This window comes from Chroicocephalus ridibundus, chromosome Z (assembly GCF_963924245.1).
Source record: "Chroicocephalus ridibundus chromosome Z, bChrRid1.1, whole genome shotgun sequence".
Taxonomy (NCBI): domain Eukaryota; kingdom Metazoa; phylum Chordata; class Aves; order Charadriiformes; family Laridae; genus Chroicocephalus; species Chroicocephalus ridibundus.
In genome coordinates, this window is record NC_086316.1 from 20,553,409 (window position 1) to 20,625,497 (window position 72,089).

Consider the following 72,089-nt stretch of genomic DNA (forward strand, 5'->3'; position numbering starts at 1 on the left):
CAGGAAGGACCCGGAGCACTCTGTGGGAGAGCAAAACCCCCAGGGACCCTCCCTGGGCGCTGCCCCAGCACCTGAGCAACGCCCTGCGAGATCGGCAGAGCTCCGCGGCTCTGTGTGCGCTGCCTCCACACGCTGTTGCAGTTTTCTTTTCTCTGCTACCTCCACATTGCCCTGTTAATACAAGAATTAACAAGAATTATTATTACAAGAATTATTAGAGTACAATGTAAAAAAATTCGCTGTGTAACTCCATTCCTTTATAAAGAAGGGGTGGAAACATACATCAGGTATTTTGCTCAATTAACCTTCCTCCTACTCACAATTATCCCCTCTGAGCGTATGTCAAACATTAAACAATAAGGATAAACTGGCCAAATTATTTTCCCTCGTCTACCTCATCACGACACAAGTGTCAAGCCCAGCAAAGCCGCATGCTATGAGGACAACAGCGTCATTTCAAGGCCATGAGCAAAGCTGTCATGCCAGCTCTGCAATTCTCTGCTGACCCTTCTGGAGCCTCAGACGCACCGGGGCTGGTGGATGCTGGTCCTCACCCTGGGCAGGGTGATGGGGCAGCCCCACTAAGGACTGGGCTGTCACCTCTGCAGGTGCCTGTTTGTACCAGCCTCCCTGGGGCAATACGCTTTGAGGTGATGTGCTTTGGGGTGATGTGCTTTGGGGCGATGCGCTCATGGACACCCAGAGAAAGCTGGGCTCAGCCACCCTCCCCAGAACTCCCCTTCAGGAGGAGCCTGGCAGCTCCTCTCTGCAGGTAACCCCAAGCATCTCTTCTCCCTTCATTTGCCAGTGAACTGATTGCTCCTCATTTCAAAAAAGTGCAGAGCCTGAAATTCCCGTTGCTGAGTGGAAGGCAGAGGAGAGTCACAAGGATAACAACCTGGGGGCTTGTTTGGGCCAGTCTTGTAACAGAAGAAAAGCGAAAAAAAATCCAACAGGAGGTGCAGCAACAAAGAAAATCCCTTTTCTATCTATCAAGCCCTTTTTCCCCAGCTTCTGTGAATGCCTCACCTCCTGCACAGTCTCCGAATATAAACTTTGCTCAACACACTCAGGGTAATCTTTTCACATCATAAAACTTATAATCCTCCTAAAGTGGTTTCCTAGGGTTTGAGGTATGATGCACTTATCAAATAACTGAAACAAATAAATCAGCTTATTTAGGCTGTGGTCAGCGTGTGTGCAGCTCTGTGTACGCAGGGAGGAAGCCAGCGCCATACCAGCATTTGTATACATTAGCAACAAAGCTGTCTGTGACAAGCTGTCCTCCGCACAACTAAATATTTAGTTGCGTATCATAAGTAACTTCTTAAGCGATTAAAGCGAGAGGGTGCTCTCTGTCCGTGCTGGCGCAGGGAGCCGGGGTGTTGTGGCAGGCTGGGGAGGAGATCCCTGGCCACGGCGGCGCGGATGCGGGAAGGGAGGATGCCCGTGGCAGGGGTGCAGCCGCACGGCTCGGGGACAACCCTGGCTCCAGCCAGGGATGCACAGCGTCGGGCAAGCTCTGCTGTCACCCGTCTCTGCCTGGAAACCAGCTCCGGCCAGGCTCCACATGGTTTTCTTGCATATTTGTACAGAGTTCAAGTTTTTAAATATTTGTTCCGAGCTTTTATTGGTGTTAGAGCAAGGTTTATTTTTAACTGGGCCTGTATTTATAGATTGCCGCAGTTGCATATTTTTTGCATGTTCAAAATTAAACTAATAAAGCAATTTCACGTTTAAGAATTATGGAATATATGCTTCCCATTCAAAATAAACACATTGTTAATAAACTCCAAACCTATTAGCCTGTAAAAATTAATTTTAAACAACAGCAAGCTAGAAAAGCTATCCTAAACTTGCTCCCTGTGCGTTTTTCTGCATGTACAACAAACACTTCAGTGTTCAAGCACCATCACAACAGTGCACACTTAAATTGTTGGGGTTCTTAGGATATAGATACATGCTTAACAGAGTGTCTTGAATTTGATATTTTACCTAGGGAAAAAGAGAGGGAAACCAGCCTGCCTTCAGGACCAGGGCCCAGTTTTTGGGTGGGGGGTTCTCTCCTCCTCCTGCTGCCTCCTGCCCCTTCCCCCAGGCTCTCGCTGCCTGGCTTCTGCTCTCCAGAAGATATTTCAGCTTTTCCTTAGTCTGAGGGAGAAACTCCAGAGACAATTCGAACTAGTTTCAATATTCGGTATGTCAATATTGATGTCTTTTCTGTTTCAGCATGTGCCACGTGCAGGCAAAGTGCAGAGCAGGATGGGGCTGTTGCGCCGTGCAGATGAACCATGCATGGGAAGAAGGTTGGGAGGGTCTGATGGTGGTGGTGGCCCAGGAGCAGGGATGGGGCTCTCTGGCACCCCCTGGCGCCTGGCACATAATCCTGTCTCCCAGCCACCTCCGGGAAGGAGCCCCTTCCCATACCAGCCCTCCTTCGGGTGCCTCTGCCCACCAAGGATGCTCCAGCTGTGCCATCCTGGCCGCCTGGGGAGCATTTCACAAGGGACGGTGCTGGGTTTGGGCAGCAGGTCCCATGAGGAGGGCAGAAACCCAGCCCTCCCTGCTCCTTGTAGTCGTGTTTGTTTAAACCCAGATGCCAGACCAACAAAACAGTTTCAGCTACCAAAGGAAAAAAAAAAAAGCCAAGAGTCAAGAGTTTGCTCTGGTGTCAATGGCGTGGAGAAACTTTTAAGACTTCACTTCCACAAAATGTTTCTCAGGGATTTTGCTAATTGCATCCAGTAGAGCAGCATGAAGAATACAGAAGCACTGTCATCTTCTTTTCTAGAACATACTGGGTTAATAAGAAAATTAAAGCTCAAATAAATATTCACCAGAAAGTAATTTCAGTCTGTCATGGAAATAATCTACATTTATAAGTTATCTAAAGTAAAGTGAGCCGTACTAGCCTCCAGCAGCTCTGAAACCATTATGAATTATTGAATAAGTCATCTTTTTTTTTTATCGTTATTGACATAATAAATATATTTGCTTGAAAACATCCGGAGCTGCATAGGCATAGAAGTATTTATGAGCCTGTGCTCTTCACAGCACTGTTTTACAGGGCGCCGTCAACTGTGGAGGGGAAACAGAAAGAGAGAGAAGAAGGTTTCACCTCCGATGTTCTTGTCAGCAGATACAGTGCTTCAGTCAGCCCCATCTCCACAGGCCCCTGTCATCATGGGCCACAAAATAAAATTAGAAAGAAAAATCAGGGTGCAAATGTTGTGGCTGGGTTTACTATTTTTTTAATGGCTAATTCTTGAACCACTAACAAATCTGTGGTCCTGCAAACTGAAATAATACTGCTTTTGGTAACACAGGCTTCAACTTGCTACCAGATCAGCTCTGGAAGTCTTAAAAAATTAGAGAGCTTGGGACGTAAATGCGCTGTGAAAGTGACAGCAGATTTTTCAGGCCGCGTTGAAAACCTTTGCAAGCAGCAGCCGGGGAGAGGGATGGCGCCTGCAGCCACAGCAGAAGCTGCCGCTGCCAAAGACGCTTTCCCAAGCACTGGGTGGGATCTCCTGTGCCACAGTGTGCGTCTCCACAGAGGAAGATCCGCCTGAACGATGTTGAAAAACTAAGTTAAAAACACGGTGGTGGGAATTGCTGTGTGCAAGATTGTGCCCACGCACACCGAGAGCTGAATCAACCCTGGCTGGGCACTTCTGCAAATGGAGATGTCGTGGCTAAACCTGATGGGTCCTTGGGCACCCCCTGGGGCCAAACACTGAACATCTTCTGGGAGACTTTGGGCTCCCCTCTGGACACTCCAGGGTGCAAAGTACTTGGGGGCAAAAAGCTCCTTCTGCAGTAAAAGCTGCATTATATTTTTTGTCTGTTGCCTTAGGCAGTAAATATATCATCAGTTGCTCTTCAATTTCCCTTAAGTAAAAAAAAAACCCTAGTAATTACTAGCAATGAATTCACGGGAGTGCTCGCTGTAAGCGAGAAAAAAACAGCAGCATATTTTAAAGAGCGATTCTCCCTGGAATGCAAGCCCAGACAAAGATTTAGCCTGTTTTTTTAATTTAAGTCTGGTGGAGCAACATGTCATACCTCGGACATTGACAACAAATCAGCCTTTATTCAAGTGTGAAAATTAAAGCATAAATTGCTGGCTGCTTAGCTCTCAAAACAATGTCACGTTACAAGAAATGTGATATTTTGAAGAGAAACGGGAAAAAATTTATCAAAGTTTTTGTTATTATTGCATTATCCTCCTGCTTGATCTACTAGCTATAGATACTTGGTGTCTGCTTAAGTGCTTTCCATTCTTCCCATAAGCAAATTCTGGCTGAAGACTATATATCATTTTACTCTTGATCACTACTAGTCTCAGTACCTCATTACAGCAGAGCACTTTTTGAAACTGAGCTATAGCCCAGATAAATGATTGTATAAAGTTTTAAATAAACATACAACATTTATGTTATGTTGTTTCACAGGGATGATTTATAGTCATTTTCTTCTTCCAGTCCTGAGCTCTGGACATAAAAGACACTGAGCTCTCTGCTGTTTATCCAAGCTAAATCCTCTGTTTGTTCTGCATAAGCGTTCTTGATTCTTTAATATATTGCAGGCTTTAGCTTCAGGTTTATTCTCTCTGGGATGGTGGAATTAGATACATTAACTGACAAAGATAAGGTACGGACATTGTAGCTTAAGAGCCATTAAAATAGATACCGTGATAACAAAAATGGAGCTAGAAAAGGGAGTTGAGGTTGTGATATTTTAAAAATATGTATTTATGAGACTTTGATGAATAAATGCAAGATTTCAGAAATCTCCATAAGGAAACCCCCAAATGATGTTGGGATTTTGTTTGTTTGGGTTTTATTTTGTAAGGATAAGAGTCAGAAATGGAAGATATTGTGTACCAAGTTACACGTTGCCTCTTGTGTCCCCAAAGATAGTATCATTTCTTCTTGCTAAAATGACATTAAGAAATCTGGATGCCGAGCCACTGAACTACTCTGTGCTACAGAAGAAAATTCAGAAATCGCTGTAAAATAAAGCAACTCTCTCTGCCTTAAGAAAACCTGCGTGTATTCTGATTACAATGTTCATTTTTTCATCAGTGTGTTTAAATGCACACATATACATTCAAACTGCACAGGGGCAGTCTGTTTACTACGTACTGCTATTCTTCATCGTAGCCCTTGTTCCTCTATTAAAAAAGCAGACAACACTAAATGCCTGCTTTCTCTTCTTTTGTGAGCTTAAATAGAACAAATTTTGAGCTAAACCCACTAAAAGCTGCTTTGTAGTTCGACTCAGTATTCATTCTTAAATTTGTGTGTAAAAACACAGTGTTAGCATTTAAAGACCTAATGCTTGACATACAACAAAGACTTTAAGAATTATAGTCTTTAATGTGACATACCCTAAATCATCTCTTACCACAGTATAAAAGTTAAGCTAAGATTTTAGAGGCCCTAAATGGACTTTCATTTTTTTTTTTCTAAGTCAGGATTAACTGGTGTATAAGTAACAGACTGGGCCCTTCCACTGCCAAAAATTATCTAACTAAAAGTTTGAATCCGGCAATATAAACAGCAGCCCTGCCTGTACTCATACAAGCTTGTTATTTTGTGGTACACAAGTTGGTATGTTGTCCGTGCTCTGTAACAGATTGCATTCCATACAGCATGAAACGCATTTTTATCTGAAACTTGAGTGGTAAAATAAGAAGTAAGCAAAATAAAGACATGGGCAGTCACTTTTTTTTTAGTATTTTATTTTTTATTCTACAAGCATTTATTTTAGCTAAGATACTTTCCTTTTATAGTGGTGGGATATTTCCAGGAGGAATGGTGCAGATGTAGTGAATGACTTATTCAATGAGCATGAAAGGAAGGGCAAAAAAAAAAAAAAAATCCCTCCACTCTTTGTGAAAGACTGCTTCAGTATGCATAAAAGCTATCTTTAAAAAAACCCCAAACTTATTTTCCGTAGTTGCTGCTTTTTTAAAAAGAATTACCATCTGATCAAGATTGTTTTCAATATAAAGTATATAAAGCAACATGTAATTTCTCTGCATGTTTAATTACCATAATTTTTTTTTATTATTCCTTGTAAGCAAACCAGCAATTTATTAGTTTGCTGGCGAAATTTGCTATTCTCTTCATCTTGTGTACATGAGATGATAGGAAAAGGGGGGAAAAAAAGAAAAAAAAAAGAGTGAGGAGGGCAAAAGTCCAATCTGGCAAAAAAATGGGAATTTGTTGCTGTACAGGGAGAGGTTTAGATTTAGGTTCTGTGAGCAGCAGCTACAACGTCTTTCCCCTGTAATGGCAAGTGCAGCAGAGCAAAGCTGCTGCCTCCTCCTCTTCTTCCTCCTGCTGCCGTCTGTGGCCCGGCAGCCCCTGAGTTTTTGTTCTGAGGTCCAGACTTCGTCAGCATCTCTTGACACAGGGACGCGGATGTCCTGCTTGGCAGTGGCCAATTGGTTTCACAGCACTTGAGAGCTACTTCGCTAAATGCTGGCCTCCCCCCACCTTCAAGACTCATTTCCAACAGTGTTTGTCACGTTTGTTAGGATAATAGGGGCTTGCTTTTATTAGTATTTCAATACTAATAAGTCATAAAATGATTTTCCTATAAAAGTTTTCACTAAAACCCTCGCAATTACTTATTTGCTCAATAGATGGGATATGGGAAACAATGCTTGACCTTTTCTTTTCCAAACAGCTGTAACAACCTGGCATTAACTAGCTATTCATCAAAGCATCAGTATAATGAGGAATCACCTTCATCTTACCAAGGGAGACGCAAAAGTAAACAGTAGTGCCCCACACCACATACAGCCTTGTTCGGGGCAGGCCCAAAACTTCAGATGTTTTGCCTTTTTTCTGCCCTCACCAAATGATTTTGTTTAATTCATCTCTTAACAAGATTAACCTAGCCTTTCTTGGAAGGCTGCAGGCTTGGACTCCCTTAATTCCCCTAGAAATCAGAGAGCTGTACATAAGGATTGAAGTATTTTTGATTTTTTTGTAAAGCTTTTGGGTGAATTGGCAACCAGCCAGAAGAATGAAAAAAAAGATACTGATTTATCTACTAAAAAGGAGCAAAGTAAATAGCTTGTTGAAGAAGCACCCCACTAGAAGCTAGTAACTACCCCTTTTAGGGCATTAAGGCAACCAGCACAGATAGTCTGAGTTTAAAGCAGTTTGTGAGCCACTTACACAGAAAAGCTTTTCCCACATTATTCTCATTTTGCTGATAGGAAGTGGAGGCCCAGAGCCCTGCTCAAGATCACTCAACACCCCTTAACCAAGATGGGCAGAGAAACCACAGACTTTGTGCCCAACCCTCAGCCTACCAGTGGGAGCCCCTTCATGAGCGACGCAGGAGAGATTTCGCCGTGTTGCACCAAGTACGGCAACACGAGCTTTTGGTCAGGATGGCAAAGCACTGCTTTTCCCTTACAAGGTGTTATAGAGAGAGAATGCCTTCTAAGATGTCCTCTTGCTAAGCCTACCTATTTCTACTTCGGCTGTTACAAGCCACCTGCATTGATCACAATACATGTAAATGAAATAGGAATAATTTTGTAGCATAAAAACGTTTATTCTCAGGTAAAGCTTAAAGACCATTTTAATGATTTGCTGTATAAATGCAATAACAAGATACAATCATGGAGTAAAAAAAAAAATAAAATAAACCATCTGTTCTGCAAGATGTAGTAGGATGGGACAGGTAAAACTCACTGTAGAGGCAAATAAGCATGTTGCTGAGGTGTGCAAGTTTTTCCACAAATAGCACTGCCTCTCATGGAGGTATACCTATGGAGACATACCTGCCAATTACTTGTGGTACTGGTATGGTTTTGCTTTTTGACATTCTGCTTAATTTCTTCATTTACTCTGGGTTATTAGCCCCATTTCTTCAGTGCAATAATTGGATTATATCAGGAAAGTCAGAATAAATCAATAAACTAGAGTATTTAAAACATGTTATGCACCCAGATTCAGGAAAACTGCAGTAAAAAACGTTATTGCTATACAATATACAGTCCAAACAACTTACTTTCTGCATCGCCTGAACAGTTCCTGGAGAAGCAGGTAGGCTCTGTGGTTTACACCAAATATGCATTGGTATCAATGAAAACACACCCACGGTATTGGCTTAAAGAACAAACTATTAAGCTGACTTACTTGTTTGGACGAGAAGCATCATGTCAACTTCATGCCTGCTATGAATGGGGCTCAAGCATCATGCGTGCGTGTCTGATTATAAAGCAAATAATAGGCTATGGTGCCTCAGCCCTGATCTGGATGACCTATTATATTACAATATTAATCCTGTTGCCAAAAATAACCTTTTCAGGGAAACATACTGATGGCCTGGTGTCCTGTACAACCATCTCAACGCGAGATCAATACAATTACTTCCTGTACCTCCAGACGTGAAAAAACAAAATAAGAAATCCCCCTCACTTATGCTAAGCTATTAAGCAAATACAAAAATGTTGAAGACTTACGATTACAACTTAAGCCTAAATTCTAAAAAACATTTATTAGCTTGATTGTCTGCTCAACTCAAAACGCAATGATTTAATTTTGCTGCCCTACTTGTATTTGTAAAACAAAACTTACGATAGTCATAGTAAACCATAATCCTCCAACCGCAATTTTTACAGGTTTTTTTCATAGTAAATTTAAAGCTGTGAGCAACATACAGTAACTGTTCAAACAGCATTAGGCTGTGGACTCTTCTACTGGACTCCATCTGCCCCAGTAAGCCCACTCTAAATTTTGATGCTGTGTTACTTTGTCTGTGCAGTTATGTCTTACTAACTGCATGAAAACCCTTTGGTCAAACATTCAGTAACACTACACTTCCACAATCATCTACTCTCTATGTATATTGTTGGAACAAAACTTTTTGTAGTAATACATAAATTGTTTAAAATGCTGTCAAACTACTGCAAGTATTTCACTTGGAAAAAAAGAATACTGGACTACAAAGTAGTAGGTGTCACTTTTCCAGAAGCATTATTAATGGGGACTATTTTAGTGATGGGGAGCGACAGGCTGTAGCGTTTCTTCAAGTTAAGAATAGAAAATAACTGTACTTGCAAGAATTCAATTACTCTGCATTAAAGCCACCATGGGGTTACTGTACATTTATACATCAGAAAGTCAGTAAATTATTTTTCTATAAATTAGTCTCTCAAAGTTGACTTTTTTTTTCTTTCTGTTCTGAATGCCAAACTCCTGACTGCTTCTCCACCACAGAGACTTCATATCTGGATAGCCGACATCTGTAAAAACAGTTCTAATGAAAACACTACTAATACAACCCCCTGGAGAAACAAATGAAATGAGATCTAAGCATACAGCCGCCTTTCTACAGTTCTGTCTTTAACAATAGTGGGGCTAGTGCTTCCTATCCAAGCCTTGACACAGGTCATGATCATTTAGGCACAGTAGTAGCAAAATAAATAGTTGTGTAAATATGTAATAACTGGTATAAATACTTCAGTAGCACTTAGAAGATATGATAAAGGACTTCCGTCTTTAGTTGTGCATCAAGGTTTATCTTGGTGGATGGAAGGGAGAAGCATTTAAACCGCAGTGAAGGAGAACTATAGATTGAATACTTGAAAGCTCAGTGCCAGACATAACATTGCTTCTTTTCCACAACAGCAGTTATGAAAGTGTATTACCATTAGAAGTGTTGGATAACTGCTAAAATATTATAGAAACAGTGGTTATAGCTTCACCCCAAAAACCAATATACTAGAAAGATGAATAATATATGTATTTAAATAGTCCAGATTCAAAGCAGAACACTGCCATCTTATTTCTCCAATATTTTGTCATATTTTTTTCATAGTGCATTCCACTCCTTAAGTAAGAATTTGGAGACAATTTTTCTGATAAACAGTCTAACAATTAACAGTGGAAAAAGGTCCATTTCTTTGTAATAGTCCTTAAAATCTTAGCTAATGCTCCATACTGTATCAAGGTGCATAAACATACAACGTCCAGATTTGCTGCCTTACTTTTAAACTTCTTTAAACACAGCTCCTTGGTAGTAAAGATTCATACTAGCAACTCTCCACCATTGTAATAATAATTAGCACATACAGAGACATCTTGTCTGCCTGAAGATTATCTGAGAAACAGTGTTTCTAGATGCCCTCATTTTCAGATGGGCTGATGCTTGTCCTTTGAAAGACTGGATTGGACAAATACAGGATATAATCCAGGTTTCCTTATCCAAAGCTGACTGCATGTTCTGGGCCTGATTCGTAAGGCAGATGAAAACTGGAACTGATTTGGCATGGAACCGACACAGAACAGCTCCCCTGCCCCCTGCCTCCCATTTACTAATTTTTATGGCCATTTGGGCTCACAGAAACATATTGCTAAGAGTACTTGTTTTGAAATAATTACATCGACTTCCCTAGTGAAATCTGGGTGCACTAAAATCAATAGCAGGAGTTGGCCAGAACACCAGGAGGGCTTAGCTGTTGCTCCTCTTCCCATCCCCTTTCTTAAGGCATACAGAACCAGGACTGAACCCATAAACACAGGTTTCATTTCCAGCAGTCTTTTTATGCTGGGTAAATTAAAATAAGCTCGTTATCTCATGCATCTGTTTCAAATGGCATTTCTTTTGCCATGAAGAGAGATTAATATAAAAATTTTAAGAGGTTTTTGATTAAAAAAAAAAAAAAGGTATTTGGTCTTTCCACTGAATAGCTATAACATTTAAAATGCTTTTGAGTCAATAAAAAGGTAAATAGAACCCAACATAATTTAAAAAAAAAAAAAAGTAATACTGAGCTCATCTCTGCCACAGATATCTACTACAAATACAGATTTTGTTTCTAGAGTACTTCAGACTGAAGCACATAGACAAATTGTACTGGAGAAAAAAAGAAATTGAAACATTAAGCCTAAGGTATCATTCATTTTCTCATTCTAATACAAACAATGAACACTAAGAGTAATGAGTATGTAACAAAACAAAAATGCCAATGAAGTTTTTGAATAATCACAAAATTAATGCTTCTCACTTTGTAAGTAGTGATCTTTCAAATGACAAAACAGACCCAAATAACTTATCAGGCTTATAAATGTATTTGTTTGTTTGTTTTTTTCTTTTTAAAAAGTGTTCTACCTTTTATTTTACTCAATACTTTTATTTACTAGAAACGAAACTCACCCAAGGAGTTTCTTCTTAAACCCCACAGCAACATGACTGCCATTTTCTTTGCAATCCATGGAAGAGACTCACTTAGAAATTAAAAACTAAAACTAACTTTGAAAGTGAACCTGTCAATTTTATGGATTCAAGCACTAAAGACTGTCATATTAGCAGAAATAGTAAACAAAAATTTTTGTTCAAATACATAGTTGAAAAATAAACACAAAGTCCTTAATACTTAAAATTTGAATTTTATTAAATAAAGTAACACACCTGAAAAGTCACAGAATACCAGTTCTAAAAAATCACCAGTTACAAAAATTTAGTCAACTCATCCTTTGTGATCTTTAAGTCTAAGGCACCCTCCAGCGTTTGAAGAAGAAATTACACTTCCAGCAAGTGAGCAAGAATTTGAAGACAAACAGCATGAGCAAGTTTTCCTGTCAAGACAGAAGCTCCCTGATTAATTTACCATAATTCCATCTGGACATGCATCAGTGATATGACAAAGACATGATGTAAAAAAACGGTAAAATTACTTTTCATGGATTTTTATTAGATTTATGAATGTGTTATTTGCTTTGCTAGTGGAGAGGGATCTCTTTAAGCACACTAAATTTAAAAAATACAGTAAAGTGTGCAATGTATTACACAAGCATTTCTTACAAAGTCTGGTATTGATAACATCACAGAATATGATCTCTATGTTTATAGAGCTTGTTTAAAACTAAGGAGCCTAAATGAATATTTTACTTAACAGAAGATATGCCCATGGTAGGGAAGCGAAAAAAAACAAAAACAATGCACGTAGAAGCAAAGCCAAATACAATATAAAACCAGTATTTTATAATTAATACCATACAAATCAAGAAGGTCACATGTATACAGCCATGTCCATGGCAGTTGACTGATTTTACGTACTAAAAAAATAAAGTGATTTTTGCATTGGTATCCTTGTTCATTTAAAAAGTAACAAATCCTAAGGCATTTTCAGTACCTGACATTCAAATAGAGAAACATTTGTGCCTACAGGATGGACAAAAATGCCTATTGAAAGGACAGTGATGCATGTCAATTTTAGTAGTTAGATCCACACAAATGATTTTAAAATTACTGAAACAGAATGAGGGCTGGAAATCAAAACTTTTTCAACTGCAATTATGCACAAACAAGCATTTCTTGTAGATTTCTCTTCTGGTATTTAACATCTTGACATTGTGCCCTGTTCACACTTCCACAATCAAACAAAACCTTATATACAATTTAAGTGGTAATGAGATAATATGCTTTGAAATATATGTTAAGTAACCACAAAGTGGTTAGGTCTTGATCAAGGAAAACATCTTTACTTAGAAAAGCTCCTAGTTTATGTACGTGTTCAGAATTTAAAGCATATAAGTTCACTGAATTAGTGCTTCAAGTATCTTTCTTCACTAGGGATGGATGTAAGAATGCATATATATTGCTGAACTAGGTCTTTACATCCCTGGGTTCACCTTTACAGGTCTATGTGCAAAATTGCTACTGCAACAAAGGGATTTTCATCCTGTACAATCAGGCTAGTTACTTAATAATTGATTCAGTTTCATACTGTTTGAGAGTTTCACACACACACACTCAAAACCTACTATAGAACTTATTTATGTTAGCTACAGTTGGAGAAGCAAAAATTCATTACCTCATGATTTAGTAAAAAAGTGACATTTGGTCAGTGCTAACATTCAGAATTCAGAGTTCTGTCCAGGAAAACAGCTGACGTCACTCTTCCTAGTATAGCTGAAGAGATCTTTTTAGAAATTGAAAGAAATTATGACGACATTGACCAAAAATTTTAGAATTACTATTAATATTACAAATAAACCTAGCCAGGGTGATGCAAAAAGAGGTAGAAAATATTTCAGAAGAAAGTACAGGATAAATATATTTACATATATATACATATGAGTATAAAAAACATTTAAAAACAGTCATTATCCCCATAAAACTTACAACTGTGCTTAACTTCACATGTTGCAAATACTTACATTTACTTCAAAAAAGAGCTAAAAATAGTGTGCAAAATTAAGCATGCCTTTATGTATTTTGTAAAGTAGAATGGGCTTATAAAAATCACTCACTGTTGAAATTTTGGCTCTTTGCAAGAACTTTTTGCATGCTTCTATTTAGTGATGTTCCTTTTTGCAATAGCTTCTCTGATTTGACGATCAAGTTCACTTACAATATGGTCCTCATGATTATATACTCCTGTTCTCAACAGGGTATCCCTCTCTTCTATCAAACGAGAGAGATAATCATCCATGTTCTCATTTAATTTTCTAGAATTAAGACTATCCACTCTACCAGCAGAATTATCTCTAACATCTTGCAATTGCTTTCTCTCTTCTTGTTGCTTCAGCCTGATATTGATAAAATGGAAAGAATCAGACAATGAGCCATATTAAAAACCACTCTGACTATTTTTGTATTAAGTCTTTAGGTTATTTATCTACTGAAGTACTTAGTAATATAAATAAATCTATAAAAGGTAACAAATTGTCCCCTCTCTAAAGAAAAACAACCATAAGTAAAAGAAATGTTAATTTTTAAATTTAACAATACCTCTTCTATATGCATCCATAACTATAATATTTGCTACCAAGGCTCCTATTTTGATAATGCAAACAGCACTCAAATTAAAGAGGTTCAACATACAGAACTACCTCAGACAGCTTTTGGAGGACAACATTAGGTAGATTTAAAATTTTAATATATTAAAAATATGAATAGCACATGCCTCCATCTTTTCTTAACACAGCAGTTATCCCTAGAACTGAAAGTTTAAAATAGAAAAAAAACCCCTGGTGCTGTACAACTATGACCATAACAGAAACCAGGGTAGAATAGCCTTAAACATATTTTTCTATCCTGCAGTATCGTTGCATTTTATAAATGTGCAATCTTTACCACAGGGACAAAAAACTGTGCTCCTTCACCGGACTGACAGCCAATAATCTTGATTTAACCGAACCGTCTCCTGTCTTGAGGCAGACAGCAAGAAAAGAGGGGGGAAAAAAAAAAAAGGAATCTTGCAAATGCTTTCATACCTGTTAAGTTCATTTCTGATATCCTCCAGCTCTTGTCGGTCTGTTTTCCCCAGCTCTTTTTCTTCTGCTGCCAAATATCGTAGCCTCATGTGCTCCAGCTCCTGTTGCTGCTTTTTAAGGTGAGCCATTGCATTTTCTTGTTCACGCTAGTGTGGGAAGAGGTGAAGATGTAACTCAGTTGACCACATGATTACATGTAAAAGTGCTAAATACAGTGACATGAGCAAAACTTCAGGAATGAAGTCATGACAATTAAGTCTACAGCAGTATTAGAAATGCAGGAGTTAAAAAGATTGACTTTGCTGTCGATATCTGTAACACAGTAAGACCAGGACTTTGCAGTAAACCTGTTCAGGCTGGATCAGCTGAAGCCCAGTCAGAGATAACACCCCGTTAACAAAATAGCAAAAAAGTTACAAACCCTTTTACAAACTCTGGCTTAAGCTGGTAAACATAAAACTTGTTTAACTACTCAAGATACTGAGATTTATTCCTTCGCTACACAGCATTTTAAATTATAGCGCTTTTTGAGAAATAAAGAACAGAAAAAAGCTAAATAGCTGCAGGAAATTTCCATCAATAGCCCCATAGTGCCTACTGTCAAAGCTTCACAAACTACTTTTTGAAATTGCAATATGTGGTTAAAAAATAAGCCTTGAAAACAAAACTCTGGTGAGGTTTCCTTTTACATTTGTCTAGCTCTGTGCAAGACCTTAGCTAACTTACTCTGTGGATGTAATCCAATTAATCTATGCATTCTAAAAAGTTTATTGTTGGGTGTTGGGGGTTTTTTGTTGTTGTTAGTTTGGTTTTTTTGTTGTTTAAGGTCTATGCAGACACTGTGACAAAACTAAGGTTTTAGTCTGCTACCACTGTGTGACATTAAAGTGTCTTGTTTTCCTCCCAGTCATTTTCTGTATTCCCTTGTGCACTAGCTCAATGCAGTTAGTGTTACACTCTGAATGAGACAGAAGACCTGAGGTAAAATGGCATTTCTTCCTGCAGTTCAAAAATAAGGCAGAAGGTTACACAGACATCCTGGATCTAGACATATCGTGAAGTGCAATTTTGTAATTTTGACATTGCTTTCACCTGATTGTTAATACAATCAGTTTTATATTTATTATAGGGGTGAAAAAAAAAGATAATTTTGTTTGATATGTGTGAGCATATTCATTACACAGTCAACCTAATAATATTTGGAATAACCGTCAGGCAGTTTCCTGAACCTCAGTTCCTGGCATCTTACGTACACCCTGTTGATGATCAATACGTGATAAGAAAATCTGAATTTCACAAGGAATTGGTATAAACAAAGACTCTAGTTATTGATGTGAACAGGCAATGGAATAGAGAAGTACTTGACAAGAAGTCATAGCATGTATGTAACCCCAAAATTCTTTATTTTTATACTGAATTCAGTACACCAGCCAGGCAAATTAAATGTTCGAATTGCAGTGAGACAGGCCAGAAAGCCTCAAGAACAACTTTTTAAAGGGATACATATTAAGAACAAAACCAGAAGCAGGAATCTTGCCAAAGAGTCTACAGCTGATAGATGACTGAAGCACAAAAAAAAGTACTCAGGGAAGATAACGCCATAGTTCTTTCTTCCCCATTAAGAGTTCACTGCAGAAGAACATTCCCATATGAGAGGCACCCTTTTTATGTGGGACAGGTTTGCAGAACAGTCTCAGACTGAAGTAGAATAGGTTTTAGCACAGGAATCTACAAATACATTAGTAAATATTAACAAGTCACTACAGCCAGCTGATATTTATCCAAGAAGTTTCAGGAGTTCTAAGGAAATTAAAACACAAGGTCGCAAGACTAACTGGATGTGTAATGCATCACTAAAATTGGTGTTGATACCACAGGAATAACTTTTGCCCCATTTTTTATTTTATTCTTCCTTTAAACAGAGGCCTTAGGAATATCCAGGAACTACCAGTAGGACTTACTTCCACAGTGCCCAAATTGGTTGAAACCATAAGTAAAACCAAAACTAACCAGATGTATGGGTACACTAGGAAGAAAGATCCAGCTTTTGTAGAAAAGTGACATTTCCAACTAGTCTTAGAAAAAAACCCAAAAAACCAACAAAACACTCCAAAACCACCTACAACCAGTCACAACACTAAGCTGTTGTGGAGAAGAGTCCTCTGATTATTCAGGGTTTAGAAGACCAGAGAAAGGATAGCAATTGATTGTTTCCATAATAGCAAGAAGGTAACACTGGACTCCATAAAAGTCTACTCTTTGATATATTCATAAAAGAGGAAGTCATTCTGGAAAAAACAGTTTGCTGTCAAAACAAAACTATTCAGTAAGGAAAAGAGGATGTGAAAGCACAGGATATAATGGGGACAAAAATACGAATTAGTTTGAAAAGGAAACAGACAAATTAAGAATACATTCCCTGATGTCCATTAAACATGACCTTAACTGACTGAGGGGACTGGAGGATATTCAAAGATATCCAAGATGGGTTTCTGGATCTTGTGCAACTACTGTTGGCCTCTGTATGGGCTAGACTGGTATTTCGCATCAGTTGGCTAGTTTGTTTTTTTTCACCCACTGAAAAGCTCTGACTGAAAGTCAAAGCTAGGTAAATTCCAGCTAGAGACATGATTGAAGTTATTAGAACAGTGGAAATTAACCACTTAAGCAATACATCAGACACGTTAGGAGCTTAATCACAGAGTGTTCTGAATTGAGAGAGATCTGTATTTTTAAAAAATGCCAAAGATCAAGCATTAATGTTGAAGTATTTCACAAAGAAAAGACTGAGGGTGCTTTTTTTTTTTTTTTAAAAAAAAAGTCCCATTGAATATCACAATAGTATTCTCTGGTTTCCAAATATCTGGAGAGGCAACAGAATCCAGACAGTAAAGCCAAATCTCAAGTCTATGATGGGCTACAAGGAGGAAAGGAATTATCTTAACTATTTTGATAGTTGTTTGTAGTACTTGATAGATAGTACTCGAGTTGTTTGCTTTGCTAAATGCAGGTAGTAAGATAAAATGCTGAGCATGATCTAGTCTCAAATTGGTTGGTATAAAACCAGTATAACTTAAGTTTAGTACAAGTAAATAAACAGACAGTAAATCTAATTATCTCAATTACCCAAAATCTAGAAGTATGGAGACAGGCTAACATTTACTTCTTTGAGACCATCACTATTCTTGGTGCTCTCATTCGTTCTCCTAAGTTAAATCCTTTTCAAAATAAAGCAAGTTAAAATATTGCTGTGTTTAAGAAACAAAAAAATAAGAGATTAATACCTGAAGGCAAACATGAGTCTTGACATTTTAAGTGTGTTAAACTTCCTTTGAAAAGTTCTATTTAGGCTCAGGATAGGAGTTGTTGCTCTGTAGATGTAGAACAAGTCTAGAAATTTCTACTTGTCTGCCCCTACAGGTAAAGAATTCAATAATTCAGCCTGGTGACTAGCTACTTTTCCTGATTAGACAAAAAGTCTAAAGAAACTTGCTATACGTATCCCTGTAGTAGATACAGTACAGCCTGCATATACACGTTCTGGCTTTGGAATTTATCTGTCTAGTACAACCTGGTTTTCCAGTTGACATTATATAACAGTGGTAAGAGTCTTGGAGGACAGAGAATAAATTATATAAAAATACACAAGCAAACTGCCTCAGCTGTAGGAAAAAACCCTCATTACTGTGCAGGATGAGGCTGACATCTTCCTCCTAGATGATGTCAAAAATCTAAATCTTTGACAGAAGAGAGGACTTCTAACTGCCATTATCTGCTTTTCCAGCCTTTCTACCTATGATGATTTGTAGCTATGACAAGCTTCAGTCTAATGCGTTGTTGCGGATGGTAAGGAAAGAATTAACTTTGGAAAAAAAATCTCCTTGCTCTGCAGTTCAGTTATTCATGCTCTAATCGTCCCATTTTAAACTAGGGCTACTGTCATGGGACGCTGGCGATTAATGTAAGACTGTCAAATTTGTGTATCTCAGTAACTCTGAGAGAATTTTATTTGAAGGTATATTGGGCAAACATCACCTGAAAACTAAACACTGGAAAAGTAATGCAAAACAGAGTAGCACTTACTACTAGCACAGCAAGACTTTCACACATCAGCATAAAATGACACCCCTGTCTACTAATGAAACCGATTACAGTGAGACACATAATATATAGAAATCATCAAATAGTTGTGACTACACTGAATAGAAGTCTTCTAATCCAGTCCTTCAGTTTTTGGACTGTATTACTCAGATCTCTAAGGAAAGCTCTTGAAAGTGATCTTACAGTTGCAGCTTCAGAGGAAAGACTTAATAGCGCGCTTGCCATAAAAAGCACTCGGGACTACAAGTTTCATTACAAGTTGATGACACCTTACTATTTGAGGCAGGAAAGTTCAATGATCAGCATTGTTCAGTTGATCAGCATGCTGTTCAGCAACACGCTCACAATGGCAATCTGACAGCAAAAAAGGCATTTTAAACAAAATGAAAGTATAATTAGAAGAAGTACGTATACTGAAGATTAACAGAACAAAGTCCTAAGCTCAATCAGACCAGGAAGAAGACAGAATACTGCTAATGCTTTCTTATTGATTAGAAGGGATCTCTCATTTAATACCTTGGTCCTTTATGTCCTCACTGAGCTAGTTAGTTTCAGAATTTTAAGTTTTTTTGGTTAAGAAACATCTTTAGTGATATATTTCATAAAACCAAGAAAAGGATGAAAGAGAAAGTTATGCAAAAGCAAAGGAGAGAGGTAGGAAAAGCAAGGCTTTCCTGAAGAATCTTTGTTCTGTTCTTGTTCCTTTCTGTTTTTCTCTGGGAAAAATGTCTATGAAAAAAATTAAAAAAAATAAACATTGTCACCTGTAAGCATGGTCATTGCTCAGGATAATATCGCTAGACTTGTAGGGAAGTAAGTTTGAATATGGAGAGTGCTAAGTTCTCCTTTTCGCCACAGAGGAGAAAAACTCTGATCAGCACATTTCTCTCCAAGTTAATGTTGGGCAGGACTTCCTTTCAGATAAAACTGGCTAGAAATTTCATTTTATTACTAATACAACTGTGATGTAAACATGACAAATATTTGGCATTTCCTTGTTTGTGAGGGGTAAGGGAAAAACCGAGATGAATTTTAGTCCTGTAACAGTGAAAGTCTTTCTTTAAAATTTCTTTAGCGTTCCATGCCATGACCCTGGGTAATGACGTTTAAGCACAATAATATTAAATTTTAAAAAATAAAAATCAGCATTTTCAGAGGTAAGATTTCCCTAGCATTCAGTTTAAGACAGTTCAACTTGGAAAAAAAGAAGACATGAGAACCAGTAAGAAGTGATTTTGTCAACTCATTTATGATGGATCCTGTGTGTAATTTAAGTTACACCCTTCGTACTCTGATTTTCAAATGTCTTTCCCAACATTATCCTTTGACTCCTTTAAAAGTTTGTCATAACAATTTGTAGGGTGCATAACAGCAAACTTAATCCATGTATACCATTCATAGCAGAGCAACAGAAATACGTTTCCTAATAAGCCATCAATACAAGAAGATCACAAAGAATTTACAACAGTTGTTTGATAAGAAGTGAGGCATGCTGGCTTTCAATTAATTTATGTACAATTTTGTTACACGTTGAGGGACCATAAAAAGACTGTCTTTTGTTACAATAAGACAGAATGAAATATTTCTTCATCTTCATCAGTGATGAAACTGAAGCCACTTTATCAAAGGCATTCAGGTATTAAATCTTTTCCATCACAGTTTAACAACACATTGGGCAACAAGCACTTTTTTTTTTTAAAACCAGAGAAGGAACTGAATGCTACTATATAGTAGTACTTGAAATATAGCAGAATTTACTGTGAGATGTTCCAAAATGAAAAAACAGTATTAATAAAACACTTCTGCACATTTATGGTACTAATAAAGCAAAGTCTAGCATTTCTAAACTCACTTGTAACATCTAGTTTTATTCTGTGTATACTTAAAAACTAAGTTATAGTTGAATACAAAGTATTTTTAAGTGTACCTCAGTGCACACAAGTTTATACATACATACTCACACGCTTAAAATTCTCAGTCAAGTTTTTCTGACATACTTCACATTTCCAGTGAGAATATGCTCCTATAATATATACTGAAATAAGGAATATTTACGATTTATTCCCAGCTCATTATCATAGCCAGTCAGCCAGCTTTAAGCCTCAGCAAGAGCTATCAGAATTTCAATTTTTAAACTTTTAGAATTTTGCATTTTTAAATTTCAGGTAAGGAAACAGTCTGGAATCATCAGCTGCTGTACCAAAGGCAACCTTGTGATAGAAGATAAGATGCCCTAGAAACTCACAATACTTGGGAATTTCACTCTTGCATCACCACCTAATTATCACCAGCCACTATGCCATAGTAAGGCAGCCATGGATCAACCAGGAGTATCATGTGCTGATTTTTGCAATATACTCTTATGTAGTCCAGGTACCTTCTCCTCCACTACTTTCTCAGCACTGCTAGTCACTCTGCTCCTTTTGCTCATTTTCTTTCCTTTTCCCCCCTTATTGAAACTTATCACCAATATTCCTTTCTCTTACTAATTTTGCCATCCTCCTCTTACATCCCCATAAACAAAATCAAATCCAATGCAAACAAAGCCTCATACTAGTCATCAGATTATTTACTTCTATGTTTTACTACTTTTCTTCATTAGTTTGCATCTCTAATGCTTGAGACATGGATTACCATTTTAGGAGCTTGCACGGTGGCAACTTCCATCATGTTTTGAAACCTATGGTACTACAGGAATATCAGCATTAAATAAAATTCAACCAGTAATAAAAAACCCTCAAAATTTCAACTACAATCAGATCATAAAAGAATCCCTGCATGCAATCAGATCATAAAAGAATCCCTGCATGCAATCAGATCATAAAAGAATCCCTGCATGCCACCAGGTGCTCTAGTTAAGAGGCTCTTCAATCAAGGAAGCACAATCTTTATTTTGCCATAGCTGCCTATAAATCCAAAAGGGAGATGTAAACATACATACACTAGACTAAACAATGGCTAAATAGCAGCCACTATTCACTCTCCCACTCACACATACCATGCAAGTCTGTGGGAAAAACTTACGATTGAAGCTAAGGAACTCAAGTAAAGTTTTCTGAAAATAACCCAGAGCTGACAAGTCAGTAGGAGGGCCTGGATGGTTTCAAGACACAGTTTTTAACCAAGACTTGGACCTCCAACTGTTTTTTTTTTTTGTGTGTGCTTTTTTTTTTAAACAAAGATTTACATCCCATCCTTGGCTAAATTACTTATAAATTAATCAAATTAATTACTGAGTGGATAAGCAAGACACTGGACAAGACAGAGTGAATGTCAGCCAGCCAATATGGTCTGTTGTTTTAAACAAATGCATCAGTGCTGGTTTTAACAGATCTGCAGGGCACAAACACATTAAAAGACTTAAATATTTCTCCCAGAATACTGAATAATGTATGCATGAACACTTTCAGATTTTGGTTTTCTAGATTATAACAGAGATTATCCACAGCTGAAAAAAATAACATTTCTGCCAGTTTTGATTTTTGTTTTTGATACATTGTTTCTTGCACTCAGGTACTGAATTTAGCATCTAAGATCTCTGTAAGTACATATGCAATTTTGTGTGAATGGTTGGATTGCTCCCAGAAGGAACACACATACATAAAAACCATGGAAGTCTCGTTTGTGTAGTATTGAGATCTCCCAGTCAGCAAACTTCAAAAGACAGTTTTTGAAGCCTACAGTCTACCTGGGTAAATAGATAGGTAGCTAACCTGTTTACATTTTTGTCTTCATAAAACAGGGAAACTAAACAGGGGTATAATAAATGAAGTACTAACATAGACTTGCACTAAATAACAAAGAGAGAAGAAAAGTAAGCTGGTCGAAGTCTATTTTCACTCAGCTTTACAAAACCGTGCTTAAATTAACTAACTTCGTTATTTTGTTAAGCACAGGCAACCATGATGTGTATGTGTCCTCATGTACTTTAGATTTTTTTTTTTTTTTGGTTACCACTGGCACTGTGTTTAGCATTCAAAACCCTAGACAGAGAAATGTAGAACATTTTCTATTAACAGACCATACTTGTCTCAGTTATGTACTGCATATCTCATATTCTGCAAAATATAAAACCATCACAGATGTGTGCTAAGAACTAGTTCCAAAGTAAAAGGAAACTTTTTAATTAAGGAAACATTGACTTTTATGGTTGCAAATCAGAAGAGCATTTTACTAAATGCTTAGCCTGTAGATTATGCTTCTTTAATTCACAAATTGACTGTACTAGGTCACCTTTGAGTAATGGAAATCTCTGTTTAAACATTTTTTTGGCAATGGGCACAAAGCATTAGATCTCATTTCCAAGACTTACCAGCTGGGTTTTGTCATTAACATTTATTAACAATCTAAGATATGGCTTTCAGCGTCTAATCCTCACTACACAAATGTTTTGTATAGTTCTCTAGAGAGCTTTGGTGTGACAAATTACTGGCACAGATTACAGCCCTGTGGCTATTCACCAGAGGCAATGCAAAATTAACATGGTACTAATCCAATTCAAACAAGAAATTGGTCAAACTATGCACAATTGCACAAATCATCTGAACTAAAGCAAATCTAGAATTCCTGAAGCAACAGTTTCCAAATTTATATTTAAAACACAATAAATGGTTTTTGATCATCTCTGCTTCAACTTTTATTTGGCTCTTTAAAGTCACTTAAATCCTTTATCAATAGACTAAGTATAAGATGAAGCATAGGGTATAAAACCCACAAGAAACTACTTAGAAAGGGTTTGTTCTGTAGTAGAAAAGGTTTAGGTAGCATAATTCACTCTACATGCCAACTTATTTTACAGTTGAGACTTTCAGCAAGAGCATCAGCTGAAACCATTTACATATGTTACTAAATTCAGATTGTCAGGCCTATGGTGACAAAATTTATAATAAAAACCTGATAGTGATATACACTAGTGTTAATATGGGAAGCAACAATCTCTTTTATTCTGCAGGAATTTTTAAATATGTCAGTAAGAAAAAATAGCCTGGACACTTCATGGCTGCTGAAGAAGCCTTAATCAGAGAGATAAGTTTTATATTCTTTCTTCTACCATCTTGTCAAGCACAGAAGTTTTGGAAATTGGAGATGAGAATTCATAACTCCTTTTATCACTAAGCAAAGAAGGACCAATTTGAAGACAGAAAATAAAGAGAGTTTTTAATTATTGATAGCGAGTATACAGCACATTTACTTTCTTCAAAGAGAAATACAGATTAAAAAAAGGTAATTATCATTTAGGACAAGGCAGTCTTAACTTCTTACTCCTCAAAAACTGAACAGTCTATCAGAAGGAATGAAGTAGGAACTATGATCCTTAAAAAAACCCCAAAACCCATTTTTCCTAAAGGAGGAAGTAGGTGTGAACACAGGAAATAAAAGCCTTTTACTAAACTTGAATTCTGAAGCTTTATGTCTGCATCAAGGTTTGTTCAGCGACAGGGCTTAATGATTTACTAATTTGTTTGTCAAGGCCAATGGAAATGCTTGCCATTCTCAAGTATACTGTTTAGCTAATGTTTATTGTAATTCATGCAAGACAGGTGATGACAAAAAAAACCCAGAGGTATACAGACTCAGTGAGGATGAAGCTGCTACTACTGCAAGTTTCAACAGAGTGCTTTCAAGTCATGCATGTGTGACTACATATATAGATAGATACACACAAACACGATCTCTGTTAAAACACAGCAGTAAAAAAAGCATGCCACATTAATGTAAGATTAGGATTTCCAAAAGCAGAAGGAAGTTTCATTTCCAGTTTAAATTTTCTGCAAGTTTACTCCATTTTACAGCATTCAGCAATTACTACGATTTGTTTGTCATCTTTACTCTTCATATTACAACTAACATACAGCACTGTTAGGACTGTAACTGACCAAGATCCTTGGGATAGGAACAAAATATTTTCTCTGCAAGTGCTGATTAAGCATTATTGGCATTAAGATTAATAAAACTTTCCTTTTTTGAATCATGCCTCCTTTCACCTACCCCAACCTTCTTTGCAGACCTGAGCCTTGGTCTTTCCTGAGTTCAATGTCAAATTCAAACCAGTTTTGCTGTTCTAACTTTTGTAAAAAGCATAGCTCAGAACTTTACTTTTGTGAAGACAAAAACTAATAAAATGAAAACTGCCAGAAGTGAACAGTAATTATAAGTAGCTTCCAACACTACCTTAACTTGGTTGTCTCATATGACAAAAGAAAACTGCATACCTGTTTTAACCTTGCAAGTTCTTTCAAAGCCCTTGTCCATTGTTGTTTGTAGTGGAGCTTAGACTTGGTAGCTGACTCTAACTTTCTTTCAAGTTCAACCTAAAAGCAATTAAAATCATATCAGCTGAAGCAATAACAGCAGTAACAATCACTGAAAGATGTATATATACAAAGGGTCTGGTTTAAGAAAAGTGTTTATGTAGTATAATATACAACATCATCTGAAGCTGTTATATAATATAACATAAATATTATGGCACATGAACATTTTCTTGTTTAAAATATAGCCTTATTTTTATTGGATAGCTGTCTATACAAAAAGAAAAAGATTAGTTTTTAGCACTAAATCTGCTGATGCAACCTTTAAATATAAGATTCTCAAATTAGGAAACCCCCTCCCCCTGCTTTTTTTTTTTCCAAAGTAAGGTTATAAGCAGTAATTTAACAGAAACACTGATGTATAAATCTTGCTTTTAAAAGTTGTGTATATTTAGTTTCTTTCCTACAGCTGCTGGAAGATATGTGCTACATTCTTTTCTCTGAAACAAGTATCTGTTCAAACCAGTCTTTAAAATATACGTATCTAGTGTGAATCTTTGATCTTACTATCTAAATAAATCTTTACAAAATGTTACACACCAAAAATTCACTGCATTCTGTGCAAAGAGTAAGTATTAAAAGGCAAATGAAAACTGTTGTGAAGCACACAGAACACAGTAATCTGAAAAATTAAGTATTTTTAATTAACAGCTTTGAGGCAGTGATATTTTCTTTTAATCACACAAAAAAGTTATTTACCGTTAAGTTTGTGAAGATCTTAAAGCACTTATTTTTTATCTAACAAACATGGGAAATCCAAAAATATTTAAGCTAAGAGTTTAAGAAGTCTGTAGAGACAGAAACATATTTTGAATCATTTGCTTGTGTTATTACAAGTTATTCAAACATACAGCAACATGCACATTGACTATATCACTGTGTGTGCATTTTGTGTCAAGAAGCCTGGTTTAATTTTTTTCCAGCTTATTTGGTCAACAATTTGACTCAAAATCTCACACTTCTGAGCATAAAATGCCCATATCTGTGGTTTTAATTAGGCAAAATATCCTCTACTCAAAGCACATATGATTTCTAAGAAGTCAACTTATGACAGTGATTCCACTCCACTTATAAGTAACAAATCTCTTTTCAGAAATACTTATTAAAACCCCAATGCACATAATGGAATACCAGTCAAGTTAATCCTCACAAGAAAATCTTTACCTTTATTTAGTTTTATAAACAGAATGCTGAGAGTCCCCAGCATAAATCAGTCCCCAGCAATTTAAGTATATATGTTAGGGTTTTTTTTCCTGCCTTAGCCGCTAACACTACTGCTTCCTCTATAGAAATAAGGTCACTGTTGGCCTTAATACTGTGTCTGAATACTTAAAGTCTGAAGAAATTGTTGGAAAAAGTAATACAAAATGGACAAATTAACCAGTCTATCATGCAAGGTTATTCTACATCTTCCTGTCAGTGAGTGGACCATTGTGACTGTTTTTAAAGACTAGAAAAATCCAAGATACCTTTTCTAAAGTGAGAAGATGTATTTCCGATTGTAACTGGATTTCTGGTTTGCTACTTTGCTGTTCCTTGTATTGCTGGAACTCCTTCTCCAATGTTTTATACTTATTTTCTGCTTCATAAAGCTACATTAAAGATATGAAGATGTAATGTAAGTTAACAGAAAAATCCATTCACAGACAAAGAATTAGGTTACAGAACTTAAGTTATTCCTTAGTCCCTGGAACAAAAATCTTACTGTCCATTATCTGATATAAAACAGACACTGAAAGTTACATATTCATAAATAATGATTTTGTGATGATGGCATACAGCAATGTTTTAATAGGAAGAATTTTAAAGAGGATCTTTGCTCAGGACTGGGAAGAGAAAACAAGTCTGTCCTCATATTCAGAAGACAAAGATTTATAAACATTGCCGTTCACATTTCTAAAATGACTTGCAGAAGAAACACAGAAAACAAAACTATTTAGATTTACACACATCTTTTAAAGAAATCCAACAGTGTTATCTACTATATGAAGTTTTATTACTTACTCAATTTCACCAGCATAACTTGTTTAGGAATGTCTGGAAAAGGAAACAACTAATACTTCGTACAGCCAAATAATGATTTAGAAGAAAGGCTGAAGTAGAAAGATGTCAGTGACTAATGACTTAATGCTATGTACCTCCGCCCTCACTGTGTACTTCCACAGTTTCACGAAGACTTTATAAAGAGAGCACTTTGCTTTTCATCTTAAAATGGGCAATTTAAAAACCACTGCCAATACACAGTTACTTTGCTACAAAGAAATTAAGCAAGTCATAGAATCATAGAATGGTTTGGGTTGGAAGGGACCTTAAAGATCATTTAGTTCCAACACCCCTGCCATGGGCAGGATGTTTAACAGGCTTTTTTTTTCCATTATACTATATTAAAAAGATTAAGATTTTTTTAAAGATGTTTTCTAAGAGTAGCTTACATTCTTCAGTTAAGTAATATTCAACTATAAATACCCTTAGTACACCTGATGGAACTGAGACATTCCATTGCAGAATATGATCCCAAATGCTGCACTTGCACTTATGTCCAACTAGCTATTTTGATGAATTGTATCAAACAGTTTAGAATACTAGGTGAAAATGCTTCAGAGAATCCATTTCTGTTTCAAAGCCTACAACTTCTTCTGTTAGTACATTAATATTTTAATTCTTTGGATCTCCTCGTTGGGTCACCTCTATTTTTCTTCTAAAATTTCACTTTTTGCAACTATTATTTTTACAGAATTGATGTAAGAAAGCAAAGATGCTGCCCAAGGAGCCACACAAAAATGTAGTTCACTGCAGTTACTTTTCATATACAACTGCAATAGCCAACTTTTGTCAAGAGATATTATTATTTGTCACCTTTCCATTTTTACTAATTTCTTTTTTCATAGTTTTTACAGTTTTTCCATAATTTTCATAATTTTTTCCATAATTAAGCAGACATACAGATGTGATGACAATGACAGTAATTTCTTTCTTTAGCTATGAAAAATGCCAGCTATTCCTAGAACTTATACAATATGTTTAATTTCTTGTTTGGTTCTGAAAACAGTTTCAAAAATGGAATTTCTCATGAGACCTCAGGTTGTGGAGTGTTAGGGAACTGCAGAAATCATACAAATAAAGCACAACTTCCTTATTCAGGAAGTAAATGCGATGTTCTTCAAGGTGGATGCTTCAAGGATCTTCTCTTGCACATAGTGGGGTTTATCTCCAAACAAGTTAGAAAATTAGGGAACCTCTACAATTCAAGTATGAAAATTGTGTACTGACATATCTCCTTAAAAGGTAAGTCATAAGTCAAAGCATATTGTTTATAACTATTATAGTTTACTCCAAGACATTCCTTGTTAAAAAAACCAACCACACACAAACAAAAAAAACACACTCAAAAATGTAAAAAAAAAAAAAAAAAAAAAAGAGAGGCTCATCAGAACTGGTAGCAAAGGGAACCATCCTATAGTAAGACTCCAAAGCAAAGAAACAAAACCCCACACCACCCCCAGTAATGCAAAAAAAAAAAAAAGGCTGTCTTATCCAGAATATGCACTAACAACCACCTCACACTGAAGCATAAGAGAGATTCAAAACAGCAGGAACAGCACACAGGAAGACAGCCAATATGCCCAGTCATGCCCAGCGACGGGACAAGAGGTAATGGGCGCAAACTTGAGCATAGGAAGTTCCACCTAAACATGAGGAGGAACTTCTTTACTTTGAGGGTGGCAGAGCACTGGAACAGGCTGCCCAGAGAGGTGGTGGAGTCTCCATCTCTGGAGACATTCCAAAGCCCTCTGGATGCGTTCCTGTGCAACCTGCTCTAGGTGAGTCTGCTCTGGCAGGGGGGCTGGACTAGATGATCTCCAGAGGTCCCTTCCAACCCTATGATTCTATGATTCTATAAGCAGGAAAGAATGGCCTTCATATAAAGCAAGACAAAACATAGTGGGGTTTGTGTTTGGAAGAGGCAGTACTACAGGCACCTAAGCAATCAGGAACAGTATATAGCACAGGCACTAAAGTGTTCCTCATAATTATTAAGCAATGAGCTTAAAATGAAGAATTTTTAAACATACAACACATAATTAAATTTTAGAACTCACTGCCACAGGATGTTGCAATGCTAAAAATAGAAATACTTTTTCAAAGGGATCAGATGAGTTCATGAAGATTACTTTCACTGATGGCTAGTAAATATGAAATGCTGCCTCTGGATGAGGGTACATGTAACTCTTAATGGTACTGCTGGATACACTGAAATTGCATTTTCTCATTGTCCCATTTCTTATTTTCATGCCCTCTAAATCCAACCATTGCTACAACAGAATGCTGAGCTAACTGGATCTTTGTTCTGATACAGTATGTCTGTTCTGAATAGGAAAAATAAAGTGATTGTGATGGCATTGCAACCTAGCTAGAAAAAGTCAGTAGGAGTCAAAAGAATGAATTTGGAAGATGACTCCTAGGTGGTGGCATCTGTCACTTGAGCCTGAAGAACTACTGGCTATCTTGTCTGGACAAATACAGCAGTAGCTGCCAACAACACATCTACAATGCAGAAGTGATCCACTTACCACTTTGAAGTGGATTGCGTTATGCAGTTTGAAACTGCTCATCTCAAGTCAATGACTGTTCAGTAGAACAGCCAAGATTACCATCTTCTAGATTAGCAGCATTTTTTGTATTAGCTATATTTAAGAAGTTCACTGTACTATGGTTAACATATGCCAATGAGAAAAGAAGTAGGTTAATATCAATGTTTAGTATTAAAGTAAAAAACCCACAAAATCCCAGCACAACTCCTCCCAATACATAAATATACCTTTGGCTGATGCAGTTCTTCAATTAGTGAAAGCTATGTGGTATTACTGCTATATCATATCACAAAAGAAAAGCACCAAAGCAAATAAATTATCTACATAAACAATACTTTGAAAAACACTTATGCATTACTAAGATACAATCTACTTAACAAATTAAGTGTCCAATATTGTAACTGCTCAAAAAAGCTACTACTAACTTTTAAAATTTTACAGTATGCTTAAACAGTCAAGAAAAATAGCTAGACTAGCCTTGATAGTGCAAAAGCTGGCTTCCAGGACAAAAGAATGTGGTCTGAATTTTCTTGGTTTAATGTATTTTCAGAATACGGGATCACAATAACAAGATAATTCTCCACCACCACCACCAAGGATAATAGAAATACTCTTTTGCAATGGAAGAATAAAACAAACTGCATAGTCAAGCTACATAGATGTTTTGACAGATGTTAACTGCTAACAATTTAAGGTACTGAAATGTATACTGCTGTTCAGGTTCTACATGCAACTTATGCTTGATGTAACATATGTTTGATTTCAAGCGTTGGAAAAAAAATTACAACCAATGCATTGCAAACTGGCCCTGCTACTGAGCAAGACTGACAGAGATGGATCCCAGCACATAGCTCACCAAACAACGGTGATAAAATGTTTATTACTAAGTTGCCACGATGTGCTTGCCTCAAAACTATTGCTCAACTCAGTATACTTACTCTAAAAACATGCTTACTTAAATAAGTAAATGGTTGAGGCAGAAAATTTAAGTGTACTTACCTGCTGCTGTAAGCGAAGCTTGTCTTCTTCCACCTGTTTGATTTTTGACCTTTCTAGCTCAACCTGGTGTGCACATTCTTCTCTGGCTCGCCTCACAGAATCCTGTAGCTCCTGCAGATTTCGTTCATGCTCTGCTTGCAACTCCTTCTTTAGTCTTTGAAGCTTAAAAGTGAAACATATCTATATCAATCCATAGGTGCAAGAGCTTTATTTTAAGGGCCTTTCTTACAACTGTTACTACTATTCATGACAGAAAAAAAAATGTTATCCATTTTAGAAATTAAACAATAGACATTCCATTGTTATCTATATGTTTGCTATATACTCTTTTATTGGCTTTCAGTTTGACAAATGACCTGCAAATTGCTATATTTGGGCTACAAATATACTCTTGCTTGATTATTGCAAAAATGGAGCTATCTGTATCTCTACTGTACTTTCTATATGGTATTGCAAAAGGCAAATTTTATATCTACCTTTCTACGACAAATTAAAACACTAAATACACCCCTTTGCTGCAGAAACAGTAAAGTCACAGCTACAGCCAAGATGCCTTTAAATCAGTAACACTGCACTCTTCAAACTGAGCATATTGAGAGAATTTCTCATTGAGCTAAACAGAAAAACAGTTCTTGACATGTTTGAACTTTCTAGAAAGACGTTACTGGCCCAGATAACTGCTAGCTGAATAGAAACTTCTCCAAATGGCACATTTCTCAAACTATGTAATTGCTAAATGAACCCTACATCATTTTGTCTAGACGCTTTTGGAATCCACAGATTTTTATTATCTTTACACCCTCAGGTCAGAATCTCACTAAATTTAGAGCAACGTTTGAAACAAACATGTGCAAGATTCAAAATAAATACTTTGACTCAGACTGAAATGTGTTCAGACAAACCCTATAACCAGATTTTTTGCACAGACATTGAAAATAAAGTCAGATGCTATTTACAGCGCAAACTGCATCTTGAAGGGCACAGACAGCATGAGTACAGAACAGGACACAGGCTCAGCCAGCGAGTACCTGTGTTGGGAGCTTTCTTAGCTTTGCTCACAAGCACAGAAGCGACTGATGTGATAAGGAGATTAATCTCAGCTCCAGGAGGAAAAAGGAGTGTGTCAGACTACTAAATCACCATAGCAGTTCACCTACATAATTTTGAGTTTGATCTGAAGTACAAAAATAGGCAGTTTATTTCCATTCTTTCTCTTTTCATACAACTATCTTTCCTGAGGACTCGCACCCCACCTCCTTATCACCTCATTAGGGGTGTTCAGTGAGACCTAAAAACTATGGTAGCTACTGTTTTTTCCTGCATGTTCTTCGTTCCTGTAACTATAAAAAAAAACTCAGGAACTCTGTCAAATTGCTTGATAACGAAGCCTGGAAAATTGAAGTTTCTTCCAGCTCTTCTTGTCACCTTCTCCTATTTCAATAGTTAACCTAGTAACTACTGTTTAACTAAGGCACTCTTGTACACACGTATGATGTGCATCTGACAGTACCAAACCTAAAACTGAGAAATGCTAATGTTACATAAATGTCTCCACTGACACTAGTTCTGTTAGGAATAGAAAATTTACAATTCTGTAATTCTAGCAACTCATTTAAAAGTTCATTGAATTTCCATTTCAGTAAAAAAAAGTGTAGTTGTAATAAAACTTGGCTTAAATTATTAGTGCTCCTCTATGTATTAGTATGAATGCGGCTCTTTCTGTTCTTATACAAAGGTCACAATTGTGTCTATGTGAAAACTCCAACCTTTAGAAATAGTTCATGAAATAGCATTGTTTAAAATGACCAAAGACTTTTTACCTCTGATTCAGCACTAAAAAGCTGTCGTTCTCGCTTATCTAGATCTCTCAGGGTTTTCTGAAGTTGTTCTTCCAGAACAGTATATTCTGCTACCTAAAAGAACAAAAAAAGGCATTTTTTCTTGCAATAAAAATATCTTTTAAGGCAGACAAAGAACTTACTCTTGCTATGGTATAAAGAATTGTCAATTTTTGTTTGGAAATTTACATATAAAAGAAATCTCCAGCTCCTAATGAAGAAGTCACAATGAAGAGCCTTTCTTTCCAATACAATAAAGTTTAACAGGTTACTACACATAGCCAGGTTGTAGAAGTGCTTTTTGACCATGCAAGTGAAAGGCAATTAAAGTTACAAAGCTCACAACGACAGCAAGCTAACCTAAAGGATTTCTAACATGTATTCTACGATTAAGGACTACTCTTAGTTTTTTTGCGCAGTTGTAGACTAGATGCATGCACACCAGTAGGTGTGAAGACTAATTACAGTACCTTTATAGTTACAAAATATCTTGTCAAGTTTCATAGTGATGAGATTTATAATAAGACTTTTAGCAAGTATAAGAACAAGTTTCCTTACCTTTTTCTTAACTAATGCTTCTCTCTCTCTATCTCTTTTCTTCCATTCTTCTGCAAGAGCCTGCATGTGGGCCATTTCCTTCTTTTTCAGCTTTTAAAAGTAAAAAAGGAACAAAAACCCCAAACCAGAAAACTAAATAAAAACTGTTGGAAATACAATTCTAAAGGAGAGCGTACCAGCAGAATTAAGCCTTGGAGCAAAAGAATTAGAAACTAAGTTTTGTATACTGACTTATACAACTCAAGGTATGATGCTGACAGTGAAGAATATTTCTTACCCTTAAGTATAAAATGCAAAGTAAGCCCAAGTTTGAGAAAAATATCCTAACAACTTAGGACACTAGATTCTCAGTATCTTTTAAGAAGAAGTATATGACTGTAAGGACACCTACAACAACTTCAAGAGTAGAAACACAGCAATGGATTTTGACAGAGAATAAAAGAAATGCAGTGTTAATACTTAACAGCAATTATTTGAATATTCTTCCCCTTACTTCATAAAAAGGGGAAATTGTGAAAGGGGTATTCTGTATTTCATACCTAGCACCTACTTCAGTCACTTCACAGAAAGTAATTAACTTTCTCCCTTAAGAGTATGGAAGATATAAAATATTAAAAATTTAGATGTACACAAATATGAGGAAAATTTAGTTCTTATTTGAAACAGTGGCAGAGTTTAAGAAAAATGCAGTCCATATTCCTCTTACCAATTCTGCTAAAGCTTCTCTGGCAGACATGCAGTTTAGGAAATAAACAGAAAGAATAAAAACCTGATTTTCAAAAATGTCCTCTTGCATTTCCTTCCACATTTCTAACTCCAGTGCTGCTTTGTATTCAAGAGTTTCTCGAGGTTCTGAACAGTTTTCTGGGGCACGAGGCTGAGTGTGAGGGACATGCCGCTGTTGACCAGCACCTACACACTGATAAAATAGTAGTGGATTTTTAACTGGAAACCTAACTTTTCAAAGAAGCATTCAAGGAAAAAAAGATAAGATTATGTAAAATTTACTTGAGAAGAATCTGACACCAGAACTTCTTGCATTTTCACAAGCCCGTAGTCTTCCAAAGTGATAGCATATGAAAGCTCTGCTATTCTGTTGCCTGACCTATAAATAGCAATAAAATGTTATTTAATGAAAACTGTGTTTAAAATACAGAAAGTGGACTTTAGAAATTTGATTAAGTCAGTTTAACGTATCAGTATAAAAAGAATGTTACACCAAGAGCAAAGCTAAAAAGGTATCAGCACAGCAAAATGCAGACCTGATTACATTTTGAGAATGCCATCTAGTGGTTATTAAGTTTTGTGCAAAACCAGATTTCATTTTAACAAACTTATTACAGGTGAAAGTGTGAACCTTAATGTACAGGGAGATCATAAAGTAACTCTCCACACAATCAGGCCATGCTGGCTTTCACACAAAAAAGTTAAAATAAAATTAGGGATCAATTTTCTCTCAATTTGGGAGGAGGGGGAATATCAGTCTTTGTCAGTAACCTGAAGTTTCCTGTGTCAAATATAGTGTGCTTTAATTATCTGTAGCGGTTTAAAACTGACCTCAGTCTTAATAGCAATTATATTTATTTCTAAAGGCATAATTAAGTGCCATTGTCACACAGAAGATTAGGGTCTAGATACTTGCTAGCACAGTTCACATCTTCAACAAGGACATAGGAAAGAAGTAACTAAGTTAGGTTTCTTCATATACTTAAAAAAGAATGTCACTTCTCTATGTAAATGAACATTTATCTTCACACAAAATATTAACTAATAACATTGCTCCTTCTGATGTACACAAGCTCAAAACCCTGCTACTATCACAAGGTATAACCCTGAAACAGGAAACCTCTCCACTCTATGGATATAACTGTCCTCCTAAATTTCACTGAAGTCAGTTGCATCTAAAAGCATACTATGGACAAACAGTTTTAACTATTTGCTGGAATACCAGCAGCTTTTTCTAATTGTTAAGTAACTTAAGAAAGTGCTTCAATAAAAGAAATAAATAATTGGAAAAAATGTTACCTGTCTGTGAAGCTTACCCAAGATCAGGATTATATAAAGGTTTATTAGGATGACTCTGGTAGTGGTGTAGGGTTGCACAATATGCCTTTGGCAATTTAACTTTTAAACTCTGGGATGCCTTTTCCCACCCCCATATTGCAGTACTCTGCAGCCTGTTTACCTATTCAAAAAGCTAAGCAGGAAGAGCTTGTCCTTTTTCAGGGAAATACTAAACAAACAATTATTCAAAACTTGCTACAGCATAAATATTTTTTAAAATAGTTTTACCCTTGTGCTGCTGTAACACTGACTGTTTCACTACAAGTCTGACGCCAGCATTGTTCACCATTACCACCCAAGAACCGCGTTTTTTCCGAAGCCAAAACATTTGAAAGCTGAAGTCTTGCCATGCCTAGAAGTAAGTCTTTAGCTGTTTTATCCTTGTGCCACAGTTCAACCAGCAGAGGTAATCTGAAACAAAGAAGTCATTTTAGCATCAGGCATCAACACAAGAAGAAACATTCCTCTTCATCTGGGAAAGGGACCTCATGTTCTAAAAGTAACTTCACAAATCAATGATGGTCACAACTGTCAAACAATTTGATGGGTTTACTGCCTCTCACCCAGACGAATGAGACTGACTGGCTTTGTATCCTCTCCACCACTTATTTTTGGTCGGATTATCATTCCTTTCTCCAATTATTACAAAGGACAACACTGCAATGAAAGTGACTGACTGAATAATCCTAACAGACCTAGATCATCTTATTTTATAAATACCTATAAATAAGTTTTAGTCACTGCCACTCATAAATACATCTCCTTCACCTCTTCTTTCAAAATACCACTATTTTGATGATTTTTTATCCCACATCTTAATGAGTTATCAAAAGCTGGTGGGACTACTGGGAAAATACTGAACTCAGCTTCCTAGGTACTTGTGTTTTCAAAGATATATGATAGCCATCATGCATTGAAAAGAAAAATAAAAAGCTTATCTATTTATTTCATTTGAAGTAACGAATTGTTACAACTATGCTATCAACCTTGATTTTAATAACTTACAGCAATGGCACTTGTTTCTGTAAGCAGTGATCCCTGCATAAGTACTCAAGATACAAAAGCAAGAATTTTAGAGCTCCTGACTTTAAAAGTAAGTAATAGAAAAACTAGAAAAGCAGTGTATTAAGTATCTGCTGGCATTAGGCACTTGGATTCTTTACTAAATTCTCAAACTGATGATCTTAAGTAAAAAAAATCTGAACTTGTGACTGCATTTAGAACAAAAGAATAGAAAAAGTGTAATTAAGATAAAAAGAATGCAAGTTACTACCTGAAGAATGTATCTTGAAGCTGATGAGGTATAGTTGCAAAGTCAAATGCACAGTAGGACTGTGGAAGGAAAACTTCCATGTTCTTTCTTACTTCTACAGGTGGGCTTGTCATAATAGGTGCTGCACTGCCAAAAAATGGATACGAGTACCTAACAAAAACAATAACAAAAATAATCAAACAATAATTTGACAGATAACTTTTTTCTTAAACCTTCTGCAACAAGAACACCAATTTAAACATCTTTCACTGAAGCACAACTTGTATTACAATTAGCAAAATTGACACAAATATATCCATTGATAGAATTTAGTTCTTAAATACTCCTGTTCTCATTTACTTCAGCACTGATCCAGCTTCATTTATATTTGCTGTTATTTTGACAAAAAAAGCTTTAATAACCGTATGTTCACAAGCATATGAATTAATCTCTATATAACAATTGCAAAGTTTTAATGAAAGTGATCAGAGAAACAGAAGAAAGGAATATTAGATTGAGATATAGATTGCTACTTGAGAACATATATAACTATATTTACAACTAAGACTGGTCTAACACACAATAACTGGTAACTAAGTATACGTATCTGCAGTGTCAGCACCATTTGAAAATTTCAGTCACATTTGAAGAATTTAGTTTTTAATTCACAGTTTAATTCACTAAAAGGAAAGCCAAGTCATTTTACCAGTATGATTTACAGTGTGGCCTGAAACTACTCTACTTCAACATATGATAATCTACAACAAAGGGAAGGCCAAGAACCCTTGAACTTTGCTTTGCTCAAATTGATTATGCCAGCTGTCAGCTAAGTTACTAATAAAATAAATGCTGCATCAAATGCTGCCACGTATAAAATTCCATTCTTCAACTGTTTGTGCAGAACTGTTTATAAAGAGCTTGTTTAGACTTGAATGAAATCATGCTCCCAATATACAGTGAAAACGCAATTTTTTTTACCCTGCAACTTTTCTTAGCATTTATGTGTTTGGACGTTTATCCTCTTCAGTTTGTTGCTATATTCATCACTGACTATAAAAACTGAAGTGTATGAAACAGCAAAACCTACTTGTTGTCACTGTTTTGAAACAAATTAATTTTCAGAATATTATGTGAAAGAGCTTTTTTGACAAGATTCCACCCGTTGTATGTTGTTTTCCACATACTATTTAATAATATAGCCTATACAAAAAACCATTAATGACGCAATCTATATTATTTCTGTTTTAAAATATTCTACTCTTACACCCCACCCCCACCTTTTCACCCTAGTTCAAACAAAGCTTAAGCTCCAACAATTGTTAATATGAACAGATTTCTTGGTAACCAGTTAAAACTGTATTGAACGAAACTCTGTCAGAATAACAAATGCAAAGCAGAGATACATCTCCACGACCACAATATTCAACCCTCTCAAATCAAATCACCGTTTAAAGATAGGTTCTCTTTAATATCTTTATCAATGATCTGGATGAGGGGATTGAGTGCACCCTCAGGAAGTTTGCAGATGACACTAAACTAGGTGGGCGTGTTGATCTGCTTGAGGGTAGGTTGGCTCTGCAGAGGGATCTGGACAGGCTGGACCGATGGGCTGAGACCAATGGTATGAGGTTCAACAAGGCCAAGTGCCAGGTCCTGCACTTGGGTCACAACAACCCCATGCAGCGCTACAGGAGTGGGGAAGTGTGGCTCGAAAGCTGCCTGGCAGAAAAGGACCTGGGGGTGTTGGTGGATGGCCAGCTGAATATGAGCCAGCAGTGTGCCCAGGTGGCCAAGAAGGCCAACAGCATCCTAGCCTGTATCAGGAATAGTGTGGTGAGTAGGACTAGGGAAGTGATAATCCCCCTGTACTCGGCACTGGTGAGGCCCCACCTCAAGTACTGCGTTCAGTTCTGGGCCCCTCACTACAAGAGGGACATTGAGGTGTTGGAGCGTGTCCAGAGAAGGGCTACAAAGCTGATGAGGGGTCTGGAGGACAAACCTTATGAGGAATGACTGAGGGAGCTGGGGTTGTTTAGCTTGGAGAAGAGGAGGCTGAGGGGAGACCTTATCACCCTCTACCTGAAAGGAGGTTATAGAGAGATGGGGGCTGACCTCTTCTCCCTGGTGACAAGTGATAGGATGAGAGGAAACGGGTTCGTCACATCAGGGAGGTTTAGATAGGGTATTAGGAAACATTTTTTCACTGAAAGGGTTATTAAACATTGGAATAGGCTGCCCAGGGAGGTGGTGGATTCACCATCCCTGGAGGTGTTTAAAAAAAAAAAAAAAAAAAAAAGGGTAGATGTGGTACTTAGGGACATGGTTTAGAAGTGGTTTTTGTCAGGGTAGGTTAATGGTTGGACTTGATGATCTTAAAGGTCCCTTCCAACCTCAGCAATTCTATGAATTCTGTGATTCATCACATGCACCAAGAGGGCCCTAATGGAAACCAGAAGGCAAACTGAGAAGACTGCTACAAACCACTGAGTTCACATATGCCATCAATAAGTAATATTCCATGAGTAGGAATTTTTTTAAAAAAAACCAAACAACAAAATCATTCCCATATCTATGAACTCTTGATCCTAAACTCTAAGGAAAGCCTAAAACAAAACCAAAAAAATTAATAAAAGAAAGTTTCTGTCTTCACTGGCAATGCTAAAAAAAACAAACAAAAACAATCAAACCCCAACCTGCATACAGATACTTGTTTCGATACCCTTACTTGTAACTGGTTCTTCAACTTTTTAGTTTTTATTCCTCCAACTTAGCATTCATGTCCCAGCTAACATCTGCTTATTCTCCAAAAGCGCTCCCATACTTTTCTTTCATGATGACATCAGGAAAAAAATAATTTCTAAGCAATTGTTCCAAACTAGCACTGGTAGTTTTCTACTTTTGCTTCAGGCACAAAACTCATGTATCTAGAAAGCTTGCCTTTTTCGTACCTCCACAAATTAATGTAACAAAGGTGCTACTTCTCCCTAGTAAGCTTTGCTTGTATGCAAAGACTATCAAAAAACTGTGATACGCTTCTCAGAATGATAACGCATTTACTACACTGGCTCTTCACTGTAGGACTAGAATGTGCTTCTTTAGATTCAGTGCCATGCACAAACCAGGTGATCTGTCTCTTGCTAAAATACTTCAAGGAGTTCTTGGTGGAAACATGGAAAGCTACAGAAATCACTCCTTCAATCAGTTTCAGAGGCAGCCAGAAAGTAAATAAACAGGTAATCCTCCTTTTCCTCTAAGGACTGAACGATTATCTGCATCGTCTGAGCTTAGATATTCAAGTGAGATTTAATACAAATTACAGCAGAGATGAAGTGCTACATATTGTCTTTAATGCTGTAATGCTCAGAATTTTAGCAATGAGCCAGATGAACATTCCAAAGTATTTCACTACTGAAAATCAGCTCTGTAAAGGTAGGAGGCATCAGGCAGCATAGTGCCAGCAATCGTTCTGATTTTGAAGGTTTTGTATTGAAAACAAAGATAGTTATTACCAAGAGTAATATCAACAAAAATAAATCATACCTTAAAATGCAATTTATTGGAAAACCAACTTCCAGACCACGTATACTTCGTAAGTCTATTGAAAAGCAAAAATGATGAGAGGCTGCTGGAATAACAATTTTCTGTGCTGACACAGGCTCAGAAGAACTGGATGCACCCGCAGGGTTAGGTTGAGATACAGCTACTGGACCATTATCAGCTGAAAACACAGAAGAGAAGTTGTACGCACTTTTAGTAATTTGTTCTGCACAAAATAACAAAATATATTAAAGATAGGTATTGCATTTTAAATGCAAGTACAGATAGGTTGCTTCCCCCAAGACATTTCAGTTCCTTGTAATATAAGCTAGTACCACAAAAACCAGCCACTGTATTCAACTTACTGCTTCAAAAAAACTGCACTGAAAACCGCAATAAACTTTAAGACTTAAAGATTTGGTAATATTCCTTTTTTTAATTAATCTTTAAAGCTATTAATCTTTAAAGCTATGTAAGTTTATCTCACTGAAGAAAAGTTTAGACTAAATCAAAGCTTTAAATTCTTCAGAAGGATGCCGTAAGACTTTGGTTTCAGCAGTTTGCATAATTGTTCCTAGCCAACTTCAGGGCATGCAGAAGAGGTGAGCTTACAAAAAACCCCCAATTAATAGTAACATATTTTGCTTTGAATTAACTAATCTCTTTAGTTTGTAACTGAAAAACAGAGCACCAGGTCAATTACAGTGCTCATGTAAGGCAGTATCAGCTATTGGTCCCAAGCTGTGGTTTAACTCTTGAAATAAATTAAAACGCTCTAGCTAGGTCTGTAAATCACGTGTGCTTATGTCCTTTGATCAGAACCCACCTACTGTTACATCCATTTCATAATTTAGGAAGCAGAAGCTACAGTGAGTGCATATCCAATTGCATCCAGGCTTCTCAAGTACTTACACTGGGACCCAATACTGTCTTGAAAGAGTAAAAGGTCAAACTACAAATTTTACAGACAGCATCAACAAAAGGTATCCTCCAAAAAATGTTTAAGATAGTAAAGCAGAGAAAGAGGCAAAGAAACTGTCAGAGAAGAATTTGACTGCCGTTTGTAAGTGTTAGTTGTTCTGATCCTCTTTCTTCATAATTATCTAAAATGTTTCCATTTTTGTCATTTTAAAAAAAACCAACATCATCGTTAGCATTGACTTTGTTGTTCTGCTTGGTTTTGAGTGTTTTATTTGCAGTAACAGTAATAATACAAAAAAACCCCTCAATACTACTTCAACATCGGCTAGTTACCACAACATAGGAATGAAGTAATTTTCATGATTCAGGCAAAATACGACTAGATTGCTTGCTGCAATTAAATGGCTGAGTAGAAGTTTAAGGGTACCACTAACAATTGCATACAGCCTACTGTTAAAATTAATTTAAGTTGCTATTATATTCAAATTTCATTCAAGGTACTAAATTTGATAAGTTTCGCATTACTGGAATTTTGCAGATCTGACACTAGAGGTGACTTCGCTCTGCTCTGTGATTTGAAAACTGGAAGCTCTTCAGTATACTGTTTGTTAGCCTCTTGGCAAGACTCAGCCACCAGCCCTGAAAGATAATGTGAAATGGCATGTTTTACATCTTACCAAACCAGAGAGTTATAAAATTATTATTAGTAGTAATAGAAAAGCAAAATCGTGGATTTCTTAACTGCAGATTCAAACAAGCTGCTGGGTACACAATACTTTTTCTTGACACATTTCATATAAAGTACTCAATCCTTGCTTAGTTAAGATCAGTTAGGATTAAAAGGAAAGGTGGCTGAATTAGCAGACAAATCCTGAGAGCACATTCTAGGACACAGATTTTCCTATACAGAACTGGATGTCTTTAGGACCAATCTCAAAAGAAAAATAATACAAACACTATTAGAAAAAGAATCATTCTGCTTTATTCATAAGTCATCTCTTAAGAAGAATATGCCTGTTCAGTAATGTTCAGGAAACAAACATTCTTCTGAGCTTTACTCTATGATTAGTATAGTATTTCTCTCTCTCATCTCTGTTCCTCTTTCACTTCTCCTCAACCCAGTCCTCATCAAAAAACAAAACAAGGGAAGTCTTAGAAGGCTATGTGGGCTATCAAGTCCCTATAAAAGGATAATGTAAAAATAAACAACCTTGATGCTTGGTTTTGTTCAGCAATCTGTATGGTATGAACACTTGTTTTTACAATTTATTATCCACATAGTAAATACCTTATAAGTCTTAAAACCCCCACATTCTTCTGCCTTTCCATTTAATAAACATGAATGTTAGGCCATTTCACCTCCTCACTGAGGAAGTAAGTTTCTTCATGGGTAGTGTACTGAACTCTCCCATTCTCAAATTCAGGGAATTCCACGCATTTATGGAATTATTTTTCAAGCTGATGACGATCCACATCACTTGCAATCTACACACCACCAAATCCTCAAACTGGCTCTTCGAAGTGTTTTCAATAACCACCATACTCAAATGACAACACTTATTCTCCTCCTGTTACCTGTTCTATGTAACTAATTCTTACTTGCCTGAAATTTATCACCACAAATGAGTAGTACATGATACAACACCACACTTGACAACTGGGGAAAAAATTATACACCACATACCCTTTTTCTTTAGTCTCATGCCTTTTTCAAACTTCAGACTTTCCACTTCACTTTCAGTTGCTTCATCTTCTGTTGAAGAAGAGTGGTCAGCTTGAGAGAGGACATTCTGGGATCTCTGCTGGAAGCCCTCTGTTTTTCCACTAACAGGTGAGAGAACTTTCTCCTGTGGCTGTTTAGGTTCAGTTGGAGCATTTAAGGGAATCAAAGGCTGAATGAAGTGATATAGTTTTCTTATTGATCATGGTTTGCACTGAAAAATTCTGTTTACAACACTTTCATAGTTTGAGATGATTTTTCTGACATAGAAAAATGAAGCAATGAAAGGATTATTCATATAAAGCAACTTATTCTTTCAGGATTTCTTTTACAAACTTAACTGTCAAATAGGACTTAGAAATACTAGGGTTTTTTTCAACATGAAACTGTGAAACAGTGTCTAAACCAACAAAAAATGGGGAAGCTGTACCTGGATGCTCAAGCTTTCCCTTTGCAGAACTACAGATACCCCAACAGTAGGAGCCATATCCAAAGGCAACTGTGGCAGTTTCTGTTTAGCTCTATTTGGTGGAACAAGGATGAAAGCTCCTTCTATTGCCACAGGGTGTTGATCGATCTCCACATTTCCTTTCTTCAGTAGTCCAGACAGGGGTATTTCAGTGCTTCCAAGGGACTGATCCCCACAGCAAAGATGGATCTGCATACATACAAAAGTGTTAGAAAGTAACTGGCACAAGCATTTCCACTTGAACTGTCTGTTCATCCTCTACTAAAGGTAGCATAAATACAACAGATCAAAATGATCATCCCTAGTCTAGTCCCTGCATGATGAAAACAAGTATTTTGAGCAGTAAAGAACAGCTATGAAATTTCACTATTGAGCAGGTAGGATTTGCCCAGTGCTAGGACAGTAGCAGATCACTGCACTGTCCTTCTAAGGGCCTGTCATATTATCCCTTCTGCAGGACAAATTCAATAGATTGCAGCTTCTAAACACAGCACAAATTCTTGCCCTTAATATACAGGCATATAAAATGCATGACTGCAACATAAAGAAAAAAAACATTACTTGAAAGCCCAGTCCTTTTGCATATATTTAGACACCACTTAAATAGCAAGGATTTTTTGAATTAAGTAACTAAGTTGTTAATTCCTGGTAAGAATCATTATTATTTTTTCAAAACTTGACTCAACTTTTTCTTCCTACTGCAGTTTAATATTTATACACCTAAATAAGAGATGGATCTTAAAAAACCCTACACTCCACATAATGTTATTTTCCTTGCTGAAAGTTACTCTTTGAAACTCACACACCAACTTGCTCTTTTCCAAATAAGAGTCACTTCAGTTACGTTTTAGCATATCAGAACACTGCATTCTGGTCCTTAATATTTATTACACTTAATGAAGACTTTAATGCTAAAAGGTGTCAGCTGCCAATATACACACTTAGGTGTGTATATTGTGCTACCTAATCTGGTAGCACCTTTTATGACTAAAATCTTCATTTTTTGAAAAAATGTATTAACTACTAAATCCAGAATACAAATCTCTGACCTATAACCTAAATGTTAAGAAGCTGAATGAGAAGTCAGAGAAAGGAAACTGTAAATCAAGATGTGGATCTGACCTCATGAAAACTCTTCTTCAAAAGGTCATTCTTTAACATGATGAAAGCACACGTTTGTGTATATATTTATAATATATATTAAATACTTTGTTTCTGTTGAAATCTTATATTGTCTCAGATTTTTTGTCTCAACTTCAAATATTTTCCTAATGGCAGTTTTTGGGGAAACATAGCACTGCTGTGTTTGGAATTTCATCTTAGTCTCTCGTCTTGAAACATTCTGAAACTAACACGGATAACAAAACTAGAATGGCATGTACAAGTTTAAAGAAAAATAGCTTTGAAAGGGTCCAGATCCGAGACTTACTTTGTATAACTAACACTGTCTTATTTACCAGCTATGTTATTAGAAACCCCATGTCACCCTCAACCAAATAGTCTGTTGTTTGTCAACAAGTCAAGTTTGAACTAGACAGATTGCCATGAACAGTTTCAATACCACCCAATATTTAGAATCAGAGAATCACTTAGGTTGGAAAAGACCCTTAAGATCATTGCGTTCAACTGCAAACCTAACACTGCCAACTCCACCACTAAACAATGTCTCCCATTTAAAGGCATAAAGATGAGTAATATCCTGTAACAGCTCAAATATGACTATAGTGTGTTTAAAACCAGTATGTGGCTAAGGAGTGGGGAAAAAAGCCAGACCTCCCTTTTAATTCACAAAGGGTGCTGAGGATGGTGATTTTAGAACTTAGGCTAGAATGACCCGAGCAGCTGGAGCGGGTGAGGTTATCACAGGCAGCACAAAGCAAGACTGTAGGTTGCAGATGGTCTGACTGCAGAGCAGGTCCCAGAGCTCCTCAGAATGCGACATTAGCACTTTGGGAATACCGTGTTTCAGCAATATCTTTTATCATGACATGTAACCCAGCTTACTACAGCAACTGCAATAAAGAGACTGCACTCTCTCCAAGCTGGGAAACTTGCTGCTAGGGTTTCCATCATATCAGCAAGAAAATCAACTTATATTTGAGATAAAATACCATAATACAACCTAGTTTTGGAAAGAGAAATGCTTTCCAGTTTCAGCCTGAGCCACATTCTATTTCTTTTATTTTCATTATTTATTTTCATTCACATTTGAGAAGAAACAGCTTACCTGCAGTTTTGACTGTGCACAAAAATAACCCTGAAGGATATCAGCTGTGCTACGTATTCGAACTGAAGCTCTTTCAGGCTCAAAGTTTGGATTAATTAAATCAGTGAAAGGTTCGTTTGTGACATCATTTCCCAGTAATGAGTAGTAGAAAAAAAACTCAGGCTGTCGTTCCGGAAGCTTCATAGTACTGGGAACTAACTAAAAAAAAAAGATGCAGAAAAGAAAAATGTATCTCTTTCATTAATGTACAGTTACTGTAATCCTTAAGCATTAGCTTGGAAATTAAAGAGCTTAAAGTGATCTCAAACTGCCAAGTAGCTGACCTAAATCCTAGCTTGCACTGCACACATAAAAGAAAGCTTCTATATTAATACTCGGATTGATTAAAAAAATATCTTACAAGCATACCAATAACTTGCAAAATGGGACTGTAACTGACATCATATATTCAATAATGTCAAGCACTGAACAAATATTCAGAAACAACCAGTGCCTCCACAAAATATTTATAGTGTAAATAAACAATGCAGATTAGATACCAAGTTATACAATAAAGACTGGAACAGCCAGCAACAGCTACTTCATGTTGTAGCCACTACAACTGTGAGTTCAACGTCTAAAAAGGCACAAGCTATGCCAGAGTGATCACGATAAATCTACTTCAAAAGGCCATATAATTCTGACATGGAAAATTATTTTCTCTGAAAAAAAAGATGACAAGACTGAGGGGAGTTTATCATACAATGTGAGTTACAGATCAACGAAAAAAAAAAGGTCACACTGGCTCGGAGTTGTGACTTTTGCAGTAACTTGGGCCTACCTGTATTTTTAAAATCAGACAGTATGTATCAGTGTGGTACAGTACAACGTAAGCACAGCAGCCGAGGTCTAAAGCTAAAATAATCACATTAGCATGGCACTTCATCCAAGCTAATAAGTCCTTCCCTTAGGCAACCTATAAACCCTACTATTATGTACATCCTGCGAATGTAAAAGGTATTTCATCTCATTTGAACTTCAGCACATAGGCACATTGAAGACTCATATTATCCATACACGCACTTTTTATACTATATTGTAATATAAAATGTATGCGTTTCATAAAAGCGCATAATTCAAAGTAATGCAATTCTAGTGCTCCAAAAGAATTCTGATCTTTCATCTGTACTTTGACATGCAAGCACTACATAGAGTTTTAAAACTCAAATTAATGTATTCATTATGGGACAAGGCTACTTATGGCAAGAAACTTTAAGACAATAAAAAAGTCCTAGCTAGATAAAAGGCACGGGAGGGCCAAAATACAGACCTAGGATAGTACTTAAAACCTACACATAGCAAGGAAACAAACCTGTTCCAACTGTGTGGCAAAAGCAATAGTTACAGACAAGACAAAGTAGTCTCTGCAATACTCTGCTGGTCCAATTTGATGATAGCCCTCTTCTTCATTCAAGACTGGTACAATACTTTTAGGGTCTAGTCCAGAAAGAAGGGCAGATGCTAAGAGATAAGAAAAAAATTAAGTAACTTATGACTTTATTAATTGCTGCAGGAATCTTCCATCTAACTGTAATTTACCTTTACTTATTGTACATGTGGAAAGAAAAAATTACCAATAGAGATCTTGATGCTCGATTCCAAAGCATTTCAACACAAAAAAGTCCCTAAGTAGCTTAGGTATAGCTACAAAAAAAAATATTATGAAATCTATTTCTATTCAGTGGGCACAGATGTTATTTTGAACACTATGCTAGACAGAATGCTAGTGCATATTTTTACTTAATGTTACAGTGGATAACATTACAGTGACTGCAACTTTATTTCATTAGTTTAGAGTCTACCATGCTGTTTCTTTATTTTACTCATTAAAGGAAATGCAAGACAGTAACTGCATATGACAACCTGTTCAACTGTTGAAAGAAGTACAATGTCTCATTCCACTGACCTTTGGGATGTTTCATTTAAAAATTTTTTATCTGAAGTCCTCAGTGCATAAAACACTTTGTATTCTGGTTTATTCGCTTCTACTGTATGGTGCCAGTAACTCAATACATTTCAAAGCACCTCAGGTTCCAGCAAATAGGAATAATAACACAGCACTTCTGCTGTGAACCAAAAGGTTCTATTTCAAACACTGGAAACTTTAGACCACTTAAGCCAGTGAAGCAAAAAAAAAAAAAAAAAAAAATCAAAGCATGAATCCCAAAAGGAAGACATCTCCATAACTGCCTGACTAGACTAGAACTGGGTAGTCTAGCTTTGTCATACCCAATGCTTGGAACATTAACTTTAAACCAGTGAAAATCTACATGTTTGTTTTCCTCCATTGCCTAAATATGATATTGACTATCTTGAGACAACAGAGGAAAGGGAAGGGAAAAGCTGGCAAACTTGTTTGCATCAATTATTCCACAGAAAGCATGAAGTGGAAGACAGTGCTGGGTGAAGGCAGAAGGGATTTCTCATATTTTTTGCCAGTGTAATGAAGGGTAGGAGAGCTTGCAGGCAGAAAGATCACAAGGGAAGCACAGGTTAACAAGTCATTTGCAGTAGTTCCTTGCCTCCTTTACAAACTTTACAGTACACAAAATTCCCTGTGCTTTGCTATGAACCTGAAAGCTAAGTGATTACACTGGAACTTCAATATTGCCTTAACCACCCTTGCAATACAGCTACATCCAAGCCTGGGCCAGAAACCCTGCAAAGCACTTACTGCCACTGACCACCTTGTTTTCACAAAACCACAGCCATAGATCATGATAAGCAGATGATGGAATTAGAATTAGGAAAAAGTTACCCCCATTGCAAGAACACAAAGTACTGTAAATAGGAGAAAATCCATTAGCTGTAAAAGAGGCTCAGTTTTTAGAAATGAAGTAGATAGACTTTTTGGTGGGGGTGAAGGGAGGTAAATCTGTTTGTTTTGTGGGGGTCTTTTTTAAAAATCAAGTTTCTAAGGGTTTGGGTTTGTTTTGTTGTTTCATTTTTTTTAAAAAAAAAAACCTACTAACTTGCATTAAAAAAATCCCAGATAAAAAAAAGTCACTGAAAAGCACAGCACATAAATAAAAACATTTACTAGCATAATATTTGAATTCTAATAGATTTTTGACACATTTCACTAATTACTTTTGCAAAAAATGTACAAGGGAGTCCAGAAGTGGAATGAGTCCCAACTGTAAATTTTAAGTAGATGTTACTATAAAAACTTATCAATAGAACACTATTTAAGTTCCAAATGGTTTAAATTAGATTACAAACATCAGTAAAGGGGAGCAGCCTACCCAACAAATTAAATATTGCACTACTTTATAATTCCAAGCCCAAAATACTGAAGCTGCATCCTGTGAAGAAGCTCTTTTCTTATTTTTTTTTATTACAGAACTTTCTAAAGCCCTGAAATATGAGTAAAATGTCCATAGGAGTAAATACTGAGTTCAAAGATGGTTGGTTTGCAACTCTGTCCACCTGAAAGGTCACGCAATTACCACATTCAAGCATCCTTGTAAAGTTATTACCACAAGGTACATTAATCAGCTGAAGAGAATTTGCATTGGAAATGCTATGAAATTTAAGTTCTCTAAAGACTCAAATCAACACATTTGCAACAAACGATATGTTCATCTGGCACAGGCACATTTTTAATTTAAAGCAAGTGATATTCTTATCATGTTACTTACCCTTCCCTTGTCTAGGGGGTGCCTCCTTTGCTTTAAAACCATCGACTAGTGCTTTTGAATCAGTTTCCAACACAACACCTACTTGTATTTCAGATTTAAATTTAGTGTACTTGTTACTAAGCAGAGGATACCATTTTGGTGCCTACGTAATTGAAAACAAAATTAAAAACCAAAAGCATTTAAGAACTCAGGAAAATAATATAATATTGTTACAGGAAAATTAGACTTGCTCTAACATTTCTACTTCATCTACTTTTTTTCTTTCCAAAGGTTTGGTCTACTTTGAGTACACTATTATACTGAAAGATGCTATAGAATGATTCCTGGAAGACTACCTGAACTCTTTTACACTGATTTGTACAGTAAACAAATTAGGAAGAAAAATATACCATAAATCTTAAAAATTCTGAACTGAAAGTTCAGAGTAAGTGATATGGATCACAAATCCTTAAGAACACTAAGGTCCTGCTATGACCCATATCAGAGTTACGTTTTCATCATGCACAACACAGAATTTTGATTAATTAAATTCATATAAACATTTACATTTTATTTACTCTGTGCTGTATTAAGGAGCTAAAACTTCTGATCCCTTAACACACCTTCCACTGAGGCCCATTAAAAAAAAAAATAAGACCTGATTTGATGAGGGAGACTCAAAGCAATTGCTTTGAAAATCTTTTCCAGGTAATTAAATCATGGAATTGCTTAAAAGTATTGCTTACAAGTGCTTCTCAAATTCAGAAGTGCAAAAGTATTTTCACTTTCCCATGCTCTTACACAGTCAGGATGTTTTCTCCTCAAAAAACCAAAACACATAATCAACTAGGAGTCATACTCCAAAACAAGACTCGAAAGTTTTGCCTGTGCCTTAACTCAAATTCTACTACCTGTAACAGTATCATGTCAAAACATAAATTTTTAAAGCTTTATACCCCATAAGATACCTGTTTCTTTTCCTGTACAGCCCTTAAATCAAGTACAATATAGCCTATATTCTCTTTAGCTGAAGATACAGGATCCAAAGCAAAACACCGGAGTTTGATAGGTGTACGCTGCAGCCTGAAAAAAACAATTCAGTTGAAATTCACAATGTGAGAGTTATCTATGCAATCATTTCACAAAAATAATTCATAAGTTTCAAAGATACCAATGATACAAAGTGTATTTGTCACATAACTGGTTTTAGTGAGTAAGTGAGAAACTGAGTTTATATTGAACATCTAAAAATTCATCATTAAGTGGGAGAACGAACAAGTGGGTTAATTTGTAAGAGGAGTGTATTGGAGTCTCACATATCGTCAAGTGCTATATATATTAGAGACAAATAAATTCAATCTTATCCACATACAAGAAATAAGCACTGTACCTCACATGAAACTGGGATTTCACTTGTGAGGGTATATTAAAAATAGGACTTATGCAAAAGATTTGTGCAAAGTACTTAATACTTCAAGGCATAGGTAAGGTGTCTAGCATAAGGTACATGTAGTCTTTTTTCTCTCAAAGATAATATGGCCTTTTTAACATCTTTGAAAATATGGAGGTAATATCATCTGTCAGTCAAAACCAAATTACCGCTATGGAAACCTTATTTAATTTCTCAGCTCTTCTATTTGACATTTTCAAACATATTTTATGTAAGCTTTTCAGGCTTGAAGTTAAGTTAATTCTGCATCACAGTATGCACAAAAAAGCTTGAATCCAATGCTTGAACTATAGCATTACTAATTTGCTTTAAACTCTTGAGTTTTTTTCAGTAGTGTAAAAACATACCCTTTAGAATTTTGAAACATCACTTGTCTTGCCACATACTACTTTTGTTTGTTGTGGCAACATTATGGTAGATCAGTGTACAGCTAAATGTTTCTAAAAAAAAATTCAGATGACAGTAACACAAAAATTGTATTTCAGTAGCTGTAAAGACAAGAAAATTAAGTTTTATCTCCAAAATAGCTCCAAAATAACTTTCTAACGTTACCTGTGCTGATGAAGTGCTTTCCTATCAAGTTCCCAAGCCAATTCTGTAGCAAATTCTGGCTGATCGGTATGCTCTACAGGATCCGTAGCCAACTGTTCACCATCAAACTTTGCTTCAACTACAAGCACATGTTTGGGTCGTTTTGGAAAATAGCGCCCTGCAAAAGAATGTAATTGCCACATGCTATCACTAAAAAAGAAGTAAGAGCTCAGATGTACACCACAAATCAACTACATAAATATACTTTTTTTCTGTATCCTAACTGTGCTAAAGCTAAATCCCACATATTAAAAAAAAAGTATTCGCACTATGCAGAAATAAGAAAGATGAACATACCATGAAACAGACTATTTGTGAAGCACCCAGAAACAGCAAGACATGAAGTAACAAAGAACAGCCAGAGAAAGAAACTAGACAACTAGCATGATTTATTTTTGAGAAATCTATGACTGGGAATAGATCAAGTGAACAGGTTAGAGACAGAGATTGAATGTTTTGCCGCTACTGAAGATTTTATCACTATCCCACATTAAAGCAGCAAAACACAATATAACGAAAGCCATGAAAGGCATTTTTCCAATTACCTGTTATTGAGAAAAAAAATAAAAATCATCACTAGATTAGGAGAGTGCCTAAAGCTGTACAGGATTTTTCCTGGGTTCAACATCATCCCATATTCTGATTAGTAATTTAAATGAACAAAATGAAGTAAGCACTTCTAAAATTTACATGTGTCACAGTGCTGGGAGGGTCTAATGCATGTCAGAAAACAGGATCTTTAAAGTTACCTTGGCAAACGACATAAATGGACAGAGATAATAGGATTTACTTGGCAAAGAGAACACACTAGGCCAAAAAAAACCCCACAACCAAACAACCCAAAAGAGAAATAAACACCAAAGCAAATGAAACCCTTACACTCACACACTACCGATTAGCTAGGTATTCAACACTATAAAAAGAGCTTACAGCGTATTGACAACAGGGGACAGAAACATCAGAATACTATTTTAGGAGGGGCAGACACATGAAGCGATCCTGAACATCGCAAGACATCGGCTGGACCCCAACGTTTTGGTCCAGATCTTTACTGAAATGCGGCCTCTCTCGCCCCCCTTCTGTTTACCTTCCAGGACGGAGACGACGATCAGCAGCCGATCGGCGGCTCGGGAGACCATCTCCCCGCTCCGCCCAGGCACGGCGGAACGGCGGGAGTAAGGGGAACCCCGCCAACCCTCCCGTGCTGCCGCCGCTCGCCGCCCCTTTACCGCCTCAGCAGCCTTTAAAAGCCAACGGCCGCCCGGCGCCGCACTTCCGCCTAGCAACGTCGACCCCGCCCGCCACACGCCGGTACGCTTCCGGCGCGGGACGACACCGCCCCGCCCTATGGCCCCCTGGCCGCACTAGCCACGCCACTGCATCACAGGCCACGCCTCCCGGTCGCCTTCCGCGGCCGCGGGGCGACGCCCCCGCCCCACTCCCGCCCCGCCCAGAGCTACGTCAGCTGCATTGCGTCAACTACCCGTTTTCCGGGTGGGAAATTGGTTGTTTCAGGCTGAAAGGCTGGAGCTCAACCCGTAACTCCTGTGGGGGCTCCGCGCCTTGGCGTCGGCAGGGCCGCGGAACCGGGCGGGGAGCTGTCGAACGCGCTTGGTGCGCGGCGTAGACCCAAGGAAAACTAGTCAAAAAATCTAATATTCGTAAATACAAAGTACAAGTATGGCATTGCAGCCTTCCCAGGCACTTTGCAGTGCCAGTCGACACCTACCAGCTGCTTTAAAGACATCCGGGCTATTGAAATGGCGAAACTTCATTGTTTTTTTTCCCCACTGTGGTGAGCAGCAGGGCAGAACAACCTCACAGGATCACAGAACGGTGGGGGTTGGAAGGGACCTCTGGAGATCATCTAGTCCAACCCCCCTGCCAGAGCAGGGTCACCCAGAGCAGGTGGCACAGGGACGCGTCCAGGGGGGTTTGGAATGTCTCCAGAGACGGAGACTCCACCACCCCTCTGGCAGCCTGTTCCAGTGCTCTGCCACCTTCAAAGTAAAGAAGTTCCTCATGTTTAGATGGAACTTCCTATGTTCAAGTTTGTGCCTGTTTGCTCTTGTCCTGTCACCGGGCACCGCTGAAAAGAGCCTGGCCCCATCCTCCTGACACCTACCCTTTAAGTATTTATAAGCGTTGATAAGGTCCCCCCTCAGTCTTCTTTTTTCCAGTCTAAAAAGACCCAAGTCCCTCAGCCTTTCCTCCTAAGAGAGATGTTCCCGTCCCCTGATCATCTTGGTAGCCCTTTGCTGCACCCTCTCCAGCAGTTCCTGTCCTCCTTGAACCGGGGAGCCCAGAACTGGACACAGTATCAATATCATTCTTGCAAAATGGAGCTTTATTTTGCTTAGATGAGTTTTTAATGTATTTGTTCTGGTCTGAGCGACACGGGACTAATTTCTAATGCGTGGGAATACTGTACTTTTAGAAGAATGTAGTGTCTGAATTTGTGAAAATATTTACTTTATAGCCAGGTATGGTAGGTGGGTTTTGATGTCTCCATGTCCCGAGCCTTGCCAGGTGCAGCGATGAGGAGGAGCGAGACCCGGGCACTTGACTCAGGCTGGCCAACAGGATTACTTCGTGCCATTAATGTCACATTCTATATAAATTAGAAACTCTGCTGAGAAGTTCTCTCTCCTTTGATGGCTGCCATTCCGAGAACTCCTTGCCCTGGTGTCGGACCCCTGAGCCCTTCCCTTCCTCCCAAAGCTGTTGCACTCGCAGTGTCCTGATGGGAGCGCACAGCTTCCTGCTGACATAATTGGCTGAGTGTAATCTTTGTGTATTTTATATTGGTATCAGGATCAATATTGTTTCTTTAGTATTATTGAAGTTAATTATCTAGTCTTACTCTATTAAATTTGTTTCTATTTCAACCCTTGGGTTTCCTTATTTTTTTTTCTGATTCCCCTTCCCGGGTGGGGAAGGGTCATCAGGTGATATAATAATTGTCTGAACGACAATAAATTGTTGCAGGTTTCTCAAACCATAAAAGTATTCTCTCTTCCCTATGAAGTAAATAATCGGTTAACCAATAATACCAGGAATTAGTGTCCCCTGGCACCCCAAATTGCATGTATGCCTTGACTGTGAGCCAAAAGAAACCTTTTTTATGTTTACAATCTTTCGTTTATTAGATAGTCTAGCAAAAACTTTGTGCTGACATAAAATCCTTGTGTTTTAGTAACACACATATTCCGGAAAGATACTGAGTCACTATTTGCAAACATCAGGAGAGGGAGAACCCTTTTCCTTTTGCAGGAGTTTATTCTGGTTCTGAAACACTGTTAAATGCGTTTTGCTTTTTTCTGAGTTGAATCTGCCTGAGTTCAGTTCTGGCTGGTGCTTTTTGTGATGGCATCTTCTATTGTGTAACACTTCATTTGGTATGACAACACTTCGTTTGTTTACAGTAATTCTTAAATTCTATCACTGTCCCAAGTTCTTAAATTTCTATCACTGTCAGCTTCTGCAAACCAGGTTATAGGTACTTTTTAGAGAAGACCTGGAGGCAGACCTCTGAAAAGTGAGTAATTTTGGCTAGGGAGGGAACATTATCACAGGAGATGACAAAAATGTACCATTTACCTGGCAGCTGTTTTAATTTGAAAATTGATTTCTCTTGGTGTGATTCCTGGAAATAATGTCTCCTTCTGGTGTCTTACATGAGTTTATTCCATATCAGAGTCCAGCAGTTTGTAACCAGAATAAAGCTACTGTCTCAGTAAATAAAGATTAAAAAAAAAAAAAAAGTTTATTGTAGAAATTAAAGCCAGTAGTGCTTTCTGGCTGAAAAAGCTAATTAAAAATTATCCCTCAGTAGGCCTCTCTTTTTTCTCACAACAGTCAGCTGTATTTCATCACTTTTTGTTCCTTGCTATTTTTGGCCTTTCTTCACTTCATATTTTCCTGTACTTTGTCTCTCTAACCTTCCTAATCCTGAGAAAGATTTTTCCACTTTCATTCTTACCTTCTCTGCAGACTACTCACCCAGACTGGTATTTTCCTCTAAGGACAGTCTTCATAGTCAGCTTCTTTACTTTTTAATTCCTTTTGCTTTATTATGTACTGCTTACTTGAATAAAGGATGTTGTCATTTTTCTCATCAGTCTTTTTGGGAATAAATAATCGCAAGTCCCAGAGTTCTCTCTGTTAATCATGTTTTCTGTGATTTTATTAATTTCTGTTGCCCTTCTCTGAACTCTTCATTAACTGTTCTTTATTGACAGTGCCTGTAGGTGGATAGACTACATCAGGGAGGGCCACCTTCGTGTTTCCTACAACAGAGTTAATGTGTTTTCCTGCACGTTCTCCACTTTCTTCTTGTGAACTACTGCTGGAAAAAACAACTGCTGCTTCTTGTAACTGCTCCTGGATTTGCTTTTTGCCCATTTAGTAAGCTGAACTGGTTCAGCACAGGGTCAGACAAATGCCAGAGCCAGTACAAAAGAGCGAGAGCACGGGCCTGACAATGCTGGTTTATGGGTCTTTGTGTCTGCACATGGCAGAGCATGTGGGATCTCGCCTTTTGGCAACAGCAAGCCATTAAATCAGGTCACCTACTTCATGAAACTTTATTCTCTCCCGGCCCTGGCCTGACTGTTATCTTTATGTTACAGGTATTAACTGTGCCAAGAGCCTCATCACCATTAACCTTTTCCAGTAAAAGCTTTAAAAAAAAAGGGGGGGGTGGAGTGGGGGAGAAGAGTAAAAAGACATTAAGAAGACATTGGGACCTCCTTGGTCTTACCAGATTCATTTGTTTTGCAGAACGCCAAGTCTTCCTCTAATCTTCCTGTCACCATCAAAGAATGTTTTCTTATGACACTTTCCTGGTCTTGCCTAGTTGTATCTCATCTCGTGCATTTGCCTGCCCAGGTGTCAGGCTGCAGGCTGTGCCCTGCTCCTATGCCAGTAGCAGATGGCAGCAGTGAGCACACCGGTGGGAGGTGTGCCCAGGTAGAGGAACTCCTCTGCTTGGTCACAGAGCTCCGGGAGGGGGTGAGGAGGCTAAGGAGGATCAGGGAATGGGAGAGAGAGGTAGACTACTGGATCCGCACCCCACCTTCCCTGGGAGAGCCCTGTCAGGCAGGCAGGATGCATGATATGGGTGATTCCCTAACCTCTCTTCACCCAGCAGAATGTGGTGACTTAAGGGATGGGGGGAATGGTGACAAGTTCCTGCCCGGTGCATCAGGCGCATCTCCTCTGTGACTACCCCATCTTCCCAGGTGCGCTTGCATAACAGGTAGCAGGCTCTGCAAGTGGAATGAAGCAATGACGAGGACGATGTTTCATCTAGGTTGGAGGTGTCACCAAGATTAAGTCGGCCTACACCCTGCATCAAAACCACTTCCATAAAGAAAAAAAGATGGGCTGTTGTTATAGGAGACTCTCTTCTGAGGGGAACAGAAGGTCCAATATGTCAATCAGACCCACTTCTTAGAGAATTCTGCTGCCTCCCTGGGGCCCAGGTTAAAGATACCATGCGGAAACTTCATAACCTGCTGTGGCCCTCAGATTATTTTTCCATTAGTGCTTTTTCATGTAGGCAGTCATGAAGATGCAATAAGACTTCGAAAGGCTATCAAAGGAGACTTCAGGGCCTTGGGATGACTGGTTAAGGGATCAGGAGCACAAGTAGTGTTCTGCTCTATCCTTCCAGTTGCAGGGAATGATGAAGGAAGAAACAGGAAGAGCCAGCAGATCAATCCCTGGCTCCAAGACTGGTATCACTGGCAAAATTTTGGATTTTTTGATGATGGGTCAGTCTACATGACACCAGGCCTGCTGGTGACATATAGAGTACACCTGTCTCAAAGGAGGAAAAGGATCTTTGCACAGGAGTTAGCAGGGATCATTGAAAGAGCTTTAAACTAGATTTGAAGGGGGAAAGCATTAAAACCAGGCTTCCTAGAGATAAACTTGGGGGTTGCACGCCAATGTTTGAGGGACAGTGTGCCAGTGAGGTCCTTTGGTCTGCTCCAGGATGTGCTGAGTATAGTGGAGCAAATTTGAAATGTCCCTGGACTAATGCACGCAGCACTATAGCCATCTCAGTGGAGGTAGGGGTGGAGATCCACGTGACAGAAAAGATGCAAGAGTTGATGTGTTGGAAACCACAGAAGTGCCTGATAACACTTGCACAGGAATTAGGGCTTCTCCCCTCAAAATGATGACAGGATCAATAGCCCAAGTGAAGTGCATCTACACCAATGCACACAGCATGGGCAACAACAGAGCTGGAAGCCATTGTGCAGCTGGAGAACTATGATGTAATCGCAGTCATGGAGGTATGGTGGGATGACGCACACAAGGAGCGCTGCAATGGATGGCTGTAAACTCTTCAGAATAGAGAGGCGGTGAGGTAGCCCTGTATATTAGGGAGTGCGTTGACTGTCTAGAGCTTGACAATGATGATGAAAGGGTCAAGTGCTTATGGGTAAGAGTCAGAGGAAAGGCCAAGAAGGCAGATATCATGGGTAGGGTCTGTTATAGATCACCCAACCAGAATGAAGAGGCAGATGAAATATTTTATAAGCTACTTGAGAAGTCTCACGATTGCATGGTGAGATATGCAGTCGTGACTGGGGGGACTTCAAATTGCCAGATGTCTGCTGGAAATACAATACACCGGAGAGGAAACAGTCTAGGAGGTTCTTGGAGCGTGTGGAAGATTTCCTGACACAGTTGGTGAGCTGCTGGACCTGTTGCTTGTGAACAGAGAAGGACTTGTGGGTTATGTGAGGCCATTTTGGGCATACTGATCATGAAATGATAGAATTTTTGATTCTCAGAGAAGTAAGGAGGGGGTTTGCAGAACCACTACCTTGGACTTCTTGAGGGCAGACTTTTTACTGTTTAGGACCCTGTCTGACAGAGTCCCCTGGGAGGCAGTCCTGAAGGGCAAAGGAGTCCAGGAAGGCTGGACATTCTTCAAGAAGGAAGTCTTAAAGGCACAGGAGCTGTCTGTCCTTATGTGCTGAAAAACAAGCTGGCAGGAAAGAAGACAGGCCTGGCTGAACAGAGAATTTTGGCTAGAACTCAGGAAGAAAAAAAAGAGAGTTTATAACCTTTGGAAAAAGGGGCAGGCAACTCAAGAGGACTATAAAGATGTTGTGAGGCTATGCAGGGGGGAAATTAGAAGGGCCAAAGCCCAGCTACTGTGGTAAAAGTAAATTAAAAATGTTTCTATAAGTTTCTATAAGGACCTGGGGGTGTTGGTCAACAGCCAGCTGAATATGAAGCAGAAGGTGGCCAACAGCATCCTGGCTTGTATCAGAAATAATGTGGCCAGCAGAACTAGGGAAGTGATTGTACCTCTGTACTCGGCACTGGTGAGGCCCCACCTTGAGTACTGTGTCCAGTTTTGGGCCCATCACTGCAAGAAAGACATTGAGGTGCTGGAGAGCATCCAAAGAAGAGTGAACTGGGGTTGTTTAGCCTGGAGAAAAGGAGGCTGAGGGGAGACCTTATTGCTTTCTACAACTACCTGAAAGGAGGTTGTACTGAGGTGAGGGTCAGTCTCTTCTCCCAAGCAGCAGGCAATAGGACAAGAGGAAACAGCCTCAAGTCGTGCCAGAGGAGGTTTAGATTGGTTATTAGGAAAAATGACTTCACCGAAAGGGTTTTCAAGCATTGGAACAGGCTGCCCAGGGAAGTGGTTGAGTCACCATCCCTGGAGATATTTAAAAGACATGTAGATGTGGTGCTGAGGGACATGGTTTAGTGGTGGACTGGGCAGTGTTAGGTTTACAATTGGACTCGATGATCTTAAGGGTCTTTTCCAACCTACGTGATTCTATGATTCTAATACTGTCTTCTATTTTTGCTTGCTTCTCATACTTCTCCTTAGTAAGTAGCCTAATGAAGAGCTAATTTAGCTAGAACTATTATTCTCATTCCTTGGACTGGAATACTTTGCATGCACATTCTTAAAAAGTTTCTTCAAGGAGCTATGAACTCTCCTAAACAGCTTTGCTAATAAACATGTTTCCAAAAGAAATCTTACCCATTTATCCTTTCAGTTCTGTAAAATGTGCTTTCTTGAAATTTTTTATGCCTTTTACTAAAGGCATTTTTTGATCCAAAACTGGTACAATCTAATGACTTTCAGACTTCAATAAATATGTAATATTGGAAGGGCATCTAAACAGAACAATATAAAGGCAATTATTGTATTAAGATTTTTAATGTTATTGCTCTGCAGCACACTCCTTTTTAATAATTTGTGAGATGGTTTTTAATCTATCTGAAAAATATACATTTAAAAGACCCAGGATATAACAGTAAAAAATCATCACTAAGAACAACGAATGTGTTTTATTCATAAACCAGCCCGTTTTTCAACTGCAGTCATTTTCTATAACATTATATGAAACACTATATGAAAATCAATGTGGTTTTCCATTTTCTAAGTTTAATTGTTTAATGCATATTAAGCAAATTAATGTCATTATGCTTCTCTTTTAGCAATAGAATTAGAAATATATCACTTTCAAGATTCATTTGTCAATTTGTAATTCAATTTCCATGAAAAAGATAGAGATTGTCCAGTATCTTGTGCCTCATTACCATCTTCAATTATCACACATCTCTAAAGGAAAAATATAATTACAATTATGTAAATACAATTATACAAGCAAAACAAGAAGCGAATATTAGGTACAATATTTAAGTTAGCATCGGTTATGAAATTTTCTTCATACAGCCAATGGTTGAAGTAATTATTGAATTAATAAATTGTGACTACCGTTATTAAATACTTTAGTCAAAATTAGTTGGTTTTATCTTCTTATTTTAGAGGCTATTAAGTTATAACAGTTCTTCATAATTATTAGCCAGTTTTCCTTGGCATAGCTATTTTTTCAATCCCAGATTCACTTCCCTTTGATATTGTATGTAAATTTTGCTTCCATATATGAAGTTATGTCTCATTTTACAAGGTAACTTCCTCTGCCTTCATTACTTTATTCTCCTAAATAAATATTTTAAGATTTATTTCTGTTGACTTCAAAAGACTTGTACTTGTTGCATTTTTGACTAAATTTACAAATAAGAAGACTGAGTTATTGCTGCTAAAATTACATCTGTTTATCTATATTTTCCGTACATGCTCCTACATGACTTTCATCATTCTACTAGCCAAGCCAAATGAAGGTATTGAATATTTCAACCAGCATGCCTTAGATGTTTGGCCCTCTCCTTCCTGTTTTGGGATTATTTTTAATAATATATACTTATATGAAAAATGCCAGGGGGATGAGCGTTCAAATAAGGTGAGAAGAGGATGAAACTGGTAAGTATTCTATCTCACTTGGAGATTCACCCCAATAAAAGCAATCAGTCCTTTCTCATCAAGTGTGAATTCTATTAGTTTGCTCAAATTGGGACCATTGTATTTCCCACTACAGTTCAGATAAGCAGCTGTAGTATGGCATTACCAATGTTTGAAAACCTGTTGTGATAGCTTCAGAGATTCCCCCTTGTCACCTCTAACAGGCTAGAATAGCATCAGCATATACATAGCTGAGAAATGGTCATATGCAATTCAAACAGGGATGCATTATCCTCTCCATCTGGCATCTTGTTTCATGGTAGCTTAGTCCTGAAGACCTTTCTGCTTGGAAGCTAGTATTGTTTCCTTCAGCATTTGTGTTGGAGGAGGTTCTGTAAATATCATCACAATTTAAAAAATGACTGGTGCTTTTAACTTCATGTTGTTTCCAGCATTTTCAGCTCAAAATGCACCATATTTGTTCCTGGGTTAATTAATGAATAACCTTAGGGTAGCTATGAATTGACTTAGGATCATTTATTTACTTCTTATTTAACCTGTCTTGCATCTTTTTAACATTTCCAGACTGTTCACGTACAGAGTGGGGTAAATAGCTGTATCCCTTTGTAGTAGGGATTTAAATTGCATGTAAGTGTAACGTGTAACTTGAATTACTCTTCTAGTGGTTATTTGGTTACACTTTGGAATACTTGGAAGTATTCTGAAAAGTTTTGTTTACATTAAAATAGAACTTCAATAAGAGCATACTTAATATAGAGTTTGAATATGAGAAAAGGATATAAAATACTGTCTTTAAGGCAAAATTTAGAATTGGAATCACTGGTCCTCAGTGATGGTATGTTCAGGAAGAGCAGGAACATCATTTAAACAGAGGAAATCTAAATTTAAGAAGATGGGCAGCTGGAGGTGCTTTTTAAAGATTAAATTAGAAGATAACTAACCTTTATTCTTCTGGAAAAGGGAAAACTGAATGGTGAAATATATTTCTTCAGAATAGGTAGGAAAAGATTATTTATTCTCCACTGAGCAGTAGTACACATAACCAAATGGTGTAGATGTCACTGGACAGTTTATTGTACTGCTTAATTCACATAAACTGTATCAGTGAATAGTGCTATCAACAAAAACTAGAATATTGTTAGAAGAATTGGATCTGAAAAGAAAATGGACAGTTAAATATATGAGAAATGAATTAAAAATATCCAGTGGATATTCACAAATTAGGTACAAAAGCTTTGTTCCTGTCTCAAGTCTAGGACTATGTAGAGCTCTATGATGAAAAATTAGAGCATGCTGAAGAATATCAGAATATATTCTGGATCTCCCTTAAGTGTGCCTGTGCTGTGACTCTTCCAGGACTGTTCAAGTAATTTATCAGATTGTTCCTGTTTCTTTCCAGTATCAGGTCAGATTCTGTGTGAAAATGTCTGTGATAGGAATTCCTAAGACTAATGATGGCTAATGGCTAACGGCTTCTAAAATTTAAAAAATGCCATCAGTGGATACATTGCTGATGATCTTGTGTCATGTGGTCTTCTGTTATTTGGCTGCTCACTGTTCGCCATGTAACTACTGCCAAATCCTAATTATTTGGAAGGAGGAAAATTTTCAGTCAATGTTTCAAGGGGAAAAAAAAAAGACTCAGTAAAAGTAAGCATATTTCATGGGCTCTGTTTTTTACTGCTCTGGTATTCTTACAGATGTTTACATTTTTCAAAGTTCTAAAGTACTTGTGTAGAAATAAGACATCTTGAAGGTTACACTGTGACTGAAATTTAAACTGAAATAATTTCAGCAAATGGCATTTCCTCATGATTAATGGTGAAAGGAATCTCTTATATCATCAGCTTCTCCTCATCACTCATTCATTCCCAGGAAACTCCTTGCACCTTGAGAGCACTAATACGTTAAATACAAAGTTAAACTAAGGGCCTAATTCAGAATGCATGTGAGTCAATGAGAAGCTTCCTTTGAAGGGATAGCTTTCATGGCTTTTGGATCTTGTCCCAAGTGACCAGGAACATAGTCTTACATCTCTGCAAGCAGAAAGGTCATCCACACAGTTCAGGTCATATTTGAACAGCAAACACAGTAGATTTTTGTCATTTAACCAAAGAAAATGGTATACTTTTGGCTTGCATAACCCAGCAGGTCAATGAAAAACCAAGAACCCTGATCTCCTGAATCTTAATTCTTTTATCTATATACTAGGCCTTGCTGCTCTTAAGATAAATCAAGACATTATCTTTCTTTTTCAGAGAGACCATTTGTCAAAATCATCAAAATAATTCTTCAGTCTGTGGTCAGTGACAGTAAAAATGCTAAAATGAGATACTTTTTAGAGCATTTTAAGAAAAAGTCAGTTGGGTCAGGTATTCTAGTTGGGGTTGCAACCAGATCCACTGTTGGTAATGAGATGTACATGTCTAGTTAATTTATTTAAACTTGATAGATTAAGAACAGGCAGAAGATTTGATGAAAAACAAAAGAAAATCACAGAACCACAGAATCACAGAATCACAGAATGGTTTGGGTTGGAAGGGACCTTAAAGACCATCTAGTTCCAATCCCCCTGCCATGGGCAGGGACACCTCCCACTAGACCAGGTTGCTCAAAGCCCCATCCAGCCTGGCCTTCAACACTTGCAGGGATGGGGCATCTACAGCTTCCCTGGGCAACCTGTTCCAGTGCCTCACCACCCTCGCAGTAAAGAATTTCTTCCGGATATCCAATCTAAATCTACCCTCTCTCAACTTGAGGCCATTATGCCATGTCCTATCGTAACGCTCCCTGACAAAGAGTCCCTCCCCATCCTTCCTGTAGGCCCCCTTCAGGTACTGGAAGGGCGCAATAAGGTCTCCCCGGAGCCTTCTCTTCTCCAGGCTGAACAACCCCAACTGTCTCAGCCTGTCCTCATAGGAGAGATGCTCCAGCCCTCTGATCATCTTAGTGGCCCTCCTCTGGACTTGCTCCAACATGTTCGTGTCCTTCTTGTGCTGAGGGCTCCAAAGATGGATGCAGTACTCCAGGTGGAGTCTCACCAGAGCTGTCATAGAAGGACGCCAAATTTGTCAGGCGCGATTTGCCTTTCGTGAAGCCATGTTGGCTGTCACCAATCACATCCTTATTTTCCATGTGTCTTAGCAGAGTTTCTAGGAGGATCTGCTCCATGATCTTGCCAGGCACAGAGGTGAGACTGACTGGCCTGTAGTTGGTGGACTCAGAGATGACTTGGAGTTTGGATCAGCTTGTCTGTGCTAAGGTTACACACTAAGTATTCTTAAGACATTAGTGAAGAAAAGAAAAAGGAAAAGAATTATGTCAGTGCAATAACTTTCCCAATTCTGATGTCACAAGCAGCAGTGTAAATTTCATTATACAGAGGCAAGTGGAACATTCAGAGTAGGCGTAACAGTTAACAAACTGGTGGGGAAATGTAATTGTCTTAATAAACTACTTATAACAAGAAGCACTAGTGCTTCTAGAGGGAATGACTAGAGGGAATGACATTAATCAAAGACTGCTGGCACTGGACTGCTTTCCAACTTGGGGATTATATTTCTTCCCCTAAATACCTGAATTCTAAGATGCTATCTGTGAAGACGCACAGCATAATATTCTTGACAAATTCACTAATATACTGGGGCACTCAGGTACATAGAAAAAATCCAAATGAATGTCAAATACATGTTGGTGATTATGACACTAAAGTCAAGTGATGCATGCAAGTCACATTCTAGGATCTGCTTTTAAATATCTGTATATATGTATAATAAGTCCTTACAAAGGATTAAATTAGAAACTATATATATAATAAATACATATAAATATACTATATATAGAGTATACTATATACCACATATACATATGTATAGTATATTATATATATACTATATATATTTATTATATATAATATAATGAACAGAATATGGAGAATATGTGTATAACATCTATTTAACAAGAAATAACAGGTATGAATGTTCTGTCTCCGAGGACCAGAATACTGAAAGTGTGCTAAAACTGATCCTTAAGGCAGGGATGACTTCATTGTAGTGTTCTGTGTAGATTGTAGGAAGCAGCACACAGAAAAAGACAGTCTAAGTCCCAGGGAGTTTACAGTCTAGCAAACAGTAATCTGTACTTTCATTTTCATGCATTTGCTCACACAAACTATCTCTGCAACTGGTAACTCTGTGCCAGTGTGAGTTGCATCTGGTCTTGGATGGACCAGATGAACAGAGAGTTGAGAGACAGGATATTTAATCCTATTACGGAGTTGGATGGCTCTGTAATAGAAGATTGAATGACTTACGTATGAACTTAATCCCCTTTTCCACATACTTTTGTGATGTTCTATCCAGAACATCATAACGTCTCTGAAAAGTTACTTTTTGAGCTAATTATAATGTATTGTGATGTTCATTAGCTACTAAACAGCATATACTCTGTCATATACAATGTTTACCTTTTTTTTTTTTTTTGTAATTGTCAGGCAGGTTGGAAGGTAACTGCTTTTTAAATTTCTAAATCACCAAAATGATGTAAAAAAATTGCAGCTATCATATAAATGAATAGACTCATTCCTCCTCTCTCACAAATTTTATGTAAGTTACTATTTGAGTGAAAAGTACTTACGAGACAGTTAAATATAAGATATAGCGTCACAGAATATCCTGAGTTGGAAGCAACCCATGAGGATCATTGAGCCCAACTCCTGACAGGGCAACCAAAAGGTAAACCATCTGCTTCTTGAACACCAGCAGGCTTGGGGCCATGACCACTTCCCTGGGGAGCTTGTTCCAGTGCTTGATCACCCTCTCAGTGAAGAACTTTTTGACCTTCCCCTGATATCAAACCATTCCCTTGTGTCCAATCACCAGACATCAGAGGAAAGAGATCATCCCTCTCTGCTCCCTTAGTACCTGTACCAAAAGGTTGTCTTCAACATGCTTCAGGAATTTCCCAGACCTCTTTCTGTCTGCTGTATGACAGTCTCAGTTAACATCTATGAAGTTGAGGTCACCCATAAGGACAAGGGCGACAGATCTGGAGATTTCCCTTAATTCCTTTAATTCCTTCTAGAATACATTGGTGTCACCATCCTGTCTGGGTGATCTATAGTAGACTCCCACAACATCTGCTTTATTAGCTTTTCCCCTACTCCTTACCCAGAGGTTCTCAACCATGTCACCCCCAGCTGCAAGCACTGTACAGTCCAACCCCTCCTTTACACACAGCGCTACCCTTCCACCTCACCAGCCTGTCTCTCCTGAACAGCCTGTAACCGTCCATCACAGCATTCTGGTCACAGGACTCCTCCCACCAAGTCTCACTTAGGCCAGTGTTGTTGTAGCCCTGGGACTGAGCCAAAGATTCCAGTTCCCCATTTATTCCTCACACTGTGGGCTGTAGTGAACACACATCTGAAATGTGCTCCGCTGTCTTTGGTGCATTGTGGAGCAGAGTGAAAGCCCTCACTAGCGCACTGTCACTCAAACCCCATCATGCTGTCCCAGAGATTATCGCTAGCAACCCTGTCCTGCCTTGCACCTCTGCAGAGTCACCTTCCCGAGCAATGGCCATGGCCTGGGCTTCTGCGGGAGAGGACAGCCAGATCCTCTGGCACGTGGAGGGCTGCTACACCTCAATGAGACACTTCAGGTAACAGACTACAGCATGTGCTACTGCATTGAAGCTTCATGCTGTGGACACAGCTGAGACCTTGGTCCTTGGAATGAAAATCCAGCTTGAGAAGGCAGGTCAGCCCCTTTGCCGACTGACACCTTGCATTGAGCTGCAAAGATGGGGTTGGGCTTGTGGGACCTCCCCCATGCCCCCATTGCACAAAAAAACCATCTTGAGTGCTCCAGTATGGAGAAGTTGTGGGGAGGCCTCCTCCTTCTTTCCTTCTCTACTCCCCTGCAAGCTGTGAGTAGCACAGGAGGGGAGTGTCTCAAGGCAGAGCTGGGAGCGTGGAGCAGAAAGGGGGCAAGTACATGATGTGGAGCAGGGTCTACCCCACCCCTGGTGCACCATTCAAGTGGCTGTGGAGACCTGGATGGGAAGAAACATGGCACGTGGAGCACCAGGTGCTGGAGGCAGCTCTTGGTGCATCCCTCGGGCTGAGCATGAGTGGACAAGAGGCAGTGGCTGAACATGCCTTGCACTCTGGCTGCTGAGGCACCTTGACCAGGCTGGGCTTGGGCAACCAACCAACCTCCCGGCTCTGCTGACAGCACAGCTGCAGGACAAGGATCCCACCTGAGACCAGCACACATGTGACACAAACGCAGATCAAGGAGAAAACTGCACTTTTATTGCATCCAGGGACCGCTGAAAGGCAGCAGCTCCTGAAAGATGCAGGATACCCATGGCGTCTTCATCCTGCAAGAACAGCAGGCAAGCACTTACACAAAATGGACCAGAGAAGCCCTGCCAAGGGGCCGTGCTCAATGTGGCCAATTAAGGCAAAGAATCCCTAGGGACCTGTGCTCATCTGCCCCAGGGCAAAATATTCCTCCCTCACCCCAGCCCCAGGGCACCAGAGGTGTCTTCATGCTGCAAGAGCAGCAGGCCGGAACTTATCCAAAACAGCCCAGGGAGCCCTGGCAAGGGGCTCTGCTCAGTGCTAGAGGGGAAGTAAAAACACAACCCTGGGGAGCAGTGTCAATCTGTCCTGGGGGAAAAGAAATCCCTCCTGACCGCAGACCCAGGGCACCAGTGGTGTCTTGGTGCTGCAAGCGCAGCCCACAGTCACTTACCCAAAATGGCCCAGAGGAGCTCTGGCAAGGGGCCGTGCTCAATGCTGCAGGGGAAGGTGAAAAACCCCCGGGGGCCAGTGCAAATCTGCCCCAGGGAGAAAAATTCCTTCGTCACCCCAGAGCTGGCAATCCCTCCCCAGGGCTCGTCTGAGCAGAGTATTTAATCCAAGGATTTGCCATGACTATGAGTCCTTGCAGTCATCTGCTGCAAATTACCGACAAGGATGTTTTGTGGGACTGTGTTGAAGTCCTTACAGAAGTGAAGGCAGATGACATCAGTTGCTCTTCCCTTATCCACCAGTGCAGTCACTCCATCATAGAAGGCCACTAGATTAGTCAAGCATGATTTGCTCTTGGTGAAGCTATGTTGGCTGTCTCTAATCAGCTCCCAATCAATCATCCTTGATGTAGGTTCCAGGAAGATCTGTTCCATCTTCCCCAGGTCAAGCCTGTTTTGCGAATTGTTAATTTGTAAGTGGTCTCCCTATCTTTATCTCGATCCATGAACATTTCTGTCTTACTTTTTCCCCCCTGTCCTGGTGAGGAGGGTGAGAGAGAGAGCAGCTGGGTGGACATCTGTCAGTCAACCAAGTTTAAACCACCACATCACCATGTTACAGAAGAATAAAGATTTTACTCATGACTTGAGAATTAAGAAATGGACGAATAGCTGTTTATTTTTGCAACTTTTTAGCATAATTGAAGCGTAGAAAATTAAAGTACAAGAAACGTATATTGGGCCGTAATTTCAATTTGGTAATTCAGTGTCTGTGAGATAAAACTACAGAAACCCAGTTCTTATTTCTGTTAATGGCATCAGTACAGACTCTGGTGGTTTAAGCTACAGCTGTTTCCATTTCAGCTCCAGATTTAAGGCTGAACCTTTTGGAACACAGCTTGCATCCTATATGGACATGTTGTCAGAAATGGCACATTTAGTGCATCTTACTTTCTGGGTATGTAATTTAAAAAATATTATTCACGTTTTTTTCACTAGTATTCCAAACCCATTGATTTCAGTTGGAATTGTTCAACTACCCACAAGACAGAAAGTTCTGAAAATATGTGCCTGAATTAGGTAATTACTGACATTGTACAGGCTATTGCGCATAAATTGATTAGAAAATATCATAAATATTATTTTTCACTTTTTCGGTATTGCAGGTTTTCCTAATGCCCTCTTGGATTTTTCTTTTTCATATTTTGTATCAAGCTGTCTTACACAATGATATTGCTGGAAGGATCTCTTCCCAGTAATTTTAAAAGAACGTTTCTAAAATTCTGGTCCAACTTTAGTTAAATTTGTAGGAATTGTTTCAGGCCAACTGTGTTCTACTCAGAACAAGATTGTTCTGTAATTATTTTACACATATTTAAAAACCATTCTGGGTTTTTAAAACATCTGTGAATTATGAATCCGTTATTAACTTTTCCTGGATGTTTAATGAGAAAATAATAGTTCAGGTTTAATGGAATCGACAATTTTGGAAAAACAAGCATGATTTCAAGGGAAAACTGCTAAAACATTGTCAGTCAGTTCTCAAGAAATAAATTTTCTAAAGCAGTAGAACCATGACTTCTGTTGTTATTCTTTTATTTGTTGCAAGTGCCATAAAGCAAGAAAGTGCTGGCTGTCTTCAGGTCTGCTTGAAACTGGATATGAAGACAAACTTATACTTAAAAATACACCGTATGGCTTGTGTGTATGATAGTTTTTTTCAATAGGCCTTACATAAATTATTGCATCTGGCACTACATTACAATGGAACAGACAATTTGCATTAAAGAACCTTCACCAAGTGCTGTCACACTAGTAGATGAGTTGTGAAAACAAGAAGCAATTCAAGAACACACAGGAACTGTGCAAAACAGTTTGGGATGTGAAATGAATACCTTCCTGATTTGCACTGCAGACAGAATTTTAGTTAGCCATAAAGTTTGCAATGCAAATGACACAATAAGTAGTATATTATATTTTTTATATTAATTTAAGAAAAACTATTTCTCATAAATGTTTGGAAAAAAGTTTTTGTTTTTCAGCAAAACAGCATTTTTCTAGAAACTCCCTGTTAGCTCTACAGATTTTATGAAGGGTTGCCAAATGCTATTAGTGACTATTAATGGATTTATTTGATTTTATATGTTATTCTAAGAACATAATAAAACATAATATCCAAAAACTTTTATACTATCACCCATGTTAGGTGTTGCATTATATAACTGATACAGTTGATATAACTGATATATAATTGATTCAGAGGGAACAGAATACCACATAATGAATAACCATTAATATATTATCTTGTATTTGCGTTTTTCTGACATGTTTAAAAAAATCTGGCAAGATGATCCTGCTTGAGGCTGAAAACAGTTCTATGTGGGCCACTGGAGGCTGTGCACTGTGATGTGGGTTGTCAGCATTACAACTTAAACTCGGGGAGAAGATAGTCTTGCCTCATCCATTGAGCTTTTTTATAATTCTACATGGAGTGCTCCAAAGATATAAATCCCTATATGCATAGTATTTTCACCACCATCCCCAAAAGTTTTCCACATCTTCCCTCACCAGTAAGGTAGAATCAAAGGTTTTCACTCCATTGAGGGACATGGAATGAAATCCTCCATGAGATACCTGCTGAGGGATATTAGTCGTTTAGCGTAAATAAGTAGGTTTTAGTTAGAATAAATTACTGAGGATTATAATATAGTTTGATTTATGCTGTGTCCTTAGCTTTACTTAGCATGAATAACTAGATTTGCTGAAACCTGTAGGCTGCAGTAGAGTTATTTTTCTTTGTAATTTTCCTAGCAGCTGGTACAGTGGTGTGCATAGTCTTTAAGTATGGGAAAGATGTTGATATCACACTGATGTTTTGGTAGTGTTTTTCACAAATCTGGGACTCCAGTTCTCCAGCAAGTGCAGGTGCACAAGGAGTGTAAACCAGAAGATAAGGAGGCTCCAAGCCTTGGCTGAAACTGCAAATCAACAAGATAAGAGCCTGCCTGGCTGGACACAGAAAAATAATCCAAGAAGGTGTTAGAAGATCCCAGACCAAAAATCACCATTGGAATGGTGGTGGACACATGGACAGTGCTTGAAGAGCATGTGAGGGGTGGGTGTATAGATCATAAGGGTATAATTGCCCAGGGATTTCTTTGTTCAGTGTCCCTCTCTTTGGAGGCACCCAGCCTGGGCTGTTCTTGCTGCTGTACCTTTCAATTAAATTAATTATTTTATAAAATCTGATGCCTGAAGCTCTGCTGCGGGAAACCTAGGGTTGAGCCTGAAAAAGGAGGGAGTGCGCACCTGAGAGCAAGCGCGTGTGTGATATGCAGTGAATGGTGTGTGAATGCTCAGGCAGTGGCTTCTCCTTTAACAATACCCAAGGAGGAAAACTGATCTTGTTCCTGACCTTGCCTTTGGAGCTCAACACATTTGTGTTCAATGAAGCCAGTCTACAAGGACACAGAAACCAGAAGCATGACTCAGTTGCCCTTTGACATCTCTCAAAGATTCGTTCTTACATGGGTGCAGATTAGAAGAAGAGTGGAAGTGCAACAGAATATACAGCAATGAAACGACTGTCTTCTTTTTAAAAAGCTAAATCACTTCTGCAATTTTGTGCAGTGTGTAAAAATGAAATGCAGAAAAGGCCAAATTATTTGCTGCATTGCAGAATCAGCTCTTTATCAAGTATTAGCACAGTGGTCCAAAGCTGTCTGCAAATTAGCTTGTACACTGGATGCAAACATATGTTCCTTTTATGCCACTGGAAAGTTCTCCAGCCTGACAGTGCTAACCATATTTAAATTGGTTATCAAAAAGAACTGCAGACAGGACACAATGTGGGCACATTATTTTTTTTTCCTACTCTTGTTAAAAAAAAGATCTTCTTTGATTTTTCATGGGGGTGGAGTATATTTTGGAAAAAATCATAGCTGTCCCTCATGAGCTAGCAGCTATAAAGCCTACTTAGGTAAATGTGCCATGTTTAGTCTTGTGCTTTGAGTCTTCCTGGAGATATGCTCAGTAGTGTTCTCTGTGAAAAACTTTTCGGTTGTCCTTAGGACTTCTGACAATGGATTACCATACTTCTCAGAGGGAAACAAAGGAGCTTATCTTTACTTTTTTGCATTGTTTTTAATATTATATCTGGTATTAGTTATTAGAATTTCATCATCCACTCAGTCTTGAAGTAATCTTTCAGGAAACTGAAACAAAAGAGTATAAACACATAGCTCTCTATTTTCAGTGATATTCATGCAGTTGTAAAATGTGCATCTACAGTATCATGTCTCTTAATGTCTGTCAGTTATGTTATTTCCCATGTAATTAATATAAAACTGAAACAGATTTTTAGTGAAAGATTAGTTTTTGCAAATGTGATATCACTTCTGGACTTGTCAACTACATCTGAGGTGCGTATACACACAAGAGATGGTGTGTGTGGATGTTCAGTTGATTAATCCTATTGATAGTTTAGGATTTCATAAGGCGTTTGGATGTAGCTGTGTTCACATTCGGGCTGGAGGATGAGATGGAATATAAACAAATATTTCAACATAATTTTTAAATGGGGTTGTAAGAGTTGTACCTCCTAAGTACCAGAAAAAAACCCAAGCAACTTTCATAACATACCTTATGGCCTGCACTTAGCTTGAAACACATTGTTAAATTTGTTACGGGGGTGAGTGTTTTCCTCCACTCATCAGAATGCTACTTTTCTTCTCTAGAAACTTATTTATAGGAATCGCGATAGTTAACAGTTGTTGAATCCAGTGGCCAATCTTCACCTGATCTTTCATTTCAGTAAACTACAATTACTGTTCTCTAGACTACTAGTAGCACTCAGCTGGGTGAAAAAAAGATATATTTTAGGGATGATTAGGTTTAAATCAACTAATTTAATGCTACTTTGTTATACCATGCCCATTTAAGGCAATATTAGTAATTAAAAAAAACCTAATAAATAAATTCACACTACATGTGAGCCATTCTGAGATCTTTTTGGAACATATTCTCTAACGCATAAAGTCATGCTGAACCATACTCCAAATGGCTTCTTCTAAATAGATTTCTAATGAGAAAAATAAAATCCAGGTGAACTGTTTAGATGAAATGCCAAATCTAAAAACATGGAATGTTTCTCTAGGTATAATACAATTTATCCAAAGTTTGCATTCTCTGCCAGTGTATTTCTACAAACTACAGAGATGTTGATTCAGTTACTTTTTTCACAGAATTTGTGTGTGAGGCTTCCTTCTTTTACGATTGTTAGAAAGCAAATAATCATTACTATTGGAACTACATGAGATGGAAATGTAAAATGTGGCCATTGTAATTACTATTCATGATAAAATGGCCATGAATATTAGCTATTTAAATATTTACAGTGTTAAACAGCATCTAATATAGCATGAGAATTCACACTCAGAGCTACCGTAGTTATTTTTTACTGGTACTAATTCCTAGA

General features: G+C 37.9%; 1 protein-coding gene across 9 annotated transcripts; it reads right to left on the bottom strand.

Annotated features, from left to right (window-relative positions):
• Window positions 1-11,415: 11,415 nt before the first annotated feature.
• Window positions 11,416-51,841, bottom strand: CEP120 (centrosomal protein 120). 9 transcript variants are annotated; one of them, XR_010069107.1, is made up of 22 exons: window positions 51,632-51,841; window positions 50,506-50,662; window positions 49,472-49,586; window positions 48,525-48,666; window positions 46,196-46,344; window positions 44,845-45,042; window positions 42,579-42,806; window positions 42,113-42,320; window positions 40,954-41,067; window positions 39,511-39,688; window positions 35,992-36,141; window positions 34,947-35,129; window positions 33,663-33,759; window positions 33,424-33,573; window positions 32,655-32,744; window positions 32,079-32,171; window positions 30,259-30,420; window positions 26,137-26,259; window positions 24,569-24,667; window positions 14,256-14,401; window positions 12,851-12,958; window positions 11,416-11,612 (listed from the first exon to the last, which is right to left on the bottom strand). XR_010069107.1 is itself a non-coding variant. In XM_063320448.1 (22 exons), exons 1-21 carry the CDS (start codon window positions 51,681-51,683, stop codon window positions 13,331-13,333), a joined length of 3,072 nt encoding a protein of 1,023 aa, XP_063176518.1. In that variant the 5' UTR covers window positions 51,684-51,841; the 3' UTR covers window positions 11,416-12,958; window positions 13,290-13,330. The 9 variants fall into 9 exon arrangements, 7 of the variants coding, with proteins under 7 accessions (XP_063176518.1, XP_063176519.1, XP_063176521.1 ...); XR_010069105.1 differs by having other exon boundaries at window positions 12,851-13,568; XM_063320448.1 differs by adding an exon at window positions 13,290-13,568 and having other exon boundaries at window positions 11,416-12,958.
• Window positions 51,842-72,089: the final 20,248 nt, after the last annotated feature.

Excerpts from the sequence above, each read along its gene's own strand:
- CEP120 (XM_063320448.1), bottom strand. The coding sequence starts at position 51,683 with ATGGTCTCCCGAGCCGCCGATCGGCTGCTGATCGTCGTCTCCGTCCTG. Across the intron at positions 33,760-34,946 it reads AGTGTTACAGCAGCACAAGG|GTCAGGCAACAGAATAGCAG; the intron begins GTAAAACTATTT and ends TGCTATTTATAG. Across the intron at positions 30,421-32,078 it reads TTTTTAGTGCTGAATCAGAG|CTTCAAAGACTAAAGAAGGA; the intron begins GTAAAAAGTCTT and ends TTCACTTTTAAG.